Here is a 66112-nt window from a genome sequence, read left to right on the forward strand (position 1 = left end):
GCCTGCCAACGGACTAACAAAAAAAATGCGAATTTCCCAGCGCATATGGCCAGCGGATGCGAAAATGTCCGGACAGGAAAGTGAGTGCCCAAAATTGGACTCGTCGTTGTCGGAGACGGAATCGCGTTTTCAATGGAAAAGCGAGGTGATATCGCCATGTGTGGCGATGCCAGGGGCGCTGATCGCAGTTCCACAACAATGGGCAAACATTTATTGGTAATGAAAACAAACAAAGTGACAAGTGGTCGGGATTTCGATTTCGCCTTGCCAATATGGTGTATCTCGTATCTTAGCCAGCTGCGTGTTTATTTGTTTGCCAAACGTGTTTGTTTGTCCGCTGCCACCCCCAACTGCCATTTCGGTATTAATTTGCTAGGCAATTTGCACTTGGGTGTGATTAATACATTGGAGCATAAGGCAAACAGTTTACAGATGTCTCACTTTCCACACTTCCTTGATGAATTAGAACGTATTTACTAGGGCAAGAGCAAAATTAGTTGTTCGTTGTCCATATTAATGTTCCCCACTTTTCCCAAGGCTGGCAAATGATTTATATTTAATTGGGAGATTCTACAATTGCGACTTACATTGCTTATCTAATCAGGTTTTCCTTGGAATTGTCTTTAAATCTCAACCGCACACCGGGCGTATGAGTAATATTCGTAATTCATACATATAAAACATAGCTGGGAGTTCTGCGATGACAACAGAATTGAATGTGCCAATTAACTCTGGCTATTAAGTCGCTAATTTGCCAACCGATTATGTGATTATTTACACGGTGTACTCAAAACACTCAGAACCATAAAATGTAGATAAGTTTTATTAAGAGTGCACAACGGGGCGCATGAGCAATCGCATACCTTAAAGATGAGCTGACGAAATACAATCCAAATTGAAAGCCAAACCAACCGAGCAAAGCCAGCCGTTTTAAAGTGCATTTGCAACTATTTTTACAATCGATTTTATTTATAATTTAGCATTTTTTCGCCGCTGCAGTTATTTTGATTCGATTTCTTTGCCCGCTGGCATTTTCATTGCAACAGCCTCACCCGCAGCAGAAGCCGCCCGGCAAATGTTGAGCGTTTCGAGCATACTTATTCGAGGCCTGTTGTTAGACAATTTCATTTGCAGTTTGTTTTAACGCGCAAATATTTGCACAATCCTCGGGCCGCTGCAATCGTAGCTGCATTTGCTATACTTTTCAGTCAGTTTCTGTTGCAGTTTCGGTCCTCTGAGCGCTAATTGAGTGAGCACACGACAGGCATTCAGCCAGCCAGCCAGCCAGTCAGTCGGATGGACTGTCAAGCAGCTCTAGAGGAGAAATGAAAAACGCAGCGAGGTCTGGCAGAGATCTGGCCGAGCCACACATAATGTGGGGCACACATTGAATAGTACACACAATTCCCCCGGTGGCTCCACACACACAAACACACATTGTGTGTGTTTATGCCTCGGGAAGTTTGAGGCATGCAACACGCCATAAACTTCAAGGAAGTTGCCCAAACGATCGGCAGTCAGCATGCGTTCCGAAAGGAATTTTGATTGCCCCACTGTAACTGATTCAACCCACAGCATAGTGCCCAGCCACTCGACCACTGTCCATAAAATTGTCATAAATTTAATCCGATAAAGTTTCATTTCATTCGGCGGGACTGCCCATCTAATCAGCAGCCTCATAATCCGCATCATCATTACGGCAATCACTACACAGGGAAAAACAAACAGCTCAATATCAAATCATTATGTATGTTAAACCTAAAAGATCTTATGAATGTGATACAATTAGAGGAATCCTTTACATGTTATTAAATTTGCTTTGAAAGTGATAAAACTATGCGACAACAGCAAGAACTCGATCACATTTTTTTTTGTGTACCATTATGTTTCGCGTGGTTATTGTTATTATACTATATAGTAGATATATATATTCCGTTGACAGTCCGCGTCACATCCACTGCGCATCAACGCACATTTTCCGAGTTTCTTTTTTTTGGGTCAGAAATTCTTTTTTTGTGTTCGCCGAACAGCCAAAGTCAGTGAACTTTCAGCTAGATGAAATATTGAGGAAAGTTCTGTGTCTTGACAGCTTGATGGAGCGCCAGACTGACGGATTGATGAGCGTTTTTCCACTTATCAAATTGACTGCCATGAAATGTTTCCATTTAAATATATAATCGCTTCAGAGCAATGTTGCGTAATTGATTTGCTAACGCTGAGAGCAACAAGTTTAGCATGAAACCGAAATCGATAAATAGCGTCGACTCTTTTTAGCATATCTACCGGTCTCTTTCACTTTTCTGGTACGTGTACGCGTAAAGAATCTTGTTAGATGCTGCGGCTCTCACTTAGCATTTGCAATCTGCTCAGGAATGCTGCTCTTTGTAGTGCCGAAGTTTCGCTTTCTAAATGCCTCGCATAACTCATACGACGCGTTGTACAATGTTGCAAGCTGGCGGGGAAGGTTAGGAAAAAGTGGTGTAGCTTACACAGAGTTGCTGCAGGAAAAGTTAACAATGGTACTACGAACCTTACAATCATTTCCAACTTTTGTTAGAAGTTTATTTCGGCTGCAGACTAAATTTCTTCAAATGCAATAACATCAAATACCTAAATGTATTAACTGATTACTTCTTTTTTAGCCCTTAATGTTTTCCATGTTTTTTGGCCCACTTTGCAGCAGCACGTGCTTCGGCTTAGCCAGATCTCTTTGCTTTTTATTTACCTTGGCCACTTGAGTTGTTTTTAATAAACTGTTAATAATGGTTACTTTTGGCGCTCACCAGCCACCCACGCTTTCAGACACACTGAGCGAACAAAGACACGACACCTGCCCACATGAATTGTGCTGGTTTTGGCCGTATTTGTGCGTCTGTCTTGTCGCTACTTTGTGGTCAATAAATGTGGTCATTATAAGCCTTGTTCGGGCGTGGGTGTGGCATTTATCCACAGTATATTCCATACGAGATTTGCCATCGCGTGTGCAGACTTCTTGCTTTTCGTGGAGTGTGTGTTGGCGTGCTCTGGGTAATTTCAGTTCAGTTTTTTATATAGTTTTTGCAATAAGGAGCATTTCGGTGCGATTCATTGACCAGATTCCATGACTGTGCACAATGTAAATGAAACAATTGTTTGCAGTGGTTACTGGTGTTTTTTTCTTCAGCTTTTGCTGGCATAATTATGCGCCTGAAATCGTTGGCTGTCATTAGGCGCACGAGTTGACCGTGAACCAGTGACGGCTTCACATTTTCAGTTCTCTTTCGCTTTTAATTACTAAATTTTATGAAAACACTTTTGCCAAAGCCATTAAAAAGTAATGCAAATTAAAGTAAATATAGGGCAAACGATTTTGTAGGTAATAGTTTTGTTTCTGTTTTGGTTTTAGTTTACTAATTCAAAATATTTTATCGTGTTAAATATATAATACATCGCACTAAAGTTTCTTTCTATAAACAAAAGGCTATTCCAGTTAAAATAACACAATCTAAATTGTGGAATCAATTAGAATTCATTGAGTGCATATTTGCATTGTAGTTAAAATTGGCGAAATCATTAGGGAATATAGGAAATTGAATCAAGGACTAGAAAGGCCTGGAAATTCACTAGAGGATTTTGTGGTTTCAGGGTGGGCCTTTGCGATTCTCCCAGTTGCATTGCCGCTGGCAATGCAATCAAGCAGTAAATAAATTCGAAAAGTTACAATACAGAAACACCGAATTCCATTAACTGACTGAATGACTGACTGACGGACTGGCGACCCAATGAATGAATGAATGAATTAGTGACGAGTGCCGGGCGAGCTGCGTGAATCGATTCACGCTCGACCGACAAACTTCCGCTGCTGGGCCGAAAGCTAACGAATGATAACTGTGCCATGTTTTCCACTGGGGGTTAAGTGCAAACGTCATAAACTCAATTTCTCCGATCCCCGCCCCCTGGAATCCCCCGATCCCACGATCCCCGAATCCCCAATGCCCTTTAACTGTACCGCACTGTGTGTACATAGTGTAGTTACCTTTCGAAAAGACAAAGCACTGAGCAAAGCAGAGTCGGACCAAAACAAAAAGTGATTCATGCGCAACCAGAAACGCCGAAAGAGACGGGTAGACACCCGAAGAGAGAGAGGGAGGGATAAACTTGTTTCCTAGGCCCAACAACGAGAGGCAGTGGAGCATCCAAAGATGTACTGTGGAGTGCTAGCTATAAGAAGAGCTCTCTGGGGCAACGAAACCAAAGAACCTATACAAAGTAAACGATTTTTGCTCGGTGCATTCGACTGTGGGGTTTGCTTCTCTTAACGGAACCCAAATCGATCCGCCCTTCTGCCATCCTTAATTGCATTGCCACGCCCCGTTTATTGGAGTGCGGTTGCCTCGACTTGCCCCGACTTTCCAATTGATCCGATTGATAATTGGATTTGCGTTTTGCCGATTGGGAAAAGCAGCGAAGCGGCGGCGGCGGCGGCAAAAGAAACTACCTTTCGAAACCGAAACTCCATTGCCGTATATGGATCGGAGGGTTCAATCGTTCGCTTCGTGATCAATCAGCTGATTCATTAGCCCCAATTTAGTTGGTCAAGGTTTGGACGCTCCAAATGCGAACGTGCTTATCGTATCGACACCTTTCGCAGGTCGATTTCCAATCGCAAATCGTTATCAGCCCCATGCGATTGCATTACAATAAGCGTCTAATTAGAGTGGGTTCTGATGGCAGACCTTATAAGGCTGCGGAACCCCTCTACGAGCACGAGCACGAGCGCGGTATGGGTGTACTAGGCGCCGATCATTAAATTAAACTACACATGTTGTAGATAAGGAAATGGTATTCGCTGAATCGAGCGTTCGCCTTGTTGATTTTTTCAGCAGGTGATAATAGATTTGTTTGTTTTACAATGTTTAGAAATTTTAATTGCTGCGGTTTTCAAAAGGAAACGGAACACAACAAAGAAATTAAAGTGATTTTAGATATTCACGTTTGATTTATTCATGAATTTGATATGTTTTCATAATCCAACTATATGACTGCTCCATAACAATTTGCAATCAGAAATTGATTTTAAATTGCTTTGGCCACCAAACATTAAACCAAATAATCACCGGCTTGTGGGAGTTATTAGATCAGCAAACCAGTTCGCCTCCAGCCTAAAAACACATATTATTATACAGCAGCTACCTGAAGCATAGAATTTCCACCACAAGGCAATGAACTACTGGGCATGTCTATGGAAACATCAATATTTTTTGGGGCCGTAAATAGCTCTAAAACGCATAAACATGTCCGATGTGTGTAGTGTGTAATGTGTAGTGTGTGTGTTTTCTTTGTAGTCGGAGAGTTGGGCACACAGTTCAATAAACCCACCACAAACAGCTAATTACAATCCCCGGCAGCAAAAACAGCGGCAGCAACTAAAATACAAATTTAACTACAAAATAATGTATGAAAACAGATGAAAATAGTCGTTGTTTCTTTTTATATGACAAATTGTTAAATTAATTGCACATAAAAGAGCCACAAAAGCGGCGCTGTGGAAAGAGAGATCTCTCTAGATCGCTCTGCGTAATTAAAAATATAAATGAAATGGCAATTGAAGAGCCGAAATACAAATGCCCCATGCAATCAGCTTTCTTCACGCTAAAATTAGCAGCCGCCACAAAAAATAAAAAATTAAATAGAAAATGAAAAAGAAAAAGAAAGGGGCAGAGGCTGTGGCCAGAATATATTTTACACAAATTTTCCACCGATGAAAGTTTTCCTCTTTCATTATTTTTCGGCTCGTGTTTATCGAAACTGTTCGAGATGTTAAGATTTTCATTTCTTGTTAGTCTTTCTTCCACCCCCCCAATAGCACCGCGATACCCATGGGCCGTGAAAAGTGGGTGTGATGTGGGTGGTGGCCCAATCAATTCAAGAATAAATTGAAAAATTGCAGCTAGAAATTGAAAATGAAACTGAAACTGTCAAAGCCCAATGCTGTGGGGTAATTAAAAATAGTTCTTGCCGGGTTTCGATTTCTCGAATCTCAAATCTCGATTCTCGCCGATTGTCGTTTGCCGATTGCCGATTCTCCCAGTTCGATTTTATTATTGTCCCAATAAACTTTGCCCTTTTAAGTTGGCCATTGGCCAATAGAAGAAGAAGTCGAGCAGCGTTCGCCAATTAAGAATGCATGAGGCACAGTTATGAGGCAGTCGAGCTGGCTGGCCAAAATTGATAGCCCAGTGCAGGTGGACACAACTTAAAGAATGCAGGTGTAATTGACGTGGAAAACTTTTGGGCGATAATTGAATTGATCAATGAAAAATATTGGCCAACGGAAACGGAAACGCAATTTAAGTTTATATTCTGCATGATTTGAATGATTTCTGTATAGAATTTCAATATGCACCAGCAGCTGGATTGATAGTAGAAAAACTCTATAACCGCTTATCTAATCTATTCCAAATAAGTCGCATGCCACGGTTATGTGGAAAAAGGCAGGTCTCTCCTGTCCAACAGCAATTATCAGACATTAATTGTGGCGTTCTTAGTCACTGACATATGCCAATCTTTACTAATACGCATATGATTTAATAAATAATTATACATTTTGAACAACTCACCTTAACAAGCAATTTTGCCGGCAGAAAACATTTGTGTTGTGAAGGCGAAGTATATATAATAATATTTTTAGTTCACTGAAAAGAAAAAGCAGAACAAGTATTGATTAAATTCAATTACTAGCAGGTTTTAAAACTACGAGTAATTCCAAGGAGTTAAAAAGAGAAGCATTAAAAATTGATATTATTTATGTTTTTACAAGGCACTAAAGATAAAAATGCGAACTTAAATTATTTTTAAAGTATAATTTCTTTCAGTGCAATGAACTTCTGATTTGTGATTTCTGTCATGGTCAAAGTACGTCATCTTTAGATGCCAGACTCTTCTAAATAATTAAGGAAACTGAGTCATGTGGTTCTCTACCTTCAATATATTACTTAAAAAGTGCACCGATAAATATACCCAAATTGATCTGTAAACAACGAGAGTTTCCCAGAACATTGGTGCTTTTATTTTAGACGGTGGCACATCCGGCGGCTGTCGAAATTCTGAGAGTGCCATTGACATGAGCTCCATTTAGAAATATCTGTTTATGTTCACGACCAATTCCACGACCCTCGGATGCGATCAAACATTGTCGCCTGTCAGCACTTTGAATTTGCATTGAAAATTGTATTGTTCACTGCCATTAATTGGCCTTCGCTTTGACTCCCGGGGAATCGAGCATGCAAATGCAATTTGTTTGGATGATTTCAATTGAGAATCGGCAAACCATTGCAATGGGGTGTTTGCATGGAGATTCAAATCAATAAATCGCGAAAAGTGTTTAGTCAATAAACCACTTGCAGTTTTCCCAACAAAAACAAAAACACAACAATAGAATATACCCCTTTTTAAGTATTGAAAATTACATAAAGTCCACCTTTATACCATAATGTACATATGTGGATTACTTAAAAGACTTGTATGTGTTCTCAACTTGCTATTAAGTACTACAGATATTATTGAATTAGGACACGAAATTCTGAGAACCCGTGGACTTAAACCACCCCCACGGAGTTATATTGCTTCGGGATAATCCACAATGCTTGCCCCATTCCTAGGTAAGCTTCTTTGGAAATTGAAAACTTCTAGTTCTAGTGAATGTAGTGCAGTTTTGTAAACAAATGTAGGTGCTGCCAGGTACAAGCCCCAAGGAATGGCAGTATATATGTACGTATATGAAAATATATAGAGAGGCTAGGTGAGCCGTGCCAGAAGCTGTCGAAGCGTAAAACTTAATCATATTAAGAGCTCGCAAACCGGCTCCTAAACTAAACTTGGTCTAGAAGGCAGAAGGGCTGATTAAGCGATAGATGGATAGATGACTGAAGCTAAGCGAACGGGTGAGTGGCTGAGTGAATAAACCGAGTGGCTAAATGAGCAAAGTTAATGCCTCACTGGCTGAAAAACTGGAAAATCGAGGCTCAAATTAAAAACATCCAAACACCGGCACAAAGGCGGGCGTAACAAAAGTAGCATGTTGTATGTGCTTAGTTGTCTCAACTGAATTATAGACAAGAGCAGAATCTTATTCACCGGATCAGCGAACTTTTGCAATGTGAAAATGCACATATAACAAAGCGAAAATAACAAACAGCCAACACAACAAAGGAGCTCACCCACTTGGGTCATGGTCATCACGGTGATGACGGCGATGTCTGTCAGGTTTTTAATTAATAATGAAACTCCTACCACCACCTCTAAATGGAAATAAGAAAAACGACAGAGAGAAAGAAAAGCTCAGACAACAAAACACGTGAAATTGAATACGAACAGTGGACACTTTGATGATGTATTTTTGATAAATTGTGAAAGTGCCCGGCCCAGACGACAGCTAATTGACGCCCCAAAACTCCCCACCAAACCCATTTTTCCCAAACGAATGGCATATGTTATTAAAGTGGCGATAAAAATGCGATTAATAGCGCACAAAAGCCTATCATGTGAAAGGCCAACTAAAAGCCCAAATGGCGTTTGCCAAAAACGAAAAAGAAATCGTATTGGCGATGAAAAACTACAAAAGAAAAGCATTTTTACGCGCGCTGCTTAACTTGAAAAAAACGACTTTAAATAGAAGTAAGAGATAGAAGAGAAGATACTTGTCCTTGGACGCAAGTTTATCTAATTCCGCTGATATTTTATCAGTGTCACAACGCAAAACATTGAACGATATCAATTTCCCATTTATGGGTTAATGGGGGAGAAAGGCAGATAGAGGGATTCTACTCGGGTTTCGTTTTCACGAGGAGTAATGTTTAATGGCTTTTCAAGTGCTTCTCAAATGAAGAACCGAAGACCCTGCCTTCCACTTGCAATTGCCAACACATTGCGGTCATAAAGAGTGCACTTTATGGCATTCCACTGACAAAGGTTAAGGGTTAAACGGGCCACAAAAATGGGAGTGTTTTGCAGGAGGGACAGTAGTTAAAACATGTGAAAGTAATCTATACTTTCTAGTTGTACCTATTCCTTACTTTAAGGTGTTCGGGTTTTTTTGACAGATGGGCTAATAACAGGATATTTAAATATATTTAACTGACATTACCCAACACAGATAATTTATATTTTCCTGATCCATCATCAGTAAGAGGGGGAAAACCAGTTACATTTACACTCAAACCAACACATGCTAATGACCATTGCTATTATCAACAGACTAAAAGCCATTAACGCCTCTTGAGAACCATAGTCCACAAATATGGCCCAAAGCGAAATGTCTAATGAAAATATTTCACACAAAGCACACACTCATAGCAAATGTCACACTTTGCACGTGCCCCTCAAAAAACAAAAACAAAAAGTGAACAAAAAACGAGGCCCCAATTAGAGCCCAAATTAGGTGTTTTTTTCTCGAGGCTCTGAGGCTTAAAATAAAATTCCAGCCTTCGAAAGTGATAAAAGAACGCAGCGTTGATTATTATAAATAGCAATGCTCCACCTATTATCTTATCTTTGGATTTAAATACACTTTTGGCCATGCGATCGGGCCAGAAATATTTATGCAGTCAAGCAAAAAGTTGGGCTCTTCTACTGGGAATCCAATAAATGAGAGCTTTCCCATTGTTCTTGTGCATTTTGCCAGTGCAATGTCATGACTTGACGCCATCACATTTTCTGGGCTGCCTTGATTGGTGTAAAGAAAATTGCCCCGACAGCAGAACGCGATCTTAAGAGTCAATGCTCCTACATATATACTCTTGTGACCGGGTTCAACGAATGGCGATTATTCCAGCGGCATTCTTATCAGAGGATGTTCGTGATTGCGACTCTCTTGGTAATTTCCATAAGGTTATATTCCCTTTCAAGGATTGGGTAACCCGTACAAATTGTTTTCCGTTTGGAGGATATTGGAACCACAGATGTTACTATATATCTTTTCACTCTTATGTAATCTTCAGTAATCCATATCCTCTTTAAGCATGTGACTTCTAATGGTGTCATCTTTACCAGTTCCAAGTACTAATTACTATATATCCAAGCCCAAAACAACTATTAGATTCTCAATTTCGATGAAATACTCCATGTCATTCGTCGAATTTCTTTGAAATAATGTCAAGGCTAATGCATCAAATCTTTTCGCTGGCTTGACATTAATGTTCCCAGCTTTCTTGTTTGACTTTCTTTCGTTTTTGGGAAACTACAGCACTTGTCATTGTCGGGTGCAGCCACGCCCCCTGTCACGCCCCTCACAATGATGTCACATCACACAGACTGGAATTGCTCCAATTTCGCCCATTGCTTTTGACTATGTCACGCTTTTCCCAGCGAGCGCTTTTCCACACTTGACTTCGCATTTCCCCGCGATCTTGGGACCGCGTTATTCCCACCTCAACTAATAACTTTGTTGGTTTTCCATCCATTTTCCGAGTGCATTGCGCCTGGGCTTTGGCTTTTTTCGCAGTTTGCCACTGTTTCATTTTCTTTTTGCGCCTGCCCTGGATTTCCATTTTGTCGTACTCGGTTTTTGCGCTGGTTTTTCTCGCCGATTGTAAAACGTTGTGCACTAATGGCAGCTGTGAAATGCATTTATGTTTATGGTCTACTTTTTCTATTCTTTTTTTTTTTGTTTTGTTTGGGCGCCTTTTGAGCACCTCTTAAGGGCAAACATTTATTCTTATCCTCCAGTCACATTAGTGCGAAGGCTAAGAGCAACCATGATGGTTGCTTCGGAATTACGCATGGAAATGGAGCAGAGCAGTGGGATTTAAATACATTTAACTTACGAGATCCTACAACTTAAAAACATTCCACTAAGACAATTTGTTGCTCTTAATATACATACATTGTTTAATAATCGTACATTTTAAGATTGTCTGTCTAAAATAGGTTACAGTTTGATGTTCTGAGTTCTACAAGTTGTAAGAGTTTAAAAGTTTTGGAGATTGTACGCCTTTCTATAAGATCATTTTGACATCATGCCATAGAAGAGATTGTACGTCTAAAGTATTGCCCAATGAAATAATAACCAAATTTCAAGTATAGAAGACTAGCCATTCTTCACCGGATAAATAAACCTCATAAGAAAAATGGATCCTAACATGTGTGATCAAATTAACATAGACAACAAATAAGATTACATAAACATGCAAATCTCCCAATTCATTTTATAATATACCATTATTGATTCCCAACTGGGGACTCACCTTGATAATTTACAGATTCAGCTGGAACTGTTTGATTTATTCGAAGGGGTTTGCATATATCATTTTGAAAACGGCAAATTGCGATTATAATCGAAACAAAAATGAGCAGAGGAAGAGAAGAAGAATAAGAGGAATGGCGATTTTAGGGAGATAAAGATAAAGTTGCACGCGAAAACCGGTTGCCGTTATTGTTTACTCCAAATCGGAAACGAAGTTGTGGGGGGCAGGCGCGAATATGGATGTTGCAAGGAGGGGATGAAGTGGAAATTGGGCGGAAAACGGGGAACGGGTAAGTGGGAATCAATAAAACAAACACACCACGAAAAACACATGGAAAGTGCAGCAAAAATATATGACTTTCATTTCGGCTTAGTGCACAAATCGGCGAGTCCTGCTGCCATCAGAATGAATCATTCGAATCTTTTCGATTTTGACGAAAGATATGATAAGTGAGATAAATAATATGCTGCTGCACAACCACACACACTCACGCACACACGCTTACGCACACCCGCCCCCACGCACACACAGGCAACCGCACACGAACGAGGCTTCACTGTGGATGTTTATTAATATATTCCAGACACGCGGATCCACAGAGGAAAATCATACATATTCGATACACGGCGGCGACGACAGCGAAAAAAAAGAGAGAACCGAAAACTGAAAAGCAGAACACACGCGTTGGTCCGTTTCGTTCCTTTGTTTTTGATATCGTATCGATGGGGGCCAAGAACCATATCCGCATTATATAACCGCACTGATGGATCCGGTCATGGCTGCACCGTGGGCCACCTAATTGCACCCGTCACTTACACTTTTTTCTCGCCAGTCGCTTGGATCTCGCGTCCGAGTCGTTTGGGGATTTGTTTTTTAAAACGCGACGTTCGTTCCTCGGTTCTCGACGGGCTTAAACAGTGTGACCGCCCTGCGAGTACAGCTGTATACCGTTGGTGTGACCGTAACGGGGAAAGTGTGTTTATGCCGTGTGTCATATGGGAAAATATACCAAAACATTGAATAACTTTCGATTTTGTCCAATGATTAACAGGTTTAAATAATTTAAAACTAAAGCTTAGAACCTAAATAAGTATCATAAAGATTTAAATAAAATAAAGAACATTTATTCTACATAACTGTGTCAATGCATTTAGAATTACAGAACAATTAATATTTAATTATCAAACTTATGCGCATCTGATTAATTATTTAATGTATTTAAATATTTTGTATTTTTAATATATTTAATATTTAATTTATTTACATATTTAACATTCAGTTAATGCCCACTGTAAGCTCTTTCCAACACTAATAATTCAATCGTCAACCGTTGTTATCGATAAACGCTCATTTTCTGATTGCTCGTTCGCAAAAAATAAACACTTTTTCCGGCATTTAAAAATGGTAAGTAGATATCTGCGAAATGTGAACTTTTTACAACACAATTGTTGCGCACAGTTTTCACTGCTTCATAAAGAGGAAAATGCGCACGATAGTCCGCTGTGGGCGTGCACCTGGGGACGCGACACTGCCGCCCCAGATCCGGATGACGCGGGCACGGAGCCAGAAGAGGAGAATCCCTTTGATTTCGACAAGAAGGAGGCGCGCCCAAAGGATTTCATAGTCACTGGCGGCCTGGACGACTTGGTAAAGGTGTGGGACTTGCAGGAGGACAACACGCTTAAGTTGCGCCACAAACTAAAGGGACATGCTCTGGGAGTCGTTTCTGTGGCAGTTAGTTCCGATGGACAGAGTAAGATGAAAGATTTTGCGCTGTTGAGATATAGAAATGGACAACAATTGATGTTGCCACCTTTCTTTTAGCCATTGCCAGCAGCTCTCTGGATTCCACGATGTGTTTGTGGGATGCGCGATCTGGCGACAAGAAACACCTGCTGACCTTTGGGCCCGTTGATCTCTGGACGGTGCAATTTTCCCCCTGCAACAAATACGTGATATCCGGACTGAATGATGGCAAAATCTCCATGTACAGTGTGGAAACCGGAAAGGCAGAGCAGACATTAGATGCCCAAAACGGCAAATACACGCTTAGCATTGCCTACGTAAGGCTTATCTACTAAATAACCCATCTGCCGAGACCTATAGCTATATTATTTTAGAGTCCTGATGGCAAGTACATTGCCAGTGGAGCCATCGATGGTATCATCACCATTTTCGATGTGGCCGCGGGCAAGGTGGTTCAAACATTGGAAGGACACGCGATGCCAGTGCGCAGCCTGTGCTTTTCGCCAAACTCGCAGATGCTGCTCACTGCCTCGGATGATGGCCACATGAAGCTCTATGATGTGTAAGTGGTTTACATCTAAGAAATTTATGGACATTACAATATTTTTGTTTCAGCACGCACTCGGACGTTGTGGGCACCCTTTCCGGTCACGCTTCGTGGGTGCTGTGCGTGTCCTTCTCCGAGGACGGCAAGCACTTTGCCAGCTCATCCAGTGATAACAGCGTGAAAATATGGGATACCTCGGAGCGCAAGTGCCTACACACATTCGCCGAGCACACAGATCAGGTGTGGGGCGTGCGATATAGCCCCGGAAACGACAAGGTCGCCTCTGCATCCGAGGATAAGTCACTGAACATATACTACTGTCCGCCCAATGCCATTGTGTGATCACCATTTTGTACAATAAAGCGTAGGTTTAAAACAAACAACAAGAGTGATTTATTTACGAGTTACCCTCCGAGCTAGATTTAACCCGCAGAAGGGGCTGCGTGGCTTGAGTTAGCATCGTGTCCTTGTACTTCTGGTCGGGTATGTACATATTAAAGGTTTTAAAGTAGTGCAGTATGTTTTCTAAATGACATAAAGTTAGTCCGGGCTATTCTGTGAGCAAAGTTTATGTTTTTCTTACCAACTAGAGGCTCCTTGAGCTTGTATTCATGGGCTATCTTCTTGGCTGGGAAGGATTCCGGATCCAACTGGTGGTCATTGATGAACTTAAGCGCCTGGCGCAGTGTGCAATGACCGGGGCTGATGCGGTTCGGCTCCTGATATCCGTACTCGAAATCATCCGGCGTTTTGCGTTCCAAGGGCAGACGTCGCTGTTCCACTTGGTCCGCTGCCGCCTCAGCTGCCTGGCGCTCCTGGACTCGCTTGATCTGGGGAACATATATGCAGATCCCAAATAAGTATTGATCGAAACCGCCTGCCTAAGTATTAACCCACAAATCGATCCTGCGAGGTTACATAAACGTCTTTCAATCGTCCGTCCAAGCTGGAGTCCTTCATATTGAGCTTGTCCACGAACTTGGGATCCACTGCAATGAGGGAAATCAAGCATGACTTGCAAAGGAGGTTTAGTTTAACCTACATTCCAGGGTGCGTTCCATGTCTCTCAAATTCGAGTCAAATTTGGGTGCCGGTGTGGGCTTCTCGCGCTCCAGGACGCGATGGGCGCGATTCTCGACATTAAAGCGATTGGCCCGGCGGGCAACCATGGAAACCACCTGACCCATGCCAAAATCAAGCTAAGTTTTATTTATGTTGCTAAAAATTCACGTGCAATCGAGTAAAACCAAAAAATTATAAAAGCATGGCCAGCTGTTATTTGTTTTCGAATCAGCTGCTCGCGATGTTATCGATAGCTAATTGGCTTATTGGGTTCTGCAACAGCTGACTGGTCTGTTACCGGTTAGTGTTGTTAACAATACACAGCTGTTGCTTGTAAACAAACGAAAAGTTGACTTCAGTTTCAATCTGTTAAAAACCTTACGAAATGCTGCCCATGCGATGCAGTTGGTCCTTGGCCCGGGCCAGCTACAGCACCAAGCCCAGGAAGCAGCTGGTGGCACGCTACAGCGGCGAGTTTCCCGAGAAACTGCTCAACCGAAAGCATAAGGTTCCCACTCACATGTACATTGCAAATGCGGAGGCTGCCGGAAGGATTAGCCAGTATCTGGAGCCCCATTTCCAGAGCTCCGGCTGCGATACGGTGATGGAACTCAATTCCGGTGCTGGCTACTTTACACGACATCTGTTGGACAGGGAATCCCAGTTCCGACGCATAATTCTGCTCGAGACCATGGATCACTTTATGCCCAAAATCCAGGAGCTACACGCGCTCTATCCGGAACGTGTAAAGGTGCGGCAAGGAGACTTTGTGAACCTGTGGAAGCTGGTGTACATGGACAAAATGGACGGTGGCTCCAGGGTGGCGGATCTCTTGAGTGATGTGCCCCAGAAGGCCTATACTGATGGTAAGCTCACATTGGCTGTTTAATTTTTCCTTTAACCTAATTTTTTCTTATAGACATAAACATGCTGGTCTTCGGCGCCGTGGGCTCGTATCCGTTCTTCAAGCACTTGATCAACTCCCTCATTTTTCAGACCAGCCTTTTCAATCTCGGACGGTGTGAGATGATCCTCGCCATGCCGCCACCCATATACATAGTAAATAAGCATACTCATCCCAAAAAATCGTTTATATCCAACATATATCCGTCTTAGCACCTCACCTGCAACAACGAAATTGGCTACCTCATTTACCGATCGACCAGCGTACTGTTCCAGATTCTGTTTAAGCACCAGTTCATAGCCAAGGTGCCGCGCGAGGATTTCCTACCACAGCAGACGGTCTATAGCCCCACCAAGAGCAGCAAGTTGGGCAAGGTGCAGTCCATCAATCCGGAGTACTTATACTTGGTGAAATTTACTCCGCGACGCAATCTCCATGAGCTATGCCAGTCTCAGGATCTACCCGCTCTCTGGTTCTTTATCAAGCAAAACTATGTGAGCCGACGAAACAGAATAATACCCAATCTAGAGTAGGTAACGCAAACAAACCTGCAGGATTTTTAATTCATTACTTTATTTCTGCAGGAAATGGGTTCCCGGCTGTGGACCTCGGCTAATCATCAATCCGCAGTCCTCCGAGTCCGTGAAGCCCATATATCCAGATGAATTGCCCAAGAAACTACCACAGTACTCGTGCCAGAGTACCACAATGAGCACCAGCAACTACTATCCCGGCATCAACATCTATACCCAGTTTGGAGATCTACTACCCAGTCAAATGCTGACGCTATTTAGTCAGTTTCGTCAGTGGCCGGAGTACGGCGAGAGCTCTTTTCTCGCCTCGCTGGAAAATGCGCTGCTCAAGCTGGAGACTGCCAATGATGAGCCCAACCTAGAGGATGGCGTCACGTTGCCAGAAGAGGATGATGCGGAAGCAGATGAAATGCTCGAAGAAGAAAGCCCTGAATCCGCCAGCACTCCCGCTAAAAGACGCAGGAAAGCCAGTTCCTAGTTGTACATACATAATAACGTTTTGTTTCTGAAGAAAAAAAAAAAGAAGGGCCTACATTTTGAAAACTGGTCTTTAAAGGAATGTAATTATATTGTATCTGTTATAAAATTTAAACATATTCGTTATTCTTCACTGGGATTTACAGCACCGAACAGAACACAATACATTTAAGCACTTAATTTGTAACGTCATGTTAGAATCCACTAAGGACACTTTCCCTGAGCCAGCAACCGACTGCCGCGGGCGCACTTCTCGGCCACATCGACGTAGTATTCCGGCGGAGCCTCCTCCGTGTCCGAGATACGCGTCTGCAGTTGAACGGACAGCTTCACACAGTCAACCATCAGGTTGCTGGGATTCACGCCAAGCACAAAGGTGGCCTCCTGGTAGGGACACGGGTTTTCTTCCTTCTTGGTGTTGCCGAACTCATAGCAGGTGTCGCGTATCATAAAGTGTCCGTCCTTGCTACACGGATTCCGCACGCACTCCGGGATGATCCGCTCCTTGTAGAGCACCAGGATCTGGCCCGGCTCACATGGTCCCTGCCGGTAGGCCGGATAGCAGGCATCGGTCTCTGGGTAATAGAGTGTGGCTGTCGAAGGGGAAGTACCCGTACCCAGATTATTATGTCATCGTCATGGTAGCTCCATTATGGCCGCTCACCTGGCGCGCAGTCGCAGACCCAGTCGTTCTGCTTCTGCTGGTCCCCCGGATAAAGAAGCTGGTGCTTGGGGCATCGGGCTGGCGAATACAGTGGCTTGCGACCCTGGGGAAGAGGAGAATGCGGAGAGGTGTGAGGCAGGTATCAAATTGATTATTGCCAAAGCGTCTTCCATACACTGCTGAAACGGTCTCTATATTTTGTAACTCATTTTAAATGCTTAGTTGGGAATTTAACCTGATCATTTTGTACACATTTTTTAAAATTGCAAAACATATTTCTCAGTACTTGATGTGGTTTTGCAAAGTCCGAAATGTAAATGAGAGTAAACCTTGAACGATAGTGGAAAACAAATACACTTGCATGAAATTTAAATAATAGTACGAGTATATATGTTTTGAATTTAAGATAAAAACAAATATGAAGCTTGAAAGCAGTTTTGAGCAGCCAGTTCCGGCTGTTTTCCCTTCCATTTTGGCATTTCTTATCACAAACTTAAATGGTTTCTGGCTGCAGCTTACCGCAAGGTTGGCCTTCTTCTTATCAATGTCTTGATCCTCAACGAAGGCGATTTGGGCGCGTGCCACTTTCCCAATAAGTGCAATGAGCACGGCGATCAGCAAAAATCGGGAATTGATCATTGTTCGATTGTTCGCTCTCTCTCTCGCTCTGTTTTGATTAACGGGTATGAGATAGGTATGCAAAATCGCCGATGCCGAAGGCTTTTGGGAGATAACGCAGCGCGACTTTTTTCGGTTTACCTTTTTACATCCGCGAACTTCCAACCGCAACGAAGATCGGCTCCCGACTATTCAGATCCGCTCTTTCCAGCTTCCGATTACATCCGCTCTTGCTAGTGGTGCTCAAAGGCTCAGCTATGTTTATCGATGACTTGGAGATAATTGTCTGATTATATAAATTTGCATAAGTGAACAAAGGCCAAGAAAATGGGGATATGATTATTATTTAATTCAATAGCTGAACACAAGTGTAGGCTGTCAAGCAATAATGTATAGTTTTATTGTCTTTTCATGACTTTTGAAATATTAAATTACTAAGTGTTTTAGGAATGAAAATTAAAATTCAAGTAATTACTTATACAGCACGGCATATACATACATATTAAAAATATAATTTTGCGCCCAACCACCGAACATTTTCAAATTTTCGCCATTGTTAACACTGGTCGTCCAATTATCCAATCGCTGACTATCGAAACACACCCATCTCTTATTTTCCTTTCTCAAAATAAAAAGTAAATAAATAAATACATAATTCACCTGCGAAACTAAGCAACCACACACTCCGCACGGCTCAAATGGACGACGAGGAGACCTCAGGTAAGTGTGGCACCATATATGCACTCGCCAAGTGTTTCGAATAACATTTTCACTTAATGAAACTGCGCAGAAATCAATTCCGTGCAAGGACAGGACGAAGATGTGCAATTGGAGGTCCAGCCACAGGCACAGGGGCCCCAGGATCGACAAGTGGACGCAATCGAGCAGGCCTGGAACAATGCAACGCAAGACGAGCAGTCACCGCCGGCAGAAGAGGCGTTCCAAGATCCACTGGCAATCGATGGTGAGGGAGGGAATGCTCCGGAGGCCATGGTAGAGGACGTTTTGCAGGACGACACGGCCAGCGAGGGCAGTCATCCCAGCAGTGACATGTCGTTGGAGACTCCAGGAAGTGAGGGTTAGTTGGCTTACTACCGCTGTGCTGCAGATTCCCACTTCAGCTGCATTTTCATTTAAGATGACTCCGATCTAGAGCTTCTACCCCGCTGGATGATTCCCCAGAACCGACTGCGCTCTGCCGTGGACATGATGGTCTCGCAGGCCCGCAACCGAGATGGCGGCATCGCTGCTTTGCTCAATCGGGACAACTTCCTACAGCGTGTGCGTAGCATTGTCTTCAGCCAGGAGCGACGACGCAGTCGCACAAGCGAGGAAACGAGCCAGGAGGCTGCCGATGCCGAGCAGCCCAATGATCCACCACCACAGCAGCCGCCCCGACCGCCAATCGATATTGGCTTTGACACCAATCTGCCAGCGGAACATTCATACTTCGGCAACCATTTGAGTCGCGTGCCCGGAGTGGACTACTTGGAGGTCGGCAGCGTCCATCACATGCTCATCTTCCTGCACCAGCATATCCTTTTCCCCGGCGAGGTGCTACCCTTCATGATCGACGGACGAATGTTTGACGAGGATATGCCCGGTCTGGACGGCCTGATCTTCGGCGTGGGCTTTCCGCTGATGCAGCCGCCGGAGGACAACCCACTCAAGTTATATGGGGTCACGTGCCAGATCTACGAAAGGGGCGAAAGCGGCCGAGGGTTGGTGTTCTACAAATCACGAGCACTGCAGCGCATTGTCATTAACTGTGAAGATATACAAGGGTAAGTGTTGGCACTTCGGATCACTTTCAAATGCGCAAGTATAATCTTAAATCTATTCAGATCCCCGCAGTACATTGCTCGCAATCCGACTAGCAAATGCTTCAGCAAAGTCAAAATATTGCCCGAGTACTTCCTGCCCGAACCCCTCCAATCTGTTGAGATGGGCTCGATGGCCAGATTTCGGGATATCCCCTCGATGCGCGACAAGTATCGCAGGTTCCAGCTCAGCACTACCACCTGGCCATCTGATGCCTGCCAAGAGTATTCGTTCGCGTCAATTGTGGAGCGCGCACGCCAGAGGCTAGAGTCCCAAAAGATAGACACAATGCCAAAATGCCCCATTCAGTTGTCCTTCTGGTTGGTGCGTAACCTTCACCTGACCGAGAAGATGATGCGTCTTACTTTCCTCACCGACTCGGTTAACACTCGCCTCCAATTAATCAAAAGCACGTTCAAGGACGAGTCGCTGTTCTTTTGCCGATATTGCAATAGCAGCTTGGCCCACTGCGCAGATCTCTTTGCCATGTCCAAACACGGTGTGCAGACCCAGTACTGCAATCCAGGTAAGTTTAATGACAAGCCCAATGTGGTTTTTAAAGCAATTAATTGACTCAAACATTTAATATTTTACAGATGGCTACATCCACGAAACAAACACTGTGTACCGGGTAATGTCCCATGCCATCGGCTACAGCGGCGAGCCGTCTACCAAGTTTAGCTGGTTTCCCGGCTACCAGTGGCACATCATTCTGTGCAAGTTTTGCGCCCAGCACGTCGGTTGGGAGTTCAAGGCCGTGCAGCCCAACCTAACACCCAGGGTGTTCTTCGGCTTGGCCGGCTCCAGCGTGCGTATTGGAAAGGCCAGCGAGAACACGCCCTTCAATGGAAGCACCTATGTGGTGCGCAACATGCTGCGGCTAATCTCCAATGAGATGGAATGAGGCTGGCGCGTTGTGAAGCGATTGCTCAGATGTCAACTCTGCTGCTGTCGTCGTCAGGGAAATGATACGGTCCATCAGGTGGGACCTGTTTAATTCGTTTCACAACTACATTTAGCAAAAACCCACGGCGTTTGATGGCGTGGATGTAAACCGAAAGATTGATCTACATATGTATGCATATATGTTCGTTAGTTGAGTAAATTTAACCTAATTGATATTTAAGATTCTTTGAAATTAAAACTTCTCTGTAATAAGTTACTTTTAAATAATTGCGTTTAATATTTGTGGTTGCCAGTTTCAATCATTTAACAGTGCAGCAAATGAGGTGGACAGCTTCTGAAAAAGATTTAGAAGTTGTACATTTGCAATAGAAAACGTAATAGGCAACATTACCGCCTTGCAGAAGGGACACTGCCCGAAGGAGACCTCCAGAAAGGTCTTGCCATCCATCAGAGTCTTAAACCACTCCTCCAAACAGGCGGCATGGCACTTGAGCACACATTTGGCATTGTCACAGGAGACAAGGGGCACCTCGCCCCCATCCAGGCGATAGGAAAAGCAAATGTTACAGCGCAGCTCCTCGTTGTCCTCTTCATTCAGCTTGGAGCCATTAGACCAGTCTGGCATGGGAAAGTAGCACAAGTCGAACATGCGCAGTAGGTTCTTGTGAATGTTCATTTCAGGGTCCCAATTACTCAGACCATCGCTGAGCACGTGACGGAGGCGGGCCACCTCTTCCGTGGGCCCTATGATCTTCAGCGACATGGACGCAATGCAAGCAAAGGGATCCGCGATGGTTAGCTTCAAATAGACACGATCCTTGAGAGGGAACATCCGCGTCTTGTGTTTGCTGCTGATGGGCGATGGTTGCAGCACATGACAAAGCTCGTCGATGTCCATAAAGTTGTCGTAGAATGGACGCAGATCTTCCAGAAGCTTGCGGAAAAGGTTAAGGACCTCCTCTAGGTTTCCAGCACTCTTGGTCAGCATTTCACCCAGCATTACGCAATCTGGCAAACTGTGATCATGCAAGTGAAGAGACGGGACTTTCAGCTCCAAATAATGCTGCTCGAAGTCGGTGAACTCGCTGAAACGAATCATGGAGCAGGCCTCATTCACTTGCAGGCTATACTCGTTGGACTTGTACAAGGCCAGGATATCGTAGTATATGTTCCCCTCCCCACATAGTTCCTTTGGCAGTGTTGGGGCTTCTTTGGCAGGAAGAACTTTTGGCAAATTGTCCAGCAAATCTTCCAGCAGCCAGTCATCCTGCAACTTCAGATTAGCCGATGTGTATAGCTTGAACTCCAAGCTTTCCTGGACATAGAGCTGCAAGCCATTAAGAGCTGGGTGGTGGGGCAGATAGAGCTTAAGGCGACGCCAGATATCCTTAATTATAAAACTATCATTAGTTTGGCGGGAAGTATTGAAATACGGACCACATACCTCACTCTTCAAAACTCCTCTGATGATGCAAGCTCCACTGGGCTGAAGCTCTGCTTCCAGACCAGGATACTTTTGACGCAGAAGGCACACTACATCTTCTTCCTTACCTTCCATTATCTGATTTTGGTCAGTTTGTGCTTTTATGACCTTTGTTTACATTTTATGTTTCGAACGACCCCAGTTAGAGATGTGCAGACATCGATGACACGAAGTCTTCAATCACGATCGATAGCATATTAATCGCCGGCTTGTTTAAATTTGATTGCGCGACCAAACTTTAAATTTTATGTTGATTAACCTTTCGAGGCAATACTCTGTCTTGTTTACATATTCACCCTTTTCCTGCTTTGTTTACTAGGTATAGCCGGCAACATTGTAGTTCAGCCTCTCGCGACTTATCAGCCAAATTTACGTTATTTACTGATTCGAATCGGCGTTGTTTGCTCTTCGTCAGAGCGCAACACCTGCAGACCACAGTGGTTTTCTTTTGTAACACCTGCGTGGCGGCCCCGTATCAATGGCAATAGCCGCCGATTTTGATAAACTGCTCTCTCAAGGCGTTGGTCATCGTTCGAAGACTGGGGCTATTTAAGGTTCTCCACCAGCCCCATTGATTCCACTCACGATTGTCATCTGCGTGCGCGCGTACCTAATAAACTTTCCATTCTTCAGCCGTAGGATTAATGGAGTTTCCGTCCAGAAAAATGTTGCGAATCGTTGTAACTTTGGCTCTAATTCTGGCCACGGTCAGTGCCACCACTGTTCAGCAGTGTAAGTAGCTTAAATTTCTTCAATAATCTTGGAAACACCTCAAATGTTGTATTCAGGCTTTAAATAGCCCAGTCTGTTTAAGTGGATAATTCCATGACGATGATTCATTTCGCAGACTGACTCGAAAACTATTGCCAAAAATACGTTTGAGAGAAATTTAAAGTCCTAACGTGTATCTGTTGACCAGGCTGATATGGCTTATCAGCAAACAGCTAATCTCTGTTACAGCAAATCATAGCCTACTTTTCAGCTCAGTTTTTGATTATATGAAAACATTTTTTCCTTTCAGGCAAAAACAAGCCGTTTCCACTGGATGTGAAGATTAAGGATTGCGAGGAACCGCCGTGCGTTGTGTACAAAGGAAGCATTGCTGTAATGGAGGTGCACTTCCTGGGCAGTAAGTTGCGGCATCCATATCCTTGTCCACTTGATTCTCATCTCGATCTCTTGCAGATAACAATAATATCAAGAGCATCACGGCCACCACAACGGCCAGGGTGTTGGGCATGAATCTGCCATATGCCCTGCCCGAGGAAGTGTCCAATGTGTGCCGCAATCTCCTGTACGGTGCAATCTGTCCCATCGACAAGGACGAGGATGTCACGTACGAGTTTAACTTCTATGTGGAGCCCTCGTTCCCGGAAATCACGGCGGACGTCACTGTCACATTGAACGATGCTCAAGACGAACCGATCACCTGCTTCGTGGTGAGCTGTAAAATCCGTAAGGGAGCCACTGCAGCACAGATGGACGGATTTCTGTTGGACTGGACGAACACCCAATAATCCGACGATGTACGCAACTCCAGCCGTTTCGGCCGACTGAATATTTCCACTTGTTTGCCAATTAATAAACCACAAAACTCTTGCAACGATAAGACCATTTGTTTACCTTGACTACGTCACGGATTCCAGTGTACCCAGTGCACAATCAGGCCGCAGATTAGCCCATTTCTGGGCACGCCGATTAGATATCCAGGCGTATTTATTTATATACAGTCATCTGTGACGTTGCGTTTTGCACCGAAAGTCCAGTAATTTATTTAAACTGATTCAGTGGCTCAACTGCTAATAAAATCGTCGTGATAATCATTTATTGACCGCCGAAGATTACATTGACCATATGGCCAAAAGTTGGGTACTCCTGCATGATAAGGCGATAAACGTCTTGCTGGGTGCAACTGTACACTCGAAGAAATTCCGCGTGTAAATATAAAACTTTAAATGTGAGTAATACCAGATTAAATCATAATTAGAAGAGTTAGTAAAAGAACCTTAAGTCATTGTGTTAAATTTCAGTGTACCATAAAACGGCTTTGTATTGTTTTTTACCAGAAACCAGATTAAATGAATTAACATTTAGGTATTTCCAATAATTATTAAATATAGTTTTGAAAGTAAATTGCCTATTATTCCCATATGTTTTCAAACTTTTCAAGCCCTCTTAAAGGTGACTACATTTTGTACAGTGTCTGCGAACATGGAAAATAAATCTGATAGTTAAGTTGCCAGGTTTTGAAAAATGGGCTTTGATAACCGGGTACATTTCCCTCCATCTCCTTCCGATTGGACGTGACCAGGTGTGCTGGGGTAATCAGGCGTAAGATTTGCGAATTAATATTTGATTCGATTATAGCTTTTCGCCCACTCGAATTTACACCATGATGTGCAGATAGCGACGCGTGCAGATAGCGCCATTGGCCAATGGTAAGCATTGTAAAACGAGTCTTAAAGTGCCAGACTACAAAGTGTATTTTCGTTGTACTTAGGGAAACAACCCTCATATGTGGGGGTAAAGCTTTTAAAATTTTATTAAATATTCATGAGACATCGTTGCGTAGCTCAGCGATGGATTTTGGAAAAAAAAAACGTATTGTATATCACAGTAATTTAAACCAATTGATGAATTAACTAGGTCCAACTTCAGTTGAGATAGTCCAGCTCATAGAGCGTATTGCCGCCATTGCCCTTGACCACCTTAATATCGCACACGAAGCACGTGGCAATCTCATTGTCCTGATCCACCAGATAGATCTCGATCTTCACGCCGATCTCGGGATACTCCCCGATGGGAAACGAGAACAGATAGGAGACATCCTCGGTGGGATACAGCGGGCAATAGGCGCCGTACTGGAGATTCGGGCAGACGGCAGCCACATCCGCAGGCAGTTCATAGGGCACCGTAATGATTCCGAGGGTGGTGGCCTTCACCAAGGTCGTCAGCTGGGTGATGTACTTGTCCACGGCGAAGTCGATCTCGAACTTCTGGGTCGTTCCCTTCACAATCAGGCAGGGTGGAGTAACGCAGTTGTGGACACGCACTTCCAGAGGAAAGGGTTTACTTCCGGAACCTAATTAGCGTGGGATAATGCTCTTGTATAATGGGTATTATGATGTTTGTGCAGCAAAATGTACTTACATTTCTTCACAGTCGTCGCCGGATGCTCCTGCTGACCGGCGGCCAGCGACAGTAATCCCAGGGAGATCAGAACCAACACCTTAACCTGCATGTTTCTCAATGCGAATTGCTTTCGGCCAACGGTGCGCACATCGTTTTTATAGCCAGAACCGAGCTGTATTTCGGCTAATACGATCGGATTTGGACTATCTAATCGTGGTCGGTTCATTTTTATTTTGGCTGAAAAGGTTCCTGCTACACAACTCATATGGAATTTAGCATTTGAATTAAAGGGTACCCTTAAATTAAGTGTGTATCAATTACTTCATAACTAAATAGTCCGTCTATGCCTAATCAAATCAAGATTTTCTCAATCAATTCACAGCATTACGTCTGCAATCACTGGCCCCTGCGAATGGATCGGAAAATTATGAAAACGGTTTGCAGAATTTTATCACTTCATCGCCGAGTTCATGGGACACCGCCTGGCACAAAGGCAGGGCCAAAATAAATCCCTGAGCACTCCGCAGGCAGGCCACTAAGCCCCTGATGGCAATGGAAAACCCACAGACATTTGTGCCTCGGCCAAAGCCACTGACAATGGAACTTCTGCGGGGCAGGAAAATGTGCGAGTATAAAGGAAACGGACGCAAGTAAGCTGCAAAAGATAATTCCCCCTCCGCAACTCCATTTACCTACCCGGAACTCAAATGTTGGCGAATTTTCCAAAGGTAAAATAAAGCGAGGGTGGCTCTTGCAGTTCTGTGGACTCGGCACCTTAGCGCAAACATTGTACTACTTCACCATTTCCCGATCCACCCTCGCCGATATTTTGCAACATTTCGCATGGTTGGTGGTGACTTGCCATGTGGACAGTCGCAGCGCAGCATGAGATTTTCTCGAAATGCTTTTGAACTTGCCACCCTTCCCCTGTAAATGTATTTTTTTTCATTTTTGTACCCAGGAACTGTCGTTGCTCCTCACATGTAATTGTTGTGACATTATTTAATATGTCAAAGCAATGGAAAATCCGGCACGACAACAAATATCCCCGACACATAGCCCGAAATGGATCTTAGGGAACCGCAATATTTGATTAGCATCAACTGGAGTCCTGAGTCCTGAGCCGTGAGTCCTTCATCCTGATACACTGATTCACTGATTCCTGGATTCTATTTTCGGTGGCATCTAATGCAATTATCTGGGCCGGAAAATCTGATACTCGAATACTTTCGCAGGCAAACATTTCCACTTGCCTCGACTTCCGTTTGCACTTTTGGGGAATCTCCATTTTTGCATATTCCCAAATGTATTTCACGGATGTTCAGCTTATCTTTGATGTGCCTTTTTATATCAATAATGGGTGTGTGGGGCTAAGACATTGATTATTGATTATTTTGAGACGAAAAGTAGGCAACACTCTTTGACTTGCCCACATGGGTTTCACTGAGCTTTCATTTTTGAATGGACTGCTTACTGGTTACCACTAGCCCCGCCCAGAAAAGCCCGCTGCCGAGGTAACTCAATTAATTTGTCAAATCAAGCCAGACATTAAATGCCAGCGCCAAAGCCAAACAATTTGTCACGCCAATCCTGTGGCCTTTCCCCCTGCGAACTCCCACATTGCCCGTCATCCGGATGTCTATTCTATTTCAATTTGATATTTGTTTGCACGTAATTCAATACCGAACAACAAGCTGACAAACTGACAAACTGGCGCGGCCATTGTGTCTCAATTAGGCGGCAATTTGATTTTCGTGTTGTTAATTTTTCATTACATTTTTGGAGCAGCCGTGTGCTGTCAATTAATAAAGGAATTTCCCAAAAGGCCACTCACGCCCAATTGCCCATAAACCCCTGTCCTTTTTACCCCTCAACAGGTGCTGCCAATGGGGTCAAAGCCAGTGCTGCCAACGCCATATAGTATTTAATTTTAAAATTATTGTACTACTTTAAAAGGCAACTTAAAAATTGCAGTCGAAGCCAGTATGAAGCTGAACTATTTTTTGAATAGCTTTGCAAAAAGGTTTTCCTGTAAATGAGGCTATTTGGTAGTATTGGTCAGAGCAACCCCTAAAGAAAAGGTTGTGTTTCCAACAAGCCAAGTGCATTCAGCTGTATTTCTTTAACGAGGAAAAATACTATGATTGCTTATGGTCAACCAGGTGACCAACTGGCCTTGAGACAATTTCACGCACTTTCCACACTTTCCACCTGGAAAATGTTGGGGGTGGTGACATGGTAAGCATTTCTCGCCCTGCTGCACCCTTTGATATGGCCGCACTGGCAGAGACTCATTTGCCAATGGCAATTTGCATATGTCGTCATGCGAAAAATGTATTTTATTAAATTTTTGCAGCATGTCAAACGCGGCCAGGGATGCTAATTAATTGCTCAGCCCCCTCTGAACAGACTGCTCTGCGCTTTTGCCTCTGTAATTAAGTGAATGCGAAATTCATGTTTTCCGAAATCGGAAGGAACATGCGTTGCAACAAGTTCGGCTGTTGAGCTGTTCAGCGATTTTCCCCCCAAAGTGTTGGCATTTAGGACCACGTCCCTTCCGCTCCTTCTGGTCCTTCTGCTCCTTCGTCCTTCCGCTCGCCTGGCAACGCAATTTCAGCTGAGAAATGTGCCCACTTCAAGCGAAAAGAAGTTTGCTTCATTTGCATAAATATGTGCCACTCGCTCTCAATTTCTGGCCAACTTGCGTATAATTAAAATGTTAGCTGGAAGCCTTGAATCGCATAATTTTAGTGCATGACTTTTCACCAGTAATTTCCTTTGCCAGTGATGGATACTCAGTACGAGTTGGAATTCCTCGGAAAATGCCTAGTGGTTTTCCCAGGAACTGTAAATTATTTTGCTTTGCAGGTGGATTGGCTTGACATGATTGTTAAATGTGCAAATATGCAAATAGTTTTCTGTGGCACCAAATAACTAAACGTTAAGAAAACTAAACTTTTAAATGAATATGATTTAAAATTCAGTTTTCTGCCCTATATGCAAATCCACCCTGAAATTCCACTAGCAATGCATTAAAATTTCATTAACGCGTACATTAATTATAAAAATGCAAATTAAACAAACGTTTCGGGCAATTGATTGCTCAAGTTCCCATTCCGAACCCAAAACATCGCGGCAATTATTTACTCATTTACGAAGGAACGTAAACATTTTAAAATCAATTGCTGGCGGGGGCGAAAAATCGCTTAGCTAATTTGCATATAAAACAGTTGAATTTGCGAACAAAATCAGGAAATATTGATGAAATTTGGGCAACCCTTGACGGCAGCTGCTGTTTTCGCCCTCAACGAGTCAAGTGGGTGTAAGAAATTGTGTAAAACTTGCTACAAATTGGCTATGCATATAAATTGATGTTAATGCCGATCGGCGGAGGGTTGCTCTATATATACGTATATATATAGCATATAGTCAGATGGCCTGAAAGTATGCAACGCGTGGATAATGTCGCAATCTGGTAATCTGGTAATCTAGTAATCTCGGTTGTCGGGTTTGTTTTACTCAAAACGCGATAATCGCTTTCTAATTTTATTGCTGCCATTGGTCTGCGTACAAATGTACCTGAAATGGCCGAGAGCACAACAGGTGTGCGTTCTTACCGGCCATCTTATCTGGGCCAAAATTAGCAGAGCCTGCACTTAACTGGGTTCGAATGTACGGACTACCGAAATATGTCAGCAAATTTTGTGGCTCCTTTGAACTCATATGAATCATATAGGGTTTTGGGGAACCTGGAACGCAATCACGCCTGCAACCCGTTTCTATCTCGAATCGATTCATTAGAATAATTTAATCAAACTAAAGTAGTTTTCGCCATTGCTGATAGCATTTAAGTGTTTTGCAGGTATCGATACTGATCGAAATAATAAAGTAGTTTGGGCTTATTGATGAAATTAATTCATTGGAAATCTATAAGAATTGGTTTCTTCATTTAATTTCTCACACTTTTTTGTTCAACGCATAAAACTTAGTGCAAATTGTTAGGTAGACATGTTCCTAGGATTCCTGCAAGGGCGATTAAGACGCCATATAATCACAAAAATCAAACGTAATTTTGGTGCAAATGTTTAAAGCCCAAAAGTGATTAGATTAATGGCAAGTGCAGGAGCACCAACTTGACCATTTCAGGTATAAATACCGAGGCGATTAGTGAATGCGGAATACAAAACCATTAGTATCCGCAGAGCAAACAACAGCAACCAAAAACTCGAGCAAAATGTCCAGCTTCAAGAAGTTCTTCCTGTGCCTAGTGCTTTCCATTATGTGGACTTTGATTGCAGCCAGCACGCCAATTAGGCAATGTGAGTCCGGTCTACGAAACCACTTAATATCGTTAACTAATTTTTTGTAAATAAACATAATAGGTGCCGACAGCAGCTATCCCCAGCCTCTGATGGTGCAAATCGACGATTGCGACGCCCTGCCCTGTGAGTTGTGGAAGGGCACCGAGGCCAAGATCGACATCCAATTTGTTGCCAGTAAGTAGAATGCAAAGTGTGTTATAAGTCGGTTGTAAGTAAAAATATGTAATTCTTTTTACTTTCTGACCATTTTATCCATGTTATACCGAAAATACCGATCGTAAAAATTGAAATTTTGCCGAAAATCGATTTTCTTTTTTTTTTTTGCGAATATTATTATCAGTATTTTGATCAAAGCATTCAAAACAATGGTCCAAATTTGGAACCATTAAATTCCCAATCGAACTGTGTTCAAAAATGGAGATTCTATTTTTTTCACATTTTTTGCTTTTAAGAAATTAAGTTTTAAACATTTTTTGTTATCACCTTGGTGCTACATGAAGTAAATATCCTGCTTTTCTTTGCAATAGCTCGCAATACCATGAAGAAGATAGCAGCCGAAGTGCATCTGACCTCGCTGGGAGTGACCATACCCTATGACCTAGAAGCCTCCCGTGGCAATGTGTGCAGCAATCTGCTCCACGGCGCCTACTGTCCCCTGGATGCTGGCGAGGATGTGACCTACCAGCTGCTCCTGCCCGTGACCACCAACCAGCCGGAGGTGCCCACTCGCCTGGAGGTGCGCCTGCTGGACTCCGATGACGAGAATCGCGTGGTCTCCTGCTTCCTGGCCGACACTCGGGTCAAGAAGCCCAACTCGGCAGCCTAGAGCGTCCTGGATCTGTGATGAAGATGATTTATAGATAAGGCTACAACACATTGTATCAATGTTTTTTGGGCACTGCACATCGACTGATGTCAATTAATAGCGCTTAAGCAGTCGGCACTTAAGCTCGACAAACACTATTAGCAGTTATGAATAAATAATTAGGGGAAAATATTATAAATAATCGAAATGAACGGCTGAGCTAATTACCCGGGCACATGTGGGCGTGTGCCAGTGTGGGCGTGTGGGAGGTTCGACTTGTGGGACGGACTACGTCGGCTTAGCCGGACGTGGCCCACCACCCTCGAGGGCGCCATGAATCGGCTTAATTAAATGACGCAGAAAATTACGCAGCTCCGGTGTGGGAAGATCCTAAGGGTGGGTGGCTTGTGGCTTGTGGGTGGCAGGTGGGGGGCAGGTGGTTGGAGTGGCTGCGGTTTACTATGCATTGCCAACTCCATTCACAAGACTTTAAACTTGCCAGAGCTCCAGTTAGCCACCATTTACACGCACAGCTCCTATGGCTTCCTTCCGGCGCTCAAAGCTAATTGGCTTTTCAACACTTTGGAGCTTCCTGCCGCTGAAGGCGTCTAATGAACAAGCCCTGATGGGAGCACATATCCGACGGTTAGCTAATTGAGACGTTGACTAGGTGGTGACATATGGCGGGGAACTGCAAAGTGGCCAAACACAAGCTCTAAGGTCAGTTGATACATACATTAACCCACAAATGAATAACTGAATTTAATCATCGATACAGTATCCTTTTGGATAACAATCATTTGTAGTATTAAAAAACGACAGCTTTATTTCCATAGCATTCGTCGTCTTAATAGGATATTTTCATTTTTTAACACATACTTGTATATTTGAAAACCCACCGACAAACAAATGGCGGATGCTCAAGAAAGTAAGCCTATTCAATTGCTGGACTTGCCGGTTGAGATACTAGAGATGGTTTTGACCCATTTGGACTTTAAGCGTCATAAATTGATACGCGAAGTGTCCGAAGAATTGCGACAGTTTAGCACTGCATACATAATGCACCGACACAGGAGCTATGAGGTGGCCCATCGGGAACGTCCTGCGGAGAGTGCCCTCAATCGGAATATAAGGATCATGCTGCAGATCCTGCGCTCAACTTGCAGTTATTTCCCCGAGGAAGATACCGAGTCGGACTTCACTCTCTGTCTGCTAAACTTTCAGGATAAGAAATCCGAGTATTTCCACACAGCTGATCATCTGAGCCAATTTGTTGTTCATTTCCTGCGCCGCAAGGAGCTGCCTTTCAACCAATTTAATTGGATGGAACGACTTAAACTTAGACGATTGCATTATGTAATGACAGTTTTAGGTCTTGTGCGGCAATTCGAAAACGTGAAAATTGTGAATGGAGCTACTTGGAGTATCTTGCACATGAGCCTGATGGTTTCACTGCCCAACACCTCCATCAGTCTCATTGAGGAGCAGACCAACTGCAATGTTGCGCAGTCGAACAGACGCATCTCATTTGTGGCCCTTCTTGCCGAGCTGCTCTTTTATGAAAAGACCAAAACAAGATATGCCGGTAAGAGGGTTTTCGAAGGGTCCACCTACAAATACGTTATTCTACCAAATTCGAAAGCTGAGCGCCGTCCTCAGATGATGCTGAAGTTTCGAGTAGATGGCCCGGAATTTTTATTGATTTGTATGCGCTATTTCAGTACCGGAGTAAATGATCCAAGCACATGGCTTGACCTCCTCCCAAGAACGGACTTTGCCCTTTACATTGAAGTAAGGTCCTATCCAAATCCATCAATCTGGACAGTAACGTACTGTGATCAAGTGAACTAAATGATTTGTATGAGAGTGATCCATGCTGAAGCTGTGGCCATTATTTTACTTTTTATCAGGAATTTCGTCAAATAAATGGGTTAACAAAAAATCAAACAGATACCATTACTTTTTGAGGCATGAACATACATATGTATACCCTAAGCACTGGGAACTATGTACACACGTGTTTCGGTGCAGTTGTACCTGGGATTAGCCATTCGAAGCGATCCCATCATTGATAACAATTTGCCAAATGGTTTAAAATTAAATCGAAGCTCTTTTTAACATTTGGTTGTCCAGTCATCGTGTGAAAGAGCTATGAAGGGATCCAAAGTTTATTGTGAAATGAAATTCAGTCGATTCGGTTGGGTTTCGGCTTTCGTTCTGATTCGACTGGCCATCGAAGTGGTCGGGGATCCGAGTTCCTTCTACATGGAATTCAGCTCCAGTCCAAAGGTGATCATATGATTGATAATTTGATTAATATGATTACTAAATCTAGCCCTATCTTAAATTTTAGAAAGCAGTGGCAGTTATTAGGCAAATACATGTTTTCGGGGAGTCCAATTACATGAAGACCAAAATAATTATCCACGAAGATCGTTCTCACTTTGATCTCTATGTCCAGTTGATCCATGAGTTGGGAAGCAACCACCTCATCATGAACATTAAGGTGCGCGTAAAACCGGAAGGAAGTAATGTCTTTGTGCAACTTTTCGAAATGCGACGGGTAAACTTTTGCGAGTTTCTCAACGAATACAACTCGAATCCGATGATGCAAATGGTGTTTAAAAAGAACCTCAATTGGCAAGACATTATTGTGTGCCCAGTGCGAGTGGGAAATTACTCGCTCCTAAACTCCGGGATAGCCGAAAATATCCAACCAGATGGGGTGCAGAATGGCACCTACAGGTTCTTCGCGGAAATAGTCGAGGAAATCGGAGAGATTGCGAAAGTATTTGCCCTTCAAGTCACTTCGGTGGTTTATATCGTAGACAAGGAACTGGACTGTAAATTTCGAGGCAAAGCTTTACAATGTTTGAGCAATGATGCCTAACATGATGGTGGCTACTTTTAAAACTCTGTCTAAAAGTATAAAAATTAAAATACAATACGGTGTTGGGTAAATGATTTGCATTTGTAAACGTCTTTGAACGCCAAAGTGTAGTAAATAAAAAATAAACTGTACAAACGATTTTTACATATACAAATTAAGTTATTTTTACTACAAATAGCCAGTGTGAACCCAAAAATTTGGAGCTGAATTTGTGTTTTAGAAACTGCGGCATTCTTGGGTTAACATATCAAATGGTTGGTGAATGGGCCAATTTAATAAATGTCACATTAGTTGAAACTGGTTAATGGCTCATGACCATTTGGTGATCGCCAGCAGACGATCTTTCTCATTGCGGTATGAACTTCGTTCGGCTGTCGTTATTTTTTCCGCTATTTTATATAGTAAATGGCAATGCAACTGCTCATAAATCCCTGTGGGATGAGGACGTCGAGGATGAAGTTCAGGTACTGTGTGCACATCAAAACTTGCAATCTATAGCTACTGTGCTTTCTAGAAGCCAATACTTCGCATCCATCACATCAACATATTTGGGGACTCTCGCTACATGAAGGCTTTAACATACATCGACGAAACCCGCACCAAGTTTACGATATGTGTGTCGCTTCGAGAGGAAATGGGCAGCAACTTCCTGACCTTCAACATAAAGATTCGAGTGAGAGCGACGGGCAGAACGAATTTCGCAACCCTGCTCCAAATGCGCGATCTGGATCTGTGTGGCTTCTTTGCGGAGTTCAGTAAGAATCCCATGATGAAGTACTTTCTGCAAACGGATATGCAACTGAGCGAATTTATTGCCTGTCCAGTGCGGGTGGGCAACTACTCGCTGAAGAATGTGAGTGTGAAGGACATCTATCCGCAGGTTCTGCAGAATGGCATCTACAAGTTCTTCGTGGAGGTGATTGAGGCAACGGCGGAGAAAGTCTTCGCCCTGCAGGTGACCACCGATGTCCGAATTCCGAGTGCCGCCGAATAAATGTTTGCCCACGACAAAGGATATGTAATTACAGGATGTGTGTATGTCTATTGTATTCTGTTCTTTTCTGTTTGGTTCTGCTTACTCCCCCCCGTCTGCATTGTAAGCGGATTGCTGTCGCCTCGCCCTCGTTTTTCCGCATTTTCCGCCACATTTCCGCCACCTTCCCGGGTTTTTCCATTGTGCGTCATGCGCTGCGCGCTGCGGAGCAGGGAACATATTGAAAATCACTTAAAGCACCGTCCAAGTGCATGGCCGATTATGGTGATTATCCCCGAACCGAAGAGACTTGCGTGAGTGCTCTTCTTCGGGGGGTTTCTTTGGATTTCCCGCGGGATCCTTGCGGTTTTCGCCGCTTTCGGAAGCCATATGCGCAATTTAGCCGTAATTAATAGAAAAACAATATGCTCAATGGCCAATCAATGTGCATATCATACACGTAACTGTGCCATAGATTTGCTAAAAAAAAACACTGAAACCGTAAGCCAATAAAACCCTTTCCATCATAAACGTGTTAAAACCCGATGGTAATGTGATATTTTAATGGAGCTTGAAATATCCGTGGCTCCGTTAATTAAAATCCGTCCTGCGGTTTTCAGCGCGTATTATTTTCCATGGACTTATTTTGGATCAGGAAAGGGGTGGCCTGACATGGGTCACACACCCTCCGATGGGCAATGCCTTTCTTAACGCACAATCAAATCACTTTGCGAATTCAATTTGGCAAAAATAATGTGCATATAGCTATCTATTATACGGCCAGGGCAAATGGAAATCAAAATTTCAATCTCGCCAGGCGGCGGAGGGAAAATTCCTGCAAGTAGCAAGTAAGTTGGGGAAAATTTCAGGGGAGGCACTCACGTGAAGTGCCAATGCCTGATATCGAGTGTCGCACTTATGTGTGACCTTTGCAAATTCAATTTGTCGCCTTTTTATCTATAAACATTTTCTATTAGCTTTCAATTTTTCTGCTTTTTTTTCTGTGTTGAGGGATGGTTTTCAATTTGGATTTGGCAACTGGGTGAGGTCAATAGCACACACACACACAGTTTATTCAAAAGTAACTGGCATTTGGCGCGGAAATTTCTTAAGGTCATCGAAATTGGGGCTACTTAGCTGTTGGCCAGACAAATTTCCAGTAGATGAATCAATCCAAATCGATTTTTAGTCCATGGCACAGTGCATTTCCAAAAGAAAAATTAAAAATCAACCTGCGCCCATTTTCTGGCAATTAAAAAGGCGTTGAGTTGGGCAATTAAACACACGAACCTGCCTCAAAATAATTTACTTAAATAACGCAATGTTGCGTAATTCAGTTTCACAGTTTTGTAATTAAAAGCATTTGCATAAGAATCGCATCGAGCCACGGCCCTCGGGCATACTTTCATGCCACTCTAATTAAAGCCTGCCCTCGGTGCAGGACTCCTTTTGTTGGCCAGGACTTTGGGTCTTGGCCTCGTCTTTCCCTAAAGGTCATCAACGTCTCCGACAAGGCGGCTCAAATCCCAATCCCCTGGTTGGAGCCCGGAAAGTGGGCAGTTGCATGGTTTGTCAATAGCGTTTTGTCCTTTGCGTTGCCTGCAGGAAGTCCTTAATGTTTTTCCAGAGTGCCTTTCAATCGCTGTATAGAAAATTTAGTTGTTTGAGCTGTTCCTTATGAGTTCCTTATTAAGAAAATGCGCTTTCAATCGACTGTTTTGCACTTTAACTACTTTCCACACTTTGATTTAAACGCAACGCAGGCTGGCATTTGTTTTAGGATTGATAATACTTATTATGCAGATAAGGTATATTCATTTACTTTTATAAATTATTGAATTTAATGAGGCGCACCCATTTAAACATGTGCCTCGACAACCTGAAAATGTTTATTGCAACGCAATGAGCTGTTAACTGTTGGCCAACAATGAGGCTAGAAACCAATCCGATCAGAGTGTGGTCATATGTGGTCATCGTTTCACTACTCAGCGATTCAAACGCATTATTTAAGTTTAAAAACATCAAGTGTACGTGCTATGAGAAGTCCTTTTGCGAACTGAAGCGTTGTGAACTGAAGGTAGTGGGTCGCGGCATCGTTGGTCTTTATTTGCATGCCCAAACCTATCAGCTGCCCATTAAATCTACGACGGTATGTACAACTATCATTATAACCCTGCCTGCATCGATTTTGAAATACTTTCCAAAAAGGTAGGTGATGTAGCCATATCTGACTGTTCTTAGTATCTCAGCCTAAAGGCTATCTAGATAAAATATTTCCCAAAAGTTGGCTTTCTATAGCAGGAAGTGGATAAATCAATGCAAGCTGGATAATATAAGACGTCGTATAGCTGACATAGGCATATTGATTGATTTGTACTTTTATTTTTTCAGTGCATTCTATCCCTATACCGAAGGTTCAATGGATACAGGCCGTTCCTCTACAATGTTACCGTTGACATTTGCAGTTTTCTCAAAAATCGAAAACGCTATCCATTTTTTGATTTAGTATACGACGGCATAAGAGACTTTACCAACGTCAATCACTCCTGCCCATTCAATGTAGGTAGTATAACCCGCAATTTTATAATACTTCTATGCCCTAATGGTTTTATAAATTTTGTATACTTTTCAGCATGACATAATTGTGCACCGAATGGTACTAAATGACAATATGATCGTTAGAGTGCCCGTGCCGAGTGGTTTTTACAAACTAATGTTTGTCCTAAAAACAGATGGCATTTGGAGGGGCGAAGTTGAAGTTCACGTAGAGGTTAACCTGGGATACGATCGTTAAAGGTACACAGATATGCAGATAGGGTATATATATTTTCAGGTACATCTGTGCAATCTAATTGCAACCATTAAAGCAAAGCATGTGTATCGACTATCAAATACCCGGCATACCGTTTCTTAAATAATAAATTCACCTTTCTACTCTTACATTAGAATCTAGTAGGTATATTCTTATTCTCTACTAGTTAGGGATATAATCACTATATTCGTATATCCGATAAAGCGTAACAAACCTCAAAACTCGTCATTCAACTCAATGAACTGTTAAGTGTTGGCCAGCGATGAGAACAGAAACAAATGGCATCAGACTGTGGTCATATGTGGTCATTATTGTGTTACTCGGTGATTCAAATGCTCTATTCAAGTTTACAAATGTCAAGTGTACATGCTACGAAAGGTCCTTTTGCGAACTCAAACTCTGAGAACTGAAGGTCCTGGGGCGCGGCATTGTGGGTCTTAATCTACATGCCCAGGTTCACAAGCTGCCCATTAAATCTACGACTGTATGTTGGCTCATTAACTTATTCCGATCGTATATTTTTAGTTAAACAATAATTTTTAGTGCGTGCATGTTCCGAAGATTCAGCGGGTACAGGTCTTTCCTCTTTAATGCCACTTTAGTTGTTTGCCATTTTCTCAAACACCGAAAACGCTATCCATTGCCGACTTAGATTTTTTCGCATAAATGATTTCATTTGCAGCATGACATAATAGTAAGCCAAATGGTTCTGAATGATGACATGATATCCAAAGCTCCTGTGCCGAATGGCTTCTATAAACTCAGGTTCGTCGTGAAAACAGATGGCGTTTGGAGTGGCGAAGTGGAAATCTATGCTGAGGTTAATCTGGGAATCGATCGCTGGTGAACTATATGTATCCGTTTTACCATTATCTGCTTAGTAGGTAGATAAGATCGATTTATTTACGTTTGTTATTTGCATCCAATGAAGCTGAAACTGATTGCACACTCGGAAAAAATACAGTACATATGAAATTACTGTAACAAATATCAAAAATAATAGAATAATATCCCTAATCTCTAATCCTATTAAAATTAATTCTTGTTATCAGTGCATTTTGTGGTTGCAGTTTTAACTTTCAGTGCATAACTCCACAAATCGCAAATCCATGTTCAAAAATCATATGAGGCTAATTAAGAGCCCATTACCCAACCCTCGCTGCGTAAACAGACACCGTCGACCGCAAGTCAACCAACCAACCAAGCAAACTCGTGAATCCACCCTCTTTAGAGACTGCAGGCTACGAAGGGGATGGGCTGGTATTTCGAGGGGATGGGGGGATTGCTCCGAATTGTTACGTGTGTAATCCGACACTTGGACGAGCCGACAACCACCTGGGCAATTAGACCGTGAAAATCTCCATGCAAATGAGTGCTAACTGCTTGGCGCTCTCGTTAAGAACATTTCCTTGGACGAGTGTCAGGAGCAGGCGGATGGATTCACAAAGGCCATGGAGCTATGCTAATGAGCTCCCTCCCCCTGAGAAGCTGACAATTAGCCGGGAGCCAGGAAAAGCCGCAAACTGAAACTTGTTGACCTCGTTGCCACAACAGATCTTCTTGGTCAGGCTCAAAACTTAATAAGCCATCTACGTTTTTTTCTCAGAGTTCTCTCCTTCTTTATTGGGCTGGAAAGGCACTTGTGCAGTCGGTTGTGCGGCGGAGTATAAAAGTTTGTAATTTAATTTCAGTTTATTAGTCGGAATTGTTTTTCACTCTGCTGCAGCGCACAAGGCTGTTTTCCGATGGCGTCGCGACGCAACAATTTAATTAGATTTTTGTAGACCGTTTCTTTAATTAATTGCATTCAGCTGCAATTGAAGGCAGGGCTGGATATCAAAGGATAGCTTTAGAGTCAGACGCTTACTAACGATTCAAAAACTATGAATATAGCATGAGGAAACTGCGTAATCTATGAAAATATTTGGGAAAAACTCTTGTATTTTTACCAATTATATAACATTTTTGGAATCAAAAATGGTGTCACTCTGGAAAAGTAAAAAACTTGATGTCATTTTCGGCTTTGTTTTTCCACTTAAAATATTTATTAAATTGTAAGTAGAATAGTATCTGAAATTTCACTTTAAAGACAATTACGCATTATTAAGCATATTTTAAATTTTTCTTAGCATATTGTATTAAATTTTACGTCTTTGAAGCCCTGGTTTAATTCCTCTGATTTCCCTAATTTTTTTTGGCCAGAAGCTGGCGCCATTTTGGAAACTCACTTGAAATGCAAGAGGGGAGCTACATTAAATTTTCAAAACCACAAAAAGAATCCTTTGGTTCTTAAAATGTCTGAACAACGCTGACCATGATGATGCCAGGGGGGAGTGAAGTGGGTACATGGGGCTGGCAACAAAAGGTGCACTCACCTGTCAACGCCCCAAGCAGAAACACCTTCTTTTTCCCCCCAGCTAGCCACCCACAAGTGGGCCATGTGGAGTGGGTGGCTTAAACTCCAACGCAGTGCAATGAAATTCTTCATCTACAATTCAATGACATTCCATTCCGGGCCTTGGGCGGGGCGTGGCAAGTCGGAGAAGGCTGCCAATAAGCGTGCCCCCCAGTGGAGCAACAGATGATACATTATGCAGCGCCCCCTGGTGGGCCTGCATCAGGGGGCGTGGCTGCGCATGCGCCTCCCGTGTGCGTGGGTGAATCGGTGGTGGGATGGTCGAGCTATGTCATCCGCCCGGCGAATCCCAGAGCAGCCCGCTCCGGATTCCGCCGCAAGGTGCGAGCGAGAGCCGCACATCCACATCCCGTTCAATAGCGTGGGTGCCCGGTGGGTGGTGGGGGTGAATGGGTGGTGGATGGGTGGTGAATGGGTAGCGGATGGGTGGTGGTTACTGCCTTTCATTGGCTTCGCATTCAAACCCAATTTCAGCTAGCAGCATTGCGACAGGTGACCGTACGCCGTTCAGTTCTCTTTGAAGCCTGCCGCGGGTCAGTTGCGTGTCACGGAAAATCCTCAAGTTAACTGCATAGTCCTTGGGCCAAAAAGAAAAGTTTCTGGTGATTCCCGATTAATGTTTAATTTCAAACGAATTTTTCTCAAATTGTGCAGCTGCATACTGAGTATTTGAATCAAAACCAAGCAAACAAATAAATTATGTGAAGTGTTTAACTTAAATGCATAATAAATACACCCATAGTAACAAACACTGCATAATCAATTATTTAGAAAATTTTGAAATCATAATAAAGTGCATTAAAAAATCAAGCATATCCAGTGTTAGATGAGGCAAAAGGTAAATTTTACAATTTGTGATGTAATATTATAAATCAAGAGATCCTTTTTTATGATCATCCTTTATAATTATAGTCGTAAATAAAGATGAAATATAAAGATATTTAAATAATTAGTTTTTTTTTCTTTTAAAAAGCATAATTTAAAGTATAATCCTGTTTGTTTGAGCAACTTTATTTAACTTAGCTTCAATCCAAAGCCGAACACTGTAACACTTGACACTTTATTTTTGCTAGGATAATGCTGATTACTGACTTCAAATGAAATTCCAAGAAGTTGACGTTAGAACGCAATAGAAAAGGGGAGAAAAATGATGAACATGAATCCGCCGACGCACCAGCACCCGCACCCTCATCCTCATCCACATCCTCATCCTCATCCTCACCCACATTCTCACCCGCAACCGCAGTCCCATCTCCAGTCGGTGCAGCATCTTGGCCAGCATCAGCCACTGCCCGCCCTGCTCCCTGGCCACCCAGCCACCACCCACTTCGTGGAGTGCCGGGCATTACCAGCAATCAACGAGACATTTCCGCAATTTGGCCAGCATCGTCCGGCTATTTCGCTGCTCTCCCCCTTGGATCTTTCACTGCGTGCTGCGGCCAGTGTAGTGCCAATTACTCCACCATCGACGCCCTCGCCGCCTCGCAAGCGCCAGAGATTAATGTCCGAGGAGAATTACCTGTGGCGTCCGCACATGGCGAGTCCTGCCGCTTTAGCTCCAGCACCAGCTCCAGTTGTTCCAGCCGCAGGACCTTCGAGCCTTGCAATGCAGTCGAGCTACTTTCACCAGCATCATCATCAGCAGCAGCAACAGCAACAGCAGCAGCAACATCAACCACAGCAGCAACATCATCAGCAATATGCCACACGCAGCAACTTGGAGGGCGCTTCCTTTAATAAAAGTCATTTTCACGGGACGAAAAATAACTTTGAGCAAATTCCGGCGGGTCAATCGAGCGTCAGCTCGCCCATCTACGTGGAAGATGAGACCATTGTGCTGACCGAGGACGAGGATGAAACAGTTGTCAGTTCCCATGACTACAACGAGTACGCCACGGACACGGAGGAAGTCAACGAGGGCGACGATGAGACGGAGCAGGTACAAGTCAGCGATAATGGCGACGATGATGAGGAGGAGGTGTTTGTCGATGTCCTCGGCAGTGACGACGACGAGGATGAGGCGGTGGACCCGGTGGCCACAAGATTGCAGGCCCAACTAATGGAGACCACCGCCCTGAAACGCAATGAACTGTTGTATGAGGATGAGGAGCTGCACAATCAGGCGGTAAATGGTTTGGCCAGGCTCTTTGATAGGGATTTTCCGGAACCAGATGTGGAGGTTAGCGAACTGGCGGACGTCCAGAGCAACAGCGGGAAGACCTACACGGATCTGAGTGGCGTGGCAACGGTGGAGAGTAGACCCTCAACAAGTTCCGTCAACCTGGCACCGCTTCCTCCTCCTCCGCCGCCTCCACCGACTTGTTCTATCCCTGCTACACCTCCACTTCCACTTCCACCTCCACCCATATCTCGACCCCACAAGGCCGAACGCAGGAGGTCGAAGCTACGGAAACACATGGCCATCGATGAGGAGACTATAAGCCCAGTTTCCGGCACCATCATTCGAAAGCTGCGCGACGACGAGGAGTTGGTGGTGCGTAAAGGTGACATTGATCCGGCTTTCAATGTGGTCGAAATCACCGAGGAGGCCAAGGCCATCCTGGCCAGCATCGACAACAAGATTGGCGACTACATGTGCCAGCTCTGTCGCACCGTCTACGATGACGCCTTCATGTTGGCCCAGCACCGCTGTCCCCGCATCGTCCACATCGAGTACAAGTGCTCCGAGTGCGAAAAGGTTGGTGGTCAATTCAAAAGGCAGGATTTTCTTTCCAGGTGGCTAAAACACTTCTCCCTTCGCAGGTCTTTAATTGCCCTGCCAACTTGGCCTCCCATCGCAGATGGCACAAGCCCAAGGCGGATGCGGCCGGCGCTAATCCCGCCAAAAAACGAGTTGTGGAAACGGGCGATCTGACTCAGGAGGCGACTAGGAGCGGCGATGATGCCAGCGATGGCATTTATCCTTGCCACATATGCGGAAAGACTTTCCGACGGTGAGTTGTGTCATCATTCTAAGACTTTCGGGAAGAACTATAATTTTAAATTAGTTTAAAAAGTGTGATTTTAAATATTTTTCGGCAGTTAAATTTAAGTATTCTATATCTTCCACAAACAACAGACAAGCTTACCTGAAGAAACACCAGGCCTCACATCAGATGTTGGATAATCTGAAGAACCTGGATTTCTTCAAGTCCCAGCAGCAGCAGTTGGCCATCAGTGGCCACCAGTTGCCCGATCATGTCCAGCTGCAGCACACTACTGGACAGGCGGTCCCACCCGCCGCTCCGTACGCCTCCCTGCCACGCCCACCGCCTGGCATGCCCATCTACCCGCCGCCAAGTGGTAAGACCTATGCGGGTGGACAACGCTTTCCGGGATTTCCCTTTCAGTCCTTCGATCAGCGGCGCTTCTACTCTCTCGGAGAATTCTACCTATCGCAGCACTTGGAGCGATCCTCGGCCTTCCAATACGTGCAGGCCAATCACCTGAGACAACTGTCGAATGTGGCCCAAACTTTGATGCCTCCTCTGCCCGTCAAATGACCCAATCCCAATACCAATGTCCTGCGGCCGGTGCCTCGCATTGCGGCAACAACGACGGCAACAGGACCTCCAGCGACAGCAACAACAACCAGGCAAGTGGCAGCTGCTGCCTCGGGGGTGTCCTCCGTTGGCCACGCCTTCAATTGGGTGGCTCCCTCGGCCGCAGGTGCAAGTGCATCGGGAAATGCAACTGCAACTGCCACGGCGACGACTGCGGAGTCCGGCGGCAATGTTATCATGTGACTTACCAACTTTTAGCAGCATTGAATCAACGATCCCTAGTTAAAGTTAAATAAATCAATCAAATTATAAGCACGTCTTTTATTCGGGGACAGCTATTGCAATTCTATATAAATATATTTAAATATGCTTTCATATATTTGAAGTGTGCTAAGTTTGAGTTCTACTTCTGCTAAGGACATGCGATACTGCATGTGCCAGGAAGGTTTCTTTTCTTACACCGTGAAAAATGGGGGACTTGAGGCCTTGAAATATTTAATAATAAACATCATTTATTTAATATAACTATATTCAATAGAATGCCATTAAAATCGGTTACTCACCCTGTGCAAAAAGTAAACTTTCCGAGGGCATTTGGTACATCCTCTTTTGGATCTCAGATTCCGGCTCATTAAAAATCTCCGGAAGGAGGCTGATTGTCTCGGTTTCTTCGCTGACATCCAGGCTTGCTTTTGGATAGATGGCACTGGTCATTAAGACCAGAGTTAAAGTCTCCTGATCCTTGTGAAGATTAACCAACGTATCATTCAAAAGCTGCAACTGCTCTCTTTTGTCAACGCCCGATGGTATAAATTGCTCAACTATGAGTAGATATCCTTGTTTATACTTATTAAGCACTTGCAGAGACTTCTCCACCATTAATTTCAGACTTGGGGCCTTTGAATTACCACTCAGATCTCCATTGGCCATCACACCCATTAGGTAGTCAAAACTACTAGCATTTAGGGAATCCAGTTCATCGCTTCGCTGAATCAAATCGAATATTATTGGATTGACTTTGCTCTCCCTCAGTTTTTGGGTTCTCCAATCCTTTAGCAAGTTGCGTCCATCGTTGGACTCGCAGAGCAGCTCATCCACTGGATCGTATTTGGTGTTGGGCACGAGACTGCTCAGCATTTGCCTGCCTCCACCGATGAGTACATTCAGTGATTTACCAGTTTCACCAGAGATCAACTGATGGGCTATATCCTGGCAACCGGATTCAATGGCACTCCGAGGCATCCTTTCATTGCATTCAAAGTTGCCATTAGTATTTCCCAAAGCAGCTCCTGTGAAGCCTGTAATCCTTTGAGTGGTCACAAAACCCGTTCGCAGGCCAGCCAATTGAGCCTGTCGAAGAATACTTATCGAGGTTTGGGTGGCATTAAATGCCCTTCCGCAATCCTCCTGACTTTCTGGGACCTTATCCAAAGGTATTCCCGACCAAAAGGCTCTGGAAACTCGTGCCACTTCACAAGGAAACTGCTGACTACAACTGTTTTCCAAGCGAGCCAAGTGGGGAAACCGATCCCAAATGAAGTTGGTATTGCCTCGGCTGGTATCTCTATTTGGAAAACGCAAACCAGCCAAGTCTCGTCCATCGATTCCCTGAAGCACAAATATCCTCACGTTTTTGGGATAAGTAAAATCCGTTGGCCTTAGTGCCTCGTTGAGCTCATCAATTCCTTTATCGTACCAGATTTTCTGCGAGGTGGCGACCTTGTCCTTCCAATAATCCACATCCGCCACGTTGGCCACCTCGTTCTCCACCTCGTACCTGGTCATAAAGCCAATGCAGAGCAATGTGACCATCACCGTTACCAAACATGATCCTGCCACCAGGAACACCTGAGTTGACTTCAGCCGTATAATTTGGCAAATCTCCTTGGTCCGCTGTGTGGTTACCATTGCAAAGATGCGTCCAAAACTGATTCACAATCGCTCTCTTCTTCGGGCTTTATCATGAGGAACTTTATCTGATATCTGTTGTTCGAGATAAGGTTTGGATTCGCCTTAGAGGAATTACAGCCCCCAATAGTTCGCCGTTTTGCTGGGTTTAAGTGTAGCAATTAACCCACGTCATGAATTATAAATGCACTAATTGGCGTGTCAACTAATGCAAAAATGCAGAGAGAGAAATCAAGTTCAATAGTTTCAAACACCTTAAGGGGTTAGTGTATTCACAATAATAATTACACCGTTTATCAGTAGAGTTTATTCCACTTGTCAGTTAAAAATCACAATTTATTAGTCACTTAAATTACTTGTTAATTAATTAGGTTAGTTTTTTACTGATGATACTGAATGTTTGTTATTGTGCTACACACTGATTTAGTGATAATTTCTGCCAGTGCACAAAATTGAAAATTCCGAGTTCAATTGCCGTTTTGAGGGGTCAAAGACGTCTCAGCTTTGGCCATTAACTATTTCTCACATTCGTGTGGGCCACAATTGATTTGTGAGTTGGCCTAAAGCAGCCCAAGCTGTCAGCAAAATGGAATGAAATGGCCTCTTGGCCCTGGCAAACGACAATTACTAATTGTCATTTGGCATTCAAATAACGTTTTCAATTTCCACCCCGTGCGACAAACTATTTCGCTTATGAATTCTCGCCCAATTAAATTGGCTAACACACAGTGCAGCAACGGTTTGTTCATTTACCAGTTATGCGAATGCGAAATTGTTTTCCTCAATTACCTGCCATTAGCCCGCATTTACGCCCCCTCTTAATACCCCATTCCATCCCAACCCCGCCCACTCCGTTAGCCACGTCCGTCATTTCGTCGCTTTGAAGTTGCTTTGCATTGACATGTGGTCAGTTTTCCCCCGGCGAAACTGTCACAATTCCAATTCCCATTCGAATCCCACTCAACTGACAAGCCACTCGGTCGGATATCACTTTGATTATCGGTTCGGTTCCTTCATCATCTGTTTGTTTTTCCAACTTGTCTTGACTTGCGGAAATCGCTGACCAATTTCAATGACAATTTTTCAATCACGCTGTGATTTTGCCTGTCAAACAGCAGCACACGTTGCGTATGCGTAACATGAATAGGGGTGGGAGTTTCCTTAGCTTATTTCTTACCCCAAGACAAAGCTCAAAGGAATTATAGAGTTCCATATGAGACACCAGTGGATTTTTGCAATATAAGGATTGTCCTATTTGTTATCATAAGCTGTAAAGAAAATTATAAAAAATTTTTTAATTAAAAATAATGGGGCAAACCTAAGAACACACTTCCGACAAATGCATTGAATGTAAACAATGGCTATCCTTTATGTTTGTGGTTTGTTCTAATATCTAATGAACCAATAAAACAAAAATAAAACCAAGCTAAAAAATAAGATACGTAATTATCATTAAATGCATAATCTTTTAATTTCCGTTAACTCATTTTAAAAGTAACGTAATTGCTACTTTATTGGCGACTATAACCGAATACAGGTCCATAGAAATCAGGATGGCAACTCCCAAGTGAGCTTTTGGTGAGCTTTTGACCAAGCTAAGAAATAAGATACGTAATTATCATTAAATGCCTAATCTTTTAATTTCCGTTAACTCATTTTAAAAGTAACGTAATTGCTACTTTATTGGCGACTATAACCGAATACAGGTCCATAGAAATCAGGATGGCAACTCCCAAGTGAGCTTTTGGTGAGCTTTTGACGACGCCCTCTGTTGATGAAATGTTGAAGCTTTCTGGAGGCATGATATCATGGTTCTATGATAAAGTCTAAAATGCAAATAAGAAAACAAATTTTGGGATTATAAACAGAAATGCATATCAATTTAATATTTGACTGCTGTTAGCATATGTACATCAAAATTACTTAAGCTAAAATCTAAAAATAAGCAGCTTAATTTTTGAATAGAATTCATTAGGAAATTGCAGTGGATTGCTAATAACTGAAATATAAGATCTTTAAATATGTATTTGCACCTAACTTGAAAGTTTATTACAAAAGGTAAGTAGTTTAAGTCGAGTTTATTTATTGACTCATACAACTTTCTTACAAGCTTTTAAAACTAACTTAAATATTCATACACAAATTGAATTGCTGAATTGCTAATCAAGAATTAGTTTGCAAAACTCCGATAGGAAACAATTTAAAACGAAAAACGAATAAAATATACCAACAGCTGGGGAAATCTGGTCCGGCTCACACAGGATTTGACCCTCTCCGCTGGCCAAATCATTTATAGTGCAAATGGCATTTCGTATGCATCCGACAAGCGCCGCAGGATGCAATTAGCGGCGAGTGGCCATCAAGTTACCAGAGCCATCGAGGACAGGAAGACGAGGTGGCGAGCAGAGAAAGGGTAAAAGGAGAAAAGGAGACGGCCACCCAGGAACCCGATAACATGGCCAAGAACAGTGCTTTTGACTGGCAGCAGCGCCCAGGAAGTCGACGGGCGTGACGCATATGGGTCACTTGCCATGGCCCACGTCAATGGCTTTGCAGGATGCCGAGCCAGCTGCTGGTGCTGCTGCTGCGTCTTCTACTGCATCACACCCATGCCCACGCCCACGCCTGTGGCCACGTCCACGCCCGGAAAACTGGGTGTTTCCCCGACCCCAATGGAATTTATATGCAAGAGAGTGAAAGAGAGAGAGACGTGGCATCTCTCCACAACCATGACCTTGCCCCCCAAATAGAAATACTCATCATCGAGTGTTGTTTGCATTCCAACGGCGCCTGCCTAAAACATTTTCCGTGTTCGCTTTCCATATGGTAAGGAACGCGGAATTTCCTTGACACATTTTCAGGGGAAAATAATGCATGGCCCAGCAATGGCCAATACAATACCCAATTAAACTTTAATTGGACACGCTTAGTGCGAATTACGCAAATGTGCAATAAAAATTCGCTTGATTTGCTAATATGCGATTGAATTAACGCCCAAGTGCAGCGGAGAGTATACACACACAAATGAATATAAATAAATATGCACATATGCGCCCATATCCCAAGGACATTTTTAATAGGAAATCATATTTCCTATTATTACCTTTAACAATTACTCTTCAAGAGACCCCTTTATCTGCAACCCCTATTTTTACGGTTAATAATTAAGTTGGCGAGCGAAATCATAACATTTCCCAGATTCGTTGTTGATGGGCCATATAAACATTATAAGATTGCAGCTCTGGGAGGGGCCACGCCCCCTCTGACGCCCACAAATTACAAAACCCTGTCATTGACGTCAGATAGTCGTGTGCAACAAACATAGTCGTTGCTAGGCGCTCGATTGCAATCTCGGAAACTCTCGATTTGCTTCTGTTCTATCTCGATATTCCTAGCACTCCCTCATAAGTAAGGGGTATCTGTTAGTCGAGATAGCGTTCTCTCTGCATTGAACACCTGTAGATTAAATCGCTTAAATCTGTCCCTATAGAATAATAAGTAGAATGGCTTTGCTACTAAATATTTTGAGTCGTATACAATGTAGTAGTTTGCAAGTCGATAATAAGACGCCATAGGTCAACTGCAGCATTAGATTGATAAGAAAATTTCCACTTAACCTACACGTCTTAGCGTCTGCCATAATTGGTATTTCTCTACATTGTTTACGCTTGATTGCATGCCATTCTCATTGCCATTTGACAGCAATTTATATAATACGGGGGGGCGTGGTCAAGGGGATGAGCAATATGACTAGTCTATCATGGGTGTAATACATGATGCAGTGGGTTGGAAAATTATTCATTCCAAACTGGGCAGCGTGTTTTCAAGAGTACCTCCAAACAATCTGCCATGCTATCTTATCACATACGTTAAATATAAACGTGAAATATAAATAGTAGAGATGTAGAACATACATACTAAGGTTGTGAAAATATTTTCTAAAGTGCACTTTAATAAACTAAATTTAGCTACTAAGGAATCGAACATTATTGTCTAATCCTAATTTCCTTGATTTTTATTAGGAAATGCGCTGCGCTGCAAGTCTTTCCGTTTCCCCTTGCTGTATTTTAGATTATTTTTTTAATGTTTGGCAAACACGAAGTGAAAAGACAAACGACGATAAGGAAAGGGGACACAAAAGAAAGGAACGGAAGAGAGATAAAACCGAGAAGTTGCACTTTATTGATTGTGTGCACTTGCGGCTGTGTGTGTGTGCAATTCGTATCTGTATCTGTATCTGTGGCTGTACTGAAAAATAGTTGACAACTGACGATGCGCGCAAACACATTGACACACTTTTATATATAACCATATATATTTCTATTTATGTACATATATCTCTGGCATGGCCTTGAACGTGAATTGCATTTGCGCTCGAAAAGCGAAAAAAGTAAAGGGAAAAAACAAACACCGAGCGAAAAACAAACAACAAAAACAAGATGCTTGGCGAGCGAGATGGCGAGTGTGCGAGCGAGATGGCCAGACGTCGCAAGGAAATGTGCCAAAGCGAAAAGTTTGAACGCACACAAGCGCAATTGGCAAATTGCATTTCCCCCACTCTCGCACTCTCTCTCTCTCTCGCTATCTCTTGCTCCCTCTGAAGCAGGCCCTCCCTTTCCAGCGAGGTACTAAGAATCTCAAGGTTACCGCATACACATACAAACCAAATCGCTCATGTGATGTGCACTCTATCGCTCTCTCTGTCGCTCGCTCTTTTTGGCAGATATGGAAAACTACCGAAAATAATTAGATTTTCAAATGCAATTTCATGTTTTTGGCTTCTCTTGCCTTTTGGACTAATCCACCTGACAAACTGCACAGGTGCCTGCAGAAACATTTCCATTTGAATGTACACAATGCGAAAAGAAAGACTGCACATGCTAAGACAACTAATATATCATACTTAATATTTATTTTTGTATTTCTTATATAATGCCAATTGCAGATCGATGAATTTTTAAAGTATTTAACTTTTAAGATGCTTCCTTTAGGTGATTTACATTTTGTTCAGTGCATTCACAGCTTCTATCGCATGTTTTCTGCCCACGTTTGCATCTTTTTATCTCCGCTTGCCTACGAATTCATTATCGCACGGATACAATTTTCAGTTTCACCGCATTTTTCCGTAGTCTATTTTATAATTTTAGCAACCATTTCCAACAGCATTTTCGTGTGTTTATTTTGCTTACACGTCGGTGTGTGCAACTTAGCGGTTGAGGGTGAGTGTTCGTGTTAATTGGTTTTCAAAATAACATTTACATGCTTGAAATGCATTTTGATTAACTGGCGCTGAAACTTACAAAGTTTATGGAAATCGCTTGCCGTTTTTGGGTTCCCCGTTAACTGATTTATGATCGAGAAAAGTGATTAGCTTTGTTATTAAAACACCAATTGGGTCACAGCAATTTCCTGTATCAACATGAAAAAATGGCACAATATTGCTCATACGCCACGTTGCCAAGCCGTTTCCAGAAAATGTGCAATGGTCTTTTCGTAGAGGGAAGTGATTGAAGATGGTTCAGCACATACACATAAATCCCAACCCCACCGGCCCTCCCCCATAAAAGTGCTATAAACCCCCAAATGTCAAAGTTGAATGCACAATATGAATGTCGATGTGGGCCAGGGAAATGCCAGAATATAGCAAACGCAAATGAAATTGAAATCGAAGTGGAAATGCGAATGGGAATATGAATTGGAATGAAAATGGAACTGGAAGTGGAAGTGGCTATGAAAATGTGAGTCATTTGGCTCACTTGTCCGTCCAGTGCAACGACCAACATATGCTGACCATTAGCTTTGCCGTTGCATAAAAGCTACCCTCTGGCTCTTATTTTTCTGTTTCCCGATTCTGTTTCTGCGTTCCTCCTGCAATGGGCGAAACATGAAAGCGAAATTTCTGGCACATATTTCACAAACACCGACTGCAGACAACGCGTCGCAAGTAGCGATGAATCATTTGCCCTCTATATACTGGTATACAGCCAATTCACCACCCTCACACAGCTGCACTTTGGCGAAAGCTCTCTCTCTCTTTTGCTCACCGTTCCATTCCACGGCGTTTCACACACGCACATGCACACACACACAAACACATACGGACAGGCAGAGCGAATCCTTGTAGCATGTATTTCAAGTTCACTGTCAAGGTCACCTACTACAGTCATGCGCTGCAAAAAGGGGAAGGGTAAGGGAAAGGGCGTTTGTTGCAGCAGCAGCAACAGCAGCAGCAAAATCGACTGAACCAGCACCTACCTACACAGTGCTGGCGAAATGTTGCCCTCCCACTCTGTGTTCTCTGTATTTTCTCCCCAAAGTATACACAATCTATAATAGATGCGCTCTAAGCTAGGTCCGCACAGCAAGTACTATAAAGAAAAATATATTCTCGCAGGGGATATAAATACGTCTCTTCATTTAAATCGGACTTACAGGCGAGTAACTGATTTCGGGCACTACTGGGCACAGCTTGGTATATTTTTGGTAGAAAATGATATTTTCATCTAATTTGGTCATAAATTACGTATACTTGATAGGAAATGTATTTCTGGTTTTGTTATATTAGAAAACAAAAATTATAACAGAAGTTTCTTGAGCTTAGTAGATTTTAAAATCAAAAGTCTCTATCTTAGGAGACAGAATATTTTTTTGAACCTTTAAATGAATGAATATAAGAGAATTTCTCAATGAATTTTGAATGTTTTCTTTTTTTGAATGTTTTCTTTATCATTAAAAGTACTCGAGAAGTACCTACATCCGAAACAAAAACATGGTGATTTCAAGTCCAATAGGCATTCTATGTTATCTGACAGATAACAACATTTCCTGGGACTCTTTATATTTGTAGACCTTTTCCGATTTTCTTTGCAAATTTCTATTCCTAACTAAATTCACTCGTTAGCTGTAATGCAATTTTGTTCATTTCCCCACAGTGCCAGCGAGAGAAAAGTTTCCTTCGCTTGCGAATAGCAAAAGTGGGCGCAAACAGTTGGTGGTGACTGTGCCTGTGGAAGTGCAAGCCATGGCTGTGTGAGTATCGCGCGAGCAGTTATATATTTGTATATGGGGTATATACCAGTATGTGCCACTACATAAGCTTCGGTGTGCGCCAGTGCAGTCGCATGTGTGTATTTGTATCTGTATCTGTATCTGCATTGGTATATGTATCCGTATCTGAGTACCCTTTAAAACGGCGCGGTGCGCATGACATAAGAAATAAGAAAACGGCGCACGAGATAGTAAGTTATGAAAGTCCCCAGTCCGACATGCACTAACATCTGTTGCATATAGCCGATGATATAGATACATTTATGTACATGCATCGCAGGAATACATACATTTACCTGAAATTGTGGGAATGCGACCGTTACAAAGTGCCTAGCTATGCAAGAGTTGCACTTGGCACATTTAATTTAATTAAACAATTAAACAAACAAAGTTCTCTTGGTCTCTCTCGGAACCAACACATGCACCAGCGCCCCCAAACAAATTCAATTAAGAATTTAAAATCGAAATGCCAGCAATGTTTGTGCTACTAGAAAGAAAGAGACTAGAAAAGCTAAGCGAAAGAGAAGGCTGTAGCAGGCGAGAAAGAGACGCAACCACACTCCTCGTGGGGATGCAGATTTTGGGGGCTGGCTTAGCCGGTGGAAAATTGCAGCAGACGCACATTTGTCCATCGAAATCGAAATCGCATGACCAAGCATCGTGCACAATGCACTTATGTACATACATATGTATGTACATAGGTATTAGCAGGTCCCACCTACGTCAGATATATGACAGCAAATTTCCGTGCACTTAGCAGGGCCAGTAAGCCAAGTAATTATTGTATTTCCCTCCTATCACTACGAGCATTTTGTGTTGCAAGCGGCAGTTAGTCAATAAATGCGCTAATTATATACATTTCGCTGCCCAGGCCCAGAACACGAACCGAAAAGCCCAGCAGATACACAGCGCAATCGGTGCACATACAGTGGGCGCCCTTGGGAAGGAACTGTTACAAAAAACGATTTGGTGAGCAATGCTAAAATGATGTTTAGTAAATACCCTTTGAATCATTTTGCGAGTGCACCAACTGAAAAAGCTAGCAGCTAATAGCTTTACTTTGTTAAGCCCTTTCACATCATTCGAGCGCCAATAATGTAATCTAGTTGGAAATTATAGAGAGCTGAAAAATTCCTATTAGAAGTCATAAATCTAAACTCCCTAAAGATCACTATTTTGTGAGGACCACCTCTATCGGGTGACCACTGTACCACTGTGGCAGTAAACGAGGCGCGTCAGGGCAGACTGCACAACTTAAACTGCAAGTACATGCCAAGAATGGGAAAAGGGAAGCCGTTGTGGGGAGGGGAGGGGTAGGGCTGCAGAGGGAGACGGCGATGGAGAGGGCGAGCGAGAGCGAAAGGGGATCAGATGAGGAATACCTGCCCATGTGTGTGTTACTGCGAGAGAGCTGCTTACTTGCACTTACACTACCACCACCTCAGGTTGCGCTCTCTCCCCGCTTTATGACATAACATTCTTGAACTTGAGCTGAGCTCGCCAGAGTTTCCTTTTAGCTTTCAAATGCAATGTACATATACACATGCGAGTACATCTGTGTTTTTTTGTTGCTCTGGCAGTGGGACGCCCAGCTCCTTTCAATACATATGTACATACATACATATGTGTATGTTGCTTTCTTCTGGGCCCCATTCTTCACGTTTTCTCCCACACTTTGACCACTTCGTTTCTTCTCTCTTCGCGTCGGAAGCTTTCGGACTTTTTAGCAGCCGCGACGACGACGGCTCTGTCATTTTCTGCTGTGCTGCGCGTTGGCATTGAAACGGCGGCAGGCGAACTGCCAACAACGCTCCATTCCCTGAAAACCCCCAATCGGAAGCAGAAGAATTCTAAAAACACAACAAAATGTACTGCACCTCCAAAAAGAGCCAACAAACAATCCCTCCATTATTCGTAACAATTTAGACACGCAAATGACATCAACAGCGAAATTGAATCAGTCAAAAACCAGACCAATCAAAATGGAAAAGCAAACACAATGCAAAATAATTGGAAATTAATTGTGCTCAATTCTACGTGAAGTGCCGCCTGTCATATCATAAAAAAAATCGAAGATAAACACACGAAACGGTAATTACTCCAAACATAAGTGCATTCTATGGTGTGATCGCAAAAACTCGGAAATAAAAAAACGAAATGGATCTGAGATTGCAAGCGCATTTCACAACAATTTTAAATACGTGCCCCAAAACAAGTGATATTTTACACAAAGATGCAACAATTAAAAACCAATTGGAAAAAGTCAGTGAAACTATAAAAGTACATAAATGAATAAGATATCAAATGGGATCATAAAAGGTGAGCATTGTTTTAGAAAATAATTGAAAATGACATCTACTTTTTAAGATTGTCGATTTCGTCAGCCAGCACCTAATGATTTTTCACCTGCTTTAAATATGCATATGCACACGAAATATTTGTCGATGTATTGAGTAATTATCCTTTTACATTAGTATCTAAAGTTCCAAGTAATCAAAGCAGCCAGTTTAAAAAGTCCTTATACTCAAATTCCTTGCTCGAGCTTTGAAAGCTCCGTGGAGCTTTGCGCTAGGATCAAGGGATGAGGATCTCACAACCCCCGAACCCTTGAAATTGTTGTTCAGCCGAATTGTTTTGTTTTGCTTTGGCTAGCAAAAGCGTCGCAATAAAAACAGGAATCCGCAAAAAGCAAAAGTGAGTTGCAAACACAGATAAAAGTGCGCAGATACAGATACATTTTAGGGATGAGATATGAGGGGAGGAGTAGAATAATGAATGAAAGAACGGTGGAGAGGGTGAGGGAGAGTGGAGCATTTTGCAAGAGAGAGCCAAGCCAGTTTGAAGGCCATTGCGATGAGAATCACATGTGCTTTTCGGGTTCGGGTTCGGGTTCTCGAGAGGGGCAGTATGGGGCAGTAGGGCAAAAGTGGAAGACAAGACTGCTCGAAAGCAGGCCCAAGAAACAGGAACAGGAAGAATCGAAAAAACTTGACGAAACAGTACGCTGAAGCGAGAGTGAGAGAAAAGAGAGAGTGTTTTTCTCAGTAGATAGAAACTCTGTCGCCGTCGACGGCGACGCTGGCAGAGACTGCGCTGCGGCAGAGGCGAGAACTTTCCATGGCAGACATGGCGACATTGAACAGCGGCACCTTCAACCGATCGCATTTGTTGCCTGTGAACCCAAGCCAATAAATAATTCATAAAAATAATACAAGCCCTCCATAAACAAGTTAACGAAATTAAATTCGCCTACGGATTAAGTTTGTTTCTTGACCAAAAAGTGACGCATCAATATCCTGGCGGAAAATCGATCCTTCTGCCCTCAGAAAATCCGAACAAAGTGCATGTTGGAAAAACAAAATGTATTGGCAAACACAGACACAAAATGAAATGTGGCAGAAAACAACAGAATGTGAGTAAACTGAATTGCGTCGTAGTTAACATTTTTTTTGACGGCGTCATCAAAGGCACAACGCCACCCCCGCCGCCGCCCTTTCACCCACCGCTTTTCGTGATTGTGGAAAATACAGTCAACAATTGCTAAAAGCTAAGTTTTAATACCAGGGGCGCGCCAAAAGGGGATGAGTGGTTTGAAATGCGTAGAGCCCTCGATTGGATACTTCATTTGGTGTATTATTATCCAGTGTTTTTAAATTTAAACATTTATTAGAAATATATCTATGTTAAAAATGAAGACCGTTGTACTTTTGAGGTAGAAAATATTGTTTTTTTTCTACAACCCCTTGCAAAAAAAAACCCCTTACACCCCTGTTTGCAAAAATTCTCTCTCTTCCACACACACGCACACAATGACCATCTCTCCCAATCATTTGTTTTCCTTTGCCCGGAATTTGCAGAAATATCAAAATTTATTTATAACATAAACAACACAAATTAAGCCAACCCAAGAAAAAACACATAATCGCAAAAAAAAAAAGCCACAATGGTAGCGAAAATAAACAAAACAAATGCGAAAAAGCTTCTAAACAGTTCCGTTTATATATGTACAAGTCAAAAGAAAAAACCAAAAGCCAAAACGAAACCCAATCGGAATTTGGCCAAAGGGAATTATGATTCTGAGGAACTTTGCGCGAAATGATGATGGCTCCACTTGCGTGCGAGTGTGTGAGTTGTGTGTGTGTGTTGCCATTTTGTTTGTCAGCTTCCCAAGTTGTTTATGACTTCACTCGGCAAAAACAATTAGACACTAATTTGCTGGCAATTGTCGCTAATGGAGTCTCACTCTCCAGCGGTTTGATTTTGATTTAATTATAAACAAATTTGAAAATTCAAAAAAATAACTTAATAGTATCACAGAAAATGAATTCGCAGAATAAATGCAAGCGTTAAAACGTTAACTTTTACTTAGCGTATATTTGTAGCAACATCGAAGTAACTAATTTTCAGATACGTCTTTGTTCTATGAGACATAGTACGAGATCGACAATCGATACCTTTATTTAACTTTATGGCATCTATCAGTTTAATGGGTCGTAAAAACCGTGTTTACTACCAAGTCGTTTATAGAATTGCTAAGCATTCGGATAACGTTTGTAGCTTTACGATCGGCCAGTCAGCCTGTTGATTTCAGATTGCATCACGTGTCATCAGCAGATCGGCGCTACTATATTCTATATTGCTATACCCAACCGATGTACAGATGTCGTTCGTATATATGTGACTCAGATTATCTACTGACACACGATCGGCCGAGTGCGGTATGCAATTCTGTGAAATTGTAAACTGCAATTCGCCCAGAAAGGCGGCACTCAAAATTCAGCTATGCGATGCAGTCAATCAAGATCCAAGTGCAATTTTCCGGCGTTCCCCTAACCCCCTAACCCCCTTCCCCATTCGGCCAGTGAAAAACCACAGGCAAACCTACACAATGCGATATTTTTGTATCTGAACTTGACTCGAGTTTAGCTTTGCGTGCCGCTTTTGTTTGCACAAGATACGGGTTCATCGATGTGTGCATCTGCATACGTATTCGTGTGGGTAAATGGGATTTCGAAATTCGTTTACGTAACTCTCGCCCCATCTCCGTACAGCCCACACTCATTACGGAATTACGGAAGCGGGCAAGGGGATGCGAACGGGGCATGGGTGGGCAATGGGGGGAAAAAGTCATCTTTACGGTACACAGAGAAGAAACTCGTTGGAAATCGATCGGATGTTTATGATCTGAGACATAGAAATGCTGAAATAAAACCACTATTAGTGTATATTTCAACCACATCCATTACGTTGTAACCAATTTAGCTTATGAACTTAAAAAGTATCTATCAGAATTCTTTTCTTTTGATAACATTCCAGTTTACTTATCTACAAATTATTGAAGACAAATTGAATTACAATCTAATTTAGTTCCCAGACAACGCCTGATTAACTTATTTAGTTCCAGGATGATCATGGCGTATACGTAATAAACTTCTAATATGTTCAAAAATCAAAAATATGATAGATTTTACCGAACATTATATACATACATAGCTAAAATATCAATAGACTATCAAAAGTCCACTTATTAACGTTATTTATGATTGAAAATTTGTGTCTTAAGTTTAGCTCAAGTTTCCTAATAAAGAAGTTATCTAGTGATAAAGTTAGCTAGTGATAAAACAGAATCTGGACAACCTTATTCCGAGAAACGTTTTGTTTAATGCTTACTTTATTGTTTAATGCCTTTTTTTCCGTGCACTTTTTGCCCAGTGGCGTCATTCGGATGCGAGTTAGATACACCATAGATGGTATTTGGGGATGTTGATGGAAGGGGTGATTTTTTGGGGGGTCGGTGCTGAGGTGGGCAGTCTAAATAAGGTTAGAAGAAGATGATGCCTCGGCCCAGGTGTTCGCCATATTACGTATGCATCGCGTAAGCTGCAGTTCGAAATGGGCAAACACAGAGAACGAGAGAGATAGAGAGAGCGTTATGCAGAAAGAGAGCGGCACTCACACACACAAAAGCTTCGTTCAGTGTGTCGCTCTCTCTTCGGCGCTCCTGTATGTAAGCGCGTGTGTGTGTGTTTCAAGTTCAAGGTTAAGATACTAGTTGTACATACAGCACTTGGGCCGAGAGTGCGAGCGGGCTAGCAATATGTAGTTACCATAGTGCTGTGCTGTACCCAAGTGCATTTGTGTGCGTCAGTGTGTGTGTGGCAAACGAGTTTGGTGAGAAAGAGACGCCTACACGTGCGGCGGCAAACAAAGAGGAAGCAAAAGCAGTAAAAAAAGCAAAAAGCAGAGACACCAAGCACAGTGAAAGGAGAGGCGAAAAGTACGAAACGTAAAAACAAAAAGCGGCGGCGGCAAACATCCACTGGCAATCGAATAAAAGACGAGCAAACATCAGCCGTTCTCTTTCACGCGCACGATGGGGTCTCATCTACACAAAAAGAAAAGTCTTTACATCCAAATTACATACTTTTTTCAAGAATTTAGGATTTAAAAAGATTTTAAAGAAGGAAATATGTATTATATATGATGAAATATGAGTTTAAGAACTTTAAACTGTTTTTTTATGTGTAGCTAGAGTTGATAAAGTTGATTTCATCGCTCGCTTTGCGACACTTATTCGCACTTATTATTGCTCTATGCGTTTTGCCTTTCAGTTTTATTATCTTTCGCGCGAACACACACACACATGCACACACACACACGCGCGGCTTATACCATGGAGCTTTAATTGAATTGATGTTGATGATTACGCTGAGTGGCGACTGCAATCACCGCCTCCCGCTGTCCCGCCAGTCCCCTTTCGACCAGACCGACTACCTGCCAAAGCAAAACGAGAATTTCTGTGGGCCATTTAATTAATCGGCAGCGTGTTCCTACTTAATGGACTCGTAGCTCAACGGTAAACACAGCAAAAAGCTGGAACTTCGATCCCCCAAACCTTGAAATCGATTCCGCGCATTGCTCAAAATATTCCACTGACCAAGAATAACAATTGGCTAGGTGTTGCTGTGTGCTTTATCTAGTTTAAAAACCTATTATCCAGTGTTGCAAACGAAATTAAACAGCAGCTTAGTAACACTAATAAACTACACTGCATAAATTATGGTTTTATGCATCTTTATTTCTAATATTCTCTAAATAAAGAGAAGTATTTTTGTCTGCAGCCATGGCGCATAGTACATAAATAGCACATTAAACTAAATTCCATTTTGCATAGCGGCGAGTTCGTTGCACCAGCAGTGCAATATGCAATGTGCAATGCACTCGAAAAGACCTTGAGTGGGCGCTCATTAGGGTGGGGAATCGACGACAGGCGAACCCAGAAAATATAATTCTATTTTCCCCCTGAGTTTTAAAACAGGGTGGATCACACTGCGCAGCAGGGAAAACAAATGCTTTAGGTTGGGCAATGGTGGGGATACACCCAATTGAAAATATACAAAATAATGAGTAACTATGACATTGTTTATAGATATATTGGTACATATGTTCTTCGACGTAAATATGTACAAGAAAACCCTGAATAGTTTGTAGAATGCCAAAAATCTTGGAGATTAATAGATCAATTTAATAAAAGATTAAATTTAAATCACTGTATTACAAATGTTTATTGTATAACATTTTCAAATGTTTGTATTTACCCACTGCGCTTTTATCTAGATATATTTCAAGTGGATGTTGTGGTGATGTGTGCGAATTCCGCCAAAAATTGCGCCCTCATAAAATGTGCAAACGAATGGCAAAGCGAAATGTTTGTTTATAGACGGACCAATATGCGGCGGAATCGATAATGTTGGCGTGCATTTTATCGATGGTGTTCTAAACAAAAATCTCTTTGTTTGTTTATTTTTAGGGTAGCGAGCTGCGTCAGCATGGAAATTTAATTAGCGACAGTTCAGTTCAGCTGAGCGGCGATAAGTCGAAAGGATTGGATGGCCCACTGTACAACGCCCACTGACCCGCCGCCTGCAGCCACCCACCACCACCACCACCCACTGGGCCACCCGAGCGGGCCAGAGGGGGTAAAAGGAGATTTCGTTGATTTTTGCATGACGACAGCAAAAAGCGAAAAGGCGGAACAACAATCGAAATGCAACTGCACGGGAGTGTGTGGGTGCGCGAGCGAGGCAGCCTATCTGAACCAGACATGCGCTCTCGCTCTCAGCGACTTGAACTTGAAAACTTTTTACTGCCGGCAAAACGAGAGAGAGCGGAAGAGAGAGAGAGACCGCGGAGCAGGTATGTGTGAGTGTTCTCCATTGATTGAGTTAAACAAAAACAAAGTCAGAGCAGAGCGCAAGCTTCGCTCCCGCAGCTTTTGCTTTTCGCGGGAGTGCTGGAAAGCTTTTGCGTGGGCGGCTTAAGGCAGCGCAGTCGACGTCGCTGCCGGCGTCGGCCAACTGTTAGCTGTTTTGTTGTAGGCACATACTGTTGCATACTTAAGGGGATAGGAGGCGAAGTGAAAAGCGGAAAAAGGGGAAACGGTAGGCGGTAGGCAGTGGGCAGTGGGCAGTGGGGCGGGGGCGTGACCTCCACCTGTGCGAGCCCAGCTGCAGCTTCCCCGTTGGCCAAGTTGGCCAAGTTTATTCGGTGACGGGCGGGCGACCGATGAGGTCAGCATCACGCATACGCCTAGTTATCCCCCGTGTGCCCAGTATCCTGTTCGCTGTTATTTTCAGTTTGTTCGTTCGTTCGTTTGTGTGTGTCGCCGTGTGCGGTTCGTTCCAAGTTCATTTTAAAGGCGCGTCGCCCTAATGGCGAAATCAGGTGTGGAGAATTGATTAGCACACAGCCCGAAAATGGGAGAAAAATACAAACAATATGGTCGCTGTCGCTTTGTTGTGTGTACTTACATAAAACTCAAGTCAAGTGACGCACGCCAGCATATGGCAATTAAATTTGAATAATTAACCAGCTGAGAACGACACGAACGAAGCTCTTTTCCGCACACGGACACACAAATACTCACTCGTAGCTGCCATATGCAACACTCTTTGTTGTTGTTGTTGTTGTTATCCTGCACCTTGACCTTTCCACACCCATGCAGCAGTACGCGTGGGCAGCAGCAGGATATTGGAAACACTCGCCCCATTTCGGGGGATCGGGGATATAACGTATATATGTATGTATGTACATATGTACAAGTACACTCGGCTATATAGAGCAACCCACAAGTCGGCTGGCAGCTGTTTGAAGCCGAAACCAAGGAAACGAGATGCACGGCAAAAACACTTTGGTTATCACACGGAAAAGAGGTCCACTTGGACCAGCGGAAAACTTCACAGATGGCACAAGTGCAATAAATTAAATATCGAGACAAATTCAGGAAATAACACCGTTCAAAGATTGAAGAGGGATATAAATGGGATATAAAACAGGTAAAGAATTCATGTTTAGTACCGTGGTTTCTTGATTTGTGGGTGGACTTTCAGAAAATCACAAGACAGGCAAATTCAAAATAAATATGGAAACGAAATTTCGAATGCAATTTGCTGAATTTTAATGAGGTTTCAAAATATACGGCATCTTTTTGTTTCTAATGCACTCAGAGTGGCTTTGCATTTAGTTGTGAAATTAAAACAAATGTGTAAGATGGTTTAGCTCGCGTTCAACTGAAATTATAAATTCAAAAACAAGCGATTTGATTCGATGCATACAATAGAATTAAAATCAATACAAGTAAATTTTTACTTAATAATCGCATTGTGAAATAAAAGTAAAAACCGAAATGAGTGATTTATGAAGTGAAGAAATTGTAAAACGTGTATTATAAAAGTGCAGCTAAATGAATCTAACTCTTGCAAAAACTTTGCCTGCAGCTTGGTGAAAAGCGGGAAAAACGGTTTGTGTCTCTGCTGAGCTTTTCGCGAAAAGCGAATTTTCCATATGCAACTGCCATTGGGATACACCCTGTGCTCGCTTTGAATGAAATGCAAGCAAGTGAACACAGCTGGTGGTATCCAGTGGCCGTTTGGCGTCCTTGCTGCTCCAGAAACTCCAAGGATAACGAGAACGCCCCCGAGAATGTGCCACGAACTTCATTGGAGGGTAAGTGCGTCTTCAGATTCTACGTCTACCAGTTTCCTGCTCAGGATAATACCATTTGTTTTGCAAGTCCAATTTATCAATGATTTTCATTTCGTTTACACGTTTATTACATTTCGTTACGAACCTAATTTTGCCATACTAAAATGATGTTCTCTTAGCCATAAGCTTCAGTTCGATTCAACAAAGTATTCATTTCTCCCCAAAAAAAAATAACCAAAAAACAATTAATGAAACAGTGAAAAGAGATAAATTGGAATTTGAATAAAATAATCTTAAGACTTAAGAATCGTTTAAGAAACTAATCAGTGAGAAGACAAAAATTGCATATGATTATACTCAGCATTTTCTTGTTACACATTTCTCTGAATAATTATAATTTCGCTTTTCGTTTGCCTTTGGTTTTTCCGCTTGCTCCGATTTTCTTTTTGATTTAAATGTACATATCTTATCTACTATCCACTATCCACTATCCACACACATCGGCAGATTGGGGATTTGGGGCTTTGAGGTGCGATTATGGGCGCATCGAATGCAACGCTCTGAAAACTCTTGAAATCATTAATTATGAGCCGCACAAATAGCAAACAGTCCGTAGTAATGAGTGAAATTCGCAGCGATCTGAAATCTGATTTAGAAATCGCCGACTGGCTGGCACAAACAATTAAAAAAGATGTTCATGCTGCAAATTGATTTTGTTTGTTTGTGATTAATATAACTATATTTATTTTCGACCGATTTTCACCCAATCTTCTGCATCTGTTTTCGCGGTTTTCACCCAGTCGCGTGTGCACTTGTGCTGCAAAACGAAAGCAAAGCCATTTGGCATTTTCTATTTTCGTTTCGCTTCGTCTTTTCGGCCCACACCACTGCCAACACCACCTACCACCAACTACCGAAATGCGCTGCGAATTGAATTTGGCCAAGATTCTGAGTGTTCTTGTTCTTGGTCCAAACGGCAAACTGCAGCTGTGCATAGACAATAGCAAAAGCAAATGCAAAGGCAATGGCAAAGGCAACTTGGTGACATTATTTCGACATTTGCCTGCTAGCCAATGCAGCCACTTTTGTCACTTTTGCATTTCAAATGACCGTCAATTATCCTTTGTCGACACTCCCCTTTGTCTTTCCTCCTTCTTTTCTCCCTTGAGGTCAAGGAAAGCGAAATTGATTTTCCGCCCGAGCGAATTCTCCCCCCCTCTCTCCTACATACATAGTATACTAGTATATAGTGTATAGTAGAGATACGTGTGCATTTAAGAGTCTCTGTTTTTCTGCTCGGTCTTATGCAATCGCTGGGTGACAGAAGTGCAATGATTTTTTCAGTCAACTCACAGAATGAAATCAATTTCTACCCTCTGGACTGGCCAAACAATTATCTGCAGGGTAATTAAAGCCACATTTATTGCCACACTGTGCATTTTGTTCGCCTTTCGGTGACCTCATGACCAGTTTTATGACGAGATTAGCTGGGATTGAAGTGCTTACATATAAAATGCCGTCGAATTCAATAAAAACTCGCACTAAAATTATAGACAATGGCCAAGCTGAGCGCTGTGGCTTACGCAATCGAGGGATATAGAAATCAAGCTCTTGATTTAATACATACATCATCGGAAATAACAAGTTTATGGTCAGCAAATTAAATCATTAATCCAGGGGGACAATTATAGTTGAATACGTTTTTGAGCCATCACACTGATTCGTTCGTAAAAAAACAGTGGTTTACCTTTCATTGGTAAAAGATTTTCAAGACAAAAGCTGCTTCTAACCTTCTGAGCTTTTTAACCATTTTGAATATTTATAAAAGATTTTATACTATAAGCAAAAGATTTTGCTGAAATCGAAAGATTCTATAATCTATCTTCATTCACCAAATGATTGAATAGACATTTTGCATTAATAACTAAAATTCTTGCATTGCAATTTTTAAACTTCTTTGTACCTGTATTCTTATTTCAAACGTGAAACTTATTTATTGACTATACATTTTGATCGGTAGAATTGTATTTTAATATTTTCCCATCCATCCAGCTGCATAAAATGGCCAAGCTTGTGAATTTCGTTGTGGGATCCAACAGATAGATTAAATGCATAGGGTTTGTGTGCACTGTGCACTGTGGGCTGTCGGCGCACTTGAAATCATTTATCGCCCAAGATCGTGTGCCTGCAGCTCTCGTTTTATCGAACTAATATTGTAATGACAGCACGGGCACTAATCACACGAAATGCTTCAGGTCGTGCATGACGAGATTAACATTAACAATTGCGATAGCAGCTGTTGGCCTCAGGCGAAGCATTCGCCGCGGAAAAGCGGAATTTTCAATTTAAGGTTGACCTTAGAGCAAAATTTGATCGATAATTTCGCATAATTGTGGAATCTCTCTTGCAAACAAAAAAAAATTCGAAAAACTAAAAAAACTGTGACACATGCACACGGACACGCACGCACACAGCGAAACATCACCTTGAACATTAAACTGCAACTGTGCGAGCGAGACGAAGGCAGCTAGCTAGTGCGAAAGAGAAGGCCAAGAATAGATAAAGAGAGCTAGATAGTTTTTGTTTGCGTCATGTGCAACTGCAGAAGCTTTCGGTTTCCGCTGTTCGCTTGCATGTGTGTGCCTCTGTGTGTGTGTGGGAGGAGAGAGCTTTAACCGAAAGCGCGCTCTCTTCGCTTTTTTGCCTTATCTCAGCTAGCTTTTTTTGAACGGCCCGAGCAGCTGACAGTTGCGCTTCAGCATTAGACCAAAGTAGTTTGACTTTTTAGTTTATAGCCGCGAAGCGAATAGTATATACGTGGCTCGGTGTGTGTGCGTGTGTGTGTGTGTGCGAGTGTGCGGTGTGTGTTGTGGCAGCTGCAGTTGCAGCGAGAGACAGAAATACATTTTGTACAAAATCGCGCCCTGCATTTAGTATATTTCACCTTAGAGCGTCTTTGCCACACACACAAACACTTATTGCCACACACACGCACACACTGGCAAGCGAGAACAAGACACACACGTGGCCATCAAAGCGGTATCGGTTCGCGTCGCGTTTGGCCTAAAATTGTAACAGTTTTCCTTTTACAACAACGAAGAATACCAGAAGAAGCAAAGCCAAAAACGCAGCTGCAGTCGACGTCGACGCTACTGCTGCTGCTGCTGCCGTTGCTGCTGCCACCGCTGCTGCATTCGCCGACGTCCGTTTCTGTTTGGCCCATTGCCGTTGGCCAGCTTCAGTGTTCATTTCCCCATCGAGTCGGCAACAACGAGCGGAAGTCGCAGGGGCCCACAGCCAACGGACGCACAGTCGATCGATCCCCAGCTGAACAGCTGATTAACTGCGTTTTCCCCCCTCCACAACCCACGTCCATAGTGTGATTTTGTATCCCCTGGATTGCATAAACCCATAAGCAGAAACCGAAACTGCAACACAACAGCACCAACACCAAGCACCGAAACCAAGCTCAACCCCCATCAAAATCGTAGAGCCAAGCAGGTCTTGGCTTTTTCGGTGGCGTATACGTAATATCAGTCGACTAGCTGCACATCTGCCATTGCAATTGCGATTCTCTGGGCATTATGCAATGGCACAACAAAGAGGCACCCTGTAACTCAAGCAACAACAACACAAAAACAATGGCAGTGCAATGCGAACACATTTTCGCTAGCTCACACACACATTCCCAAGCCGTGTGTTTTTTTTTCGTGTGTCTAGTCGGGCAATTTGTTTAAAACAATCAGCTGCCTTCTTTGCTCTCGCTCGCACAGCGGCAGTTTTAAATTTAGTATCGCTGCAGTCGCTTGTAACCCAAATTTTTGTTCGCTGTGCAATTCGTTTCCATCATCTTATATAAGATGAGATGAAGCTCGAAAAACCCCCGATTTAATTGTGGAATAGGTTAGAGACGCTTGTCAAGTAAAAAATCACAATTAAAGCCTGACTGGCGGCAACTTGAAAGGGCAGATAAAATTCAGGCAAGGCAATTAAATCGCAGGCACTTGCAATCCGAGAGCAACAACTCACACTCGGTCACTTGACCTTGCACAGTTTTCGCCATGCGAGCGCACAATATGCAGTGTGCAGTATACAGTACGTATACGTACTGTGGGCCCATATATATGAATACGTGTGTGGAGGGGATGGGGGTAACACAGCAAATTGCAATATTTTGTGTAAAAATAACGAACAGACTTTTACATAAGGCCATCGGTACATAGAGAAGCACAAATTCACACACTCTCGAATCGCCATTCACCTGCTGTGTGTGTGTGTGTGGTGTGCGTGTGTGGATGGGTGGGTGTTATGAGGTCGATTTTTGTTATTTTTCCCCT

General features: G+C 42.9%; 15 protein-coding genes, 1 long non-coding RNA gene and 1 pseudogene across 19 annotated transcripts; 12 read left to right on the forward strand and 5 right to left on the reverse strand.

Annotated features, from left to right (window-relative positions):
• The first annotated feature begins 12529 nt into the window (after window positions 1-12529).
• LOC6536463 (WD repeat-containing protein 61) lies at window positions 12530-13895 on the forward strand. The gene is made up of 5 exons (XM_002097008.3): window positions 12530-12626; window positions 12681-12975; window positions 13047-13285; window positions 13343-13530; window positions 13584-13895. Exons 1-5 carry the CDS (start codon window positions 12624-12626, stop codon window positions 13855-13857), a joined length of 999 nt encoding a protein of 332 aa, XP_002097044.1. The 5' UTR covers window positions 12530-12623; the 3' UTR covers window positions 13858-13895.
• Window positions 13885-14803, reverse strand: LOC6536464 (protein NDUFAF4 homolog). Its single transcript, XM_002097009.4, has 4 exons — window positions 14558-14803; window positions 14413-14504; window positions 14099-14345; window positions 13885-14040 (listed from the first exon to the last, which is right to left on the reverse strand). The coding sequence occupies exons 1-4, from the start codon at window positions 14700-14702 to the stop codon at window positions 13913-13915; spliced, it is 612 nt and encodes a 203-aa protein (XP_002097045.1). The 5' UTR covers window positions 14703-14803; the 3' UTR covers window positions 13885-13912.
• Window positions 14804-14882: 79 nt separating this feature from the next.
• LOC6536465 (dimethyladenosine transferase 2, mitochondrial) lies at window positions 14883-16606 on the forward strand. Its single transcript, XM_002097010.4, has 4 exons — window positions 14883-15443; window positions 15497-15636; window positions 15694-16010; window positions 16066-16606. Exons 1-4 carry the CDS (start codon window positions 14963-14965, stop codon window positions 16490-16492), a joined length of 1365 nt encoding a protein of 454 aa, XP_002097046.1. The 5' UTR covers window positions 14883-14962; the 3' UTR covers window positions 16493-16606.
• Window positions 16564-18009, reverse strand: LOC6536466. Its single transcript, XM_002097011.3, has 4 exons — window positions 17915-18009; window positions 17675-17822; window positions 17156-17258; window positions 16564-17084 (listed from the first exon to the last, which is right to left on the reverse strand). Exons 2-4 carry the CDS (start codon window positions 17792-17794, stop codon window positions 16696-16698), a joined length of 612 nt encoding a protein of 203 aa, XP_002097047.1. The 5' UTR covers window positions 17795-17822; window positions 17915-18009; the 3' UTR covers window positions 16564-16695.
• Window positions 18010-18334: 325 nt separating this feature from the next.
• Window positions 18335-20764, forward strand: LOC6536467 (protein cereblon). Of its 2 annotated transcripts, none has more exons than XM_002097012.3 (5): window positions 18335-18493; window positions 18564-18851; window positions 18912-19557; window positions 19618-20120; window positions 20191-20764. In XM_002097012.3, exons 1-5 carry the CDS (start codon window positions 18472-18474, stop codon window positions 20496-20498), a joined length of 1767 nt encoding a protein of 588 aa, XP_002097048.1. In that variant the 5' UTR covers window positions 18335-18471; the 3' UTR covers window positions 20499-20764. The 2 variants fall into 2 exon arrangements, with proteins under 2 accessions (XP_002097048.1, XP_015047748.1); XM_015192262.2 differs by having other exon boundaries at window positions 18927-19557.
• Window positions 20754-22455, reverse strand: LOC6536468 (E3 ubiquitin-protein ligase FANCL). 2 transcript variants are annotated; one of them, XM_039375240.2, is made up of 3 exons: window positions 21945-22455; window positions 20892-21887; window positions 20754-20831 (listed from the first exon to the last, which is right to left on the reverse strand). In XM_039375240.2, the coding sequence occupies exons 1-3, from the start codon at window positions 22056-22058 to the stop codon at window positions 20796-20798; spliced, it is 1146 nt and encodes a 381-aa protein (XP_039231174.1). In that variant the 5' UTR covers window positions 22059-22455; the 3' UTR covers window positions 20754-20795. The 2 variants fall into 2 exon arrangements, with proteins under 2 accessions (XP_039231174.1, XP_002097049.1); XM_002097013.4 differs by having other exon boundaries at window positions 20754-20834.
• Window positions 22456-22546: 91 nt separating this feature from the next.
• LOC6536469 (mite group 2 allergen Lep d 2) lies at window positions 22547-23592 on the forward strand. The gene is made up of 3 exons (XM_002097014.4): window positions 22547-22715; window positions 23005-23112; window positions 23169-23592. The coding sequence occupies exons 1-3, from the start codon at window positions 22628-22630 to the stop codon at window positions 23498-23500; spliced, it is 528 nt and encodes a 175-aa protein (XP_002097050.2). The 5' UTR covers window positions 22547-22627; the 3' UTR covers window positions 23501-23592.
• An 887-nt stretch (window positions 23593-24479) lies between these two features.
• On the reverse strand, window positions 24480-25250 carry LOC6536470. Its single transcript, XM_002097015.4, has 2 exons — window positions 25134-25250; window positions 24480-25065 (listed from the first exon to the last, which is right to left on the reverse strand). The coding sequence occupies exons 1-2, from the start codon at window positions 25222-25224 to the stop codon at window positions 24638-24640; spliced, it is 519 nt and encodes a 172-aa protein (XP_002097051.3). The 5' UTR covers window positions 25225-25250; the 3' UTR covers window positions 24480-24637.
• Window positions 25251-29289: 4039 nt separating this feature from the next.
• Window positions 29290-30450, forward strand: LOC6536471. The gene is made up of 3 exons (XM_002097016.4): window positions 29290-29434; window positions 29498-29611; window positions 29965-30450. Exons 1-3 carry the CDS (start codon window positions 29350-29352, stop codon window positions 30261-30263), a joined length of 498 nt encoding a protein of 165 aa, XP_002097052.3. The 5' UTR covers window positions 29290-29349; the 3' UTR covers window positions 30264-30450.
• Window positions 30451-31151: 701 nt separating this feature from the next.
• LOC6536472 lies at window positions 31152-31974 on the forward strand. Its single transcript, XM_002097017.2, has 2 exons — window positions 31152-31827; window positions 31964-31974. The coding sequence occupies exons 1-2, from the start codon at window positions 31152-31154 to the stop codon at window positions 31972-31974; spliced, it is 687 nt and encodes a 228-aa protein (XP_002097053.2).
• Window positions 31975-32340: 366 nt separating this feature from the next.
• LOC6536473 lies at window positions 32341-33267 on the forward strand. Its single transcript, XM_002097018.4, has 2 exons — window positions 32341-32531; window positions 32596-33267. Exons 1-2 carry the CDS (start codon window positions 32394-32396, stop codon window positions 33130-33132), a joined length of 675 nt encoding a protein of 224 aa, XP_002097054.2. The 5' UTR covers window positions 32341-32393; the 3' UTR covers window positions 33133-33267.
• Window positions 33268-33408: 141 nt separating this feature from the next.
• LOC6536474 lies at window positions 33409-34126 on the forward strand. The gene is made up of 2 exons (XM_002097019.2): window positions 33409-33596; window positions 33647-34126. Exons 1-2 carry the CDS (start codon window positions 33489-33491, stop codon window positions 34124-34126), a joined length of 588 nt encoding a protein of 195 aa, XP_002097055.1. The 5' UTR covers window positions 33409-33488.
• Window positions 34127-36032: 1906 nt separating this feature from the next.
• On the forward strand, window positions 36033-36899 carry LOC6536475. Its single transcript, XM_002097020.2, has 3 exons — window positions 36033-36254; window positions 36497-36664; window positions 36738-36899. The coding sequence occupies exons 1-3, from the start codon at window positions 36033-36035 to the stop codon at window positions 36897-36899; spliced, it is 552 nt and encodes a 183-aa protein (XP_002097056.2).
• A 232-nt stretch (window positions 36900-37131) lies between these two features.
• LOC26535636 lies at window positions 37132-37952 on the forward strand (annotated as a pseudogene).
• A 1872-nt stretch (window positions 37953-39824) lies between these two features.
• LOC6536476 lies at window positions 39825-43148 on the forward strand. The gene is made up of 4 exons (XM_002097021.4): window positions 39825-40171; window positions 40407-42031; window positions 42097-42287; window positions 42413-43148. Exons 2-4 carry the CDS (start codon window positions 40481-40483, stop codon window positions 42834-42836), a joined length of 2166 nt encoding a protein of 721 aa, XP_002097057.3. The 5' UTR covers window positions 39825-40171; window positions 40407-40480; the 3' UTR covers window positions 42837-43148.
• On the reverse strand, window positions 43143-46048 carry LOC6536477 (alkaline phosphatase 4). Its single transcript, XM_002097022.4, has 2 exons — window positions 43400-46048; window positions 43143-43321 (listed from the first exon to the last, which is right to left on the reverse strand). Exons 1-2 carry the CDS (start codon window positions 44742-44744, stop codon window positions 43227-43229), a joined length of 1440 nt encoding a protein of 479 aa, XP_002097058.2. The 5' UTR covers window positions 44745-46048; the 3' UTR covers window positions 43143-43226.
• Window positions 46049-49561: 3513 nt separating this feature from the next.
• On the forward strand, window positions 49562-64328 carry LOC120322036. Of its 2 annotated transcripts, none has more exons than XR_005561827.2 (2): window positions 49562-55203; window positions 59602-64328. It is a non-coding gene; the product is annotated as an uncharacterized LOC120322036 (long non-coding RNA). The 2 variants fall into 2 exon arrangements; XR_005561826.2 differs by having other exon boundaries at window positions 49562-54110.
• The last annotated feature ends 1784 nt before the right edge of the window (window positions 64329-66112 follow it).

This window comes from Drosophila yakuba, chromosome 3R (assembly GCF_016746365.2).
Source record: "Drosophila yakuba strain Tai18E2 chromosome 3R, Prin_Dyak_Tai18E2_2.1, whole genome shotgun sequence".
Lineage (NCBI taxonomy): Eukaryota > Metazoa > Arthropoda > Insecta > Diptera > Drosophilidae > Drosophila > Drosophila yakuba.

Coding starts and splice junctions, on each gene's coding strand:
- LOC6536474 (XM_002097019.2), top strand. CDS start 33,489: ATGAACTTCGTTCGGCTGTCGTTATTTTTTCCGCTATTTTATATAGTA. Junction 33,597..33,646: donor ACGTCGAGGATGAAGTTCAG/GTACTGTGTGCA, acceptor TGTGCTTTCTAG/AAGCCAATACTTCGCATCCA.
- LOC6536472 (XM_002097017.2), top strand. CDS start 31,152: ATGGCGGATGCTCAAGAAAGTAAGCCTATTCAATTGCTGGACTTGCCG.
- LOC6536470 (XM_002097015.4), bottom strand. CDS start 25,224: ATGCAGGTTAAGGTGTTGGTTCTGATCTCCCTGGGATTACTGTCGCTG. Junction 25,066..25,133: donor GGCGACGACTGTGAAGAAAT/GTAAGTACATTT, acceptor CACGCTAATTAG/GTTCCGGAAGTAAACCCTTT.
- LOC6536473 (XM_002097018.4), top strand. CDS start 32,394: ATGAAGGGATCCAAAGTTTATTGTGAAATGAAATTCAGTCGATTCGGT. Junction 32,532..32,595: donor AATTCAGCTCCAGTCCAAAG/GTGATCATATGA, acceptor CTTAAATTTTAG/AAAGCAGTGGCAGTTATTAG.
- LOC6536477 (XM_002097022.4), bottom strand. CDS start 44,744: ATGGTAACCACACAGCGGACCAAGGAGATTTGCCAAATTATACGGCTG. Junction 43,322..43,399: donor AAGTTTACTTTTTGCACAGG/GTGAGTAACCGA, acceptor AAATATTTCAAG/GCCTCAAGTCCCCCATTTTT.
- LOC6536465 (XM_002097010.4), top strand. CDS start 14,963: ATGCTGCCCATGCGATGCAGTTGGTCCTTGGCCCGGGCCAGCTACAGC. Junction 15,444..15,496: donor CCAGAAGGCCTATACTGATG/GTAAGCTCACAT, acceptor TTTTTCTTATAG/ACATAAACATGCTGGTCTTC. Junction 16,011..16,065: donor AGAATAATACCCAATCTAGA/GTAGGTAACGCA, acceptor TTATTTCTGCAG/GAAATGGGTTCCCGGCTGTG.
- LOC6536468 (XM_002097013.4), bottom strand. CDS start 22,058: ATGGAAGGTAAGGAAGAAGATGTAGTGTGCCTTCTGCGTCAAAAGTAT. Junction 21,888..21,944: donor GAGGAGTTTTGAAGAGTGAG/GTATGTGGTCCG, acceptor TTTATAATTAAG/GATATCTGGCGTCGCCTTAA. Junction 20,835..20,891: donor AGTGTCCCTTCTGCAAGGCG/GTAATGTTGCCT, acceptor AATCTTTTTCAG/AAGCTGTCCACCTCATTTGC.
- LOC6536475 (XM_002097020.2), top strand. CDS start 36,033: ATGAGGCTAGAAACCAATCCGATCAGAGTGTGGTCATATGTGGTCATC. Junction 36,255..36,496: donor TGCCCATTAAATCTACGACG/GTATGTACAACT, acceptor TTATTTTTTCAG/TGCATTCTATCCCTATACCG. Junction 36,665..36,737: donor ATCACTCCTGCCCATTCAAT/GTAGGTAGTATA, acceptor TATACTTTTCAG/CATGACATAATTGTGCACCG.
- LOC6536476 (XM_002097021.4), top strand. CDS start 40,481: ATGATGAACATGAATCCGCCGACGCACCAGCACCCGCACCCTCATCCT. Junction 42,032..42,096: donor AGTGCTCCGAGTGCGAAAAG/GTTGGTGGTCAA, acceptor CTCCCTTCGCAG/GTCTTTAATTGCCCTGCCAA. Junction 42,288..42,412: donor TGCGGAAAGACTTTCCGACG/GTGAGTTGTGTC, acceptor CACAAACAACAG/ACAAGCTTACCTGAAGAAAC.
- LOC6536471 (XM_002097016.4), top strand. CDS start 29,350: ATGTCCAGCTTCAAGAAGTTCTTCCTGTGCCTAGTGCTTTCCATTATG. Junction 29,435..29,497: donor CAGCACGCCAATTAGGCAAT/GTGAGTCCGGTC, acceptor TAAACATAATAG/GTGCCGACAGCAGCTATCCC. Junction 29,612..29,964: donor CGACATCCAATTTGTTGCCA/GTAAGTAGAATG, acceptor TCTTTGCAATAG/CTCGCAATACCATGAAGAAG.
- LOC6536463 (XM_002097008.3), top strand. Junction 13,286..13,342: donor ACACGCTTAGCATTGCCTAC/GTAAGGCTTATC, acceptor ATATTATTTTAG/AGTCCTGATGGCAAGTACAT. Junction 13,531..13,583: donor CACATGAAGCTCTATGATGT/GTAAGTGGTTTA, acceptor TTTTTGTTTCAG/CACGCACTCGGACGTTGTGG.
- LOC6536467 (XM_002097012.3), top strand. CDS start 18,472: ATGGACGACGAGGAGACCTCAG. Junction 18,494..18,563: donor GGACGACGAGGAGACCTCAG/GTAAGTGTGGCA, acceptor GAAACTGCGCAG/AAATCAATTCCGTGCAAGGA. Junction 19,558..19,617: donor AACTGTGAAGATATACAAGG/GTAAGTGTTGGC, acceptor AAATCTATTCAG/ATCCCCGCAGTACATTGCTC.
- LOC6536464 (XM_002097009.4), bottom strand. CDS start 14,702: ATGGGTCAGGTGGTTTCCATGGTTGCCCGCCGGGCCAATCGCTTTAAT. Junction 14,505..14,557: donor CATGGAACGCACCCTGGAAT/GTAGGTTAAACT, acceptor CCCTCATTGCAG/TGGATCCCAAGTTCGTGGAC. Junction 14,346..14,412: donor TAACCTCGCAGGATCGATTT/GTGGGTTAATAC, acceptor TATGTTCCCCAG/ATCAAGCGAGTCCAGGAGCG.
- LOC6536466 (XM_002097011.3), bottom strand. CDS start 17,794: ATGATCAATTCCCGATTTTTGCTGATCGCCGTGCTCATTGCACTTATT. Junction 17,259..17,674: donor AGAAGAAGGCCAACCTTGCG/GTAAGCTGCAGC, acceptor CCTCTTCCCCAG/GGTCGCAAGCCACTGTATTC. Junction 17,085..17,155: donor GGTCTGCGACTGCGCGCCAG/GTGAGCGGCCAT, acceptor CCCCTTCGACAG/CCACACTCTATTACCCAGAG.
- LOC6536469 (XM_002097014.4), top strand. CDS start 22,628: ATGGAGTTTCCGTCCAGAAAAATGTTGCGAATCGTTGTAACTTTGGCT. Junction 22,716..23,004: donor TGCCACCACTGTTCAGCAGT/GTAAGTAGCTTA, acceptor TTTTCCTTTCAG/GCAAAAACAAGCCGTTTCCA. Junction 23,113..23,168: donor GGAGGTGCACTTCCTGGGCA/GTAAGTTGCGGC, acceptor GATCTCTTGCAG/ATAACAATAATATCAAGAGC.